The sequence below is a fragment of the Hakea prostrata genome, chromosome 8 (assembly GCF_041222555.1).
Source record: "Hakea prostrata isolate BN-2017 chromosome 8, UWA_Hpros_2, whole genome shotgun sequence".
NCBI lineage: Eukaryota > Viridiplantae > Streptophyta > Magnoliopsida > Proteales > Proteaceae > Hakea > Hakea prostrata.
The window spans coordinates 47470977-47531924 of NC_142607.1; the positions used below are offsets into that span (position 1 = coordinate 47470977).

The window sequence follows — 60948 nt, forward strand, 5'->3', positions numbered from 1 at the left end:
ATCTACTTAGATAAAGACATGCATTGGTTGGAGTATAGGAGCATTATCTCATCGCATTGTACAAACATGTCACTTCATATCATATCAATATATAATTATTATTATCTCATGTTTGAATGATGGATATTGTTAGGTTTTTTATTAAAATCTATATTATTTATATATTAAGTTTCAAAATTAGTTTTTGTATTTCTTTTATTTAATTATTTTGTTTGTGTGTGGGACCCATGAGGTAAGGGTGGTAATGAGGCACCATGAGTAAAGGAGGCCCTTCATGACCTTGGTTATGAGGCTCTTCATGACATTGGTCATGGGTCTTAAAGGTCTTGATCATGGTGATGAGGTGGACTTACTTGAATGGTGGAATTACTCAAATTCTAACTCTTGACCTTCATTTCTCATTTCAACTTCATGACCATTCATGGCCATTACTATGAGTGGGGGTTAAGGTCTTTGAATGGGTTAAAGCCTATTCATTCCAAAGAAGTGAATATGAGAGTTACTTCCCCAAGTAATGGGGAGGTTAGGTCAAGGGGGTTTATTCACATTAGTGGAGGGACAAACCATTGATTCTCCCCTTGTGAGGAGGTGTGGTTTGGGCCTATATAAACGCAACCCTTCCTTGCATATTGGGTGCAATTGAGACACTCCTCACTCACATTGTATGTTTTACAAAGTTCACTTCTTTCTTGAGTTGTGTAAGTGTTGTGCTCTAGCTTTTGGCTCCTTGAAGGGACTAGAATAACTACCTCATCTTCTAGTTGGAGGTTGTTTTATCTTGGAGGTGGTGGTGCGAAGAACCCTTGGTAGTAGGGTGCATCAATTACCTTAAAGACAGCATCAAGGTGTGACTCAACCTCATCGATCGGTGGTTTGTTCGGTTGCAACTACAAGCTCTTCGGATTTGCTAAAGATCTTCATCTCTCAATTGTATTGCAATTTCATTTTTGTATGTTTGAAGAATTTGTAATACAATTACCCCAACAAATATGCATATTTATTTGAATTACTTGCTGAGTTCTTCGGAACTCATCCCTCGTGGAATTTTTGTTTTAGATTTTATCATAAATCCTAATGCCTCGATGTTTCAAGATTACGAGATGCTAGCAATCGATACATACGATGTAACGAATTATAGGGGTGATGACGTACACGGTGACACATGTGCATGTCACGATTGTGCTTGCCAAGAGTAGTCCCACCCTTGGGAAGATAGAGATTACTAGGGAAATTGGGACACTTGAAATTCATTTTTATCATTTAGTTAAAAAAAACTCGTTGATATTGTAATTCCATAGGAGATATGACTTTTCCTTTCTAGTTTAACTTTCCTTTGAGGATTAGTATTTTTAATAGTTTGACTTCACTTCCACTTATTATTTTTGAGATCCTTTGAATACTTTTGATATGAATTTTTGATTTATTATTGCTCATGATTATGTTATTATGTGGAATGGTGTGTGATGTGAGATGAAATTGGATCTTGTGACTATGGATCACTTCCTCGTGTATTCAGGTGAATGGATACTGGTTGGGTGGATGTGACACCCATTGACAGTTGGGAGTGGTCCATTGGGGTGGGGGAGGGAGGGAGATTCTCCCTTGTTTGTGAACTGGAGTGGGGAGGAGCTATAACCCAAGGGTGGGAACTTGATGAAGGGGAGATGGAGGGAGGTGGTCTAAGGATAGAAGAGGAGAAAGGAAATGAGTGTTCATCAAAGCAAACAGGCATATCACATAATAGCATCTAGTGCCACGATCAAGGCAGCAGTAACCATAGTGAGATGAACCATAACCCAAAAATACACAAGGAATAGAGAAAAAAAATCCATTTTTATGATGGTTATAAGGTCGAATGAGAGGAAAGCAGAGGCACCCAAATGTGGAGAAATGTGTAAACAGGAGCCTTATTGTGAACAATATGAATGGGGGAGATATTGGAGGACCAAGGCATCATTCAGTTGATGAGGTAACCAGTTGTTTCAAAGGAAGAGTGCCAGTATTGCCTAGGTACCTATTCATGAGAAAGAAGGGACGAACTAGTTCCAACAATGTGTCAGTGGTGATGCTCAACAGAGCCTTGTTCCTTATGTGTGTGAGCGCAAGAGACCCTATAAGTAATGCCAAGGGAGGTAAAATAAGTGGGCAGGGGTTTGGTATTCATCCCCCCCCCCCCCCCCCAAAAAAAATCTATTTGGATTGGTTTAAGGGAGCAAGAGAAGCACCATTCAACAAGAGATTCAAATTCACGAGAAGTGGTAAACACATCAAATTTGTTCTTTTGGGGATAATACCAAATGTACTTGGAGAAGTCATCAACAAAAACCACAAAATAACGATAGCCATCACCAGAGGGTGCAGGAGAAGGACCCCAAACATCGCTGAAAACTAAATGAAGAGGAAATAAACTCTTAGAACTAGTTTCTTTTAAATGAAGTCAACTAGCTTTGCATAATTGACATGCGGAGCACGCAGAAGAGAAGGGTGATTTGCTACAAGGCAACTTATTAACATGAACATTCTACAAAGAAGAGGCTCATGTGGGTGACCAAGGCAAGAATGCCACCCATGTAGACTGGTACATTTCTACAACACTAACAGAAGGTGTGGGAGGTAAGGAAAGTGTGTGGACGCTGCCTTTACTCGGTCCGATCCTTGGTTACCTAGTCCTTGACACACACAAAAAAAGGAAGGATGAAATTCAAAGAAAACATTATTGTTAGAATCAAAATGTCGAACAAAGAGAAGGACTTTAGTTATGGAGGGAACATGTAAAATATTTGACAGGTTAAATGATAAGTTATTAGAGGAAATTGTATCATTGCCAATATTCAAAATGGATAACCCCTTACCATTACTAACATGAAGATTGTCATTACCACAATAGAAATCATATGAGGACATGGATTGGATACCTAGGGTTACCTGATGAGTGGCCCCAATGTTTTGGCACCAAGTGTTACACCTCACCCAACCGATATTGGAATTACCCAAATACCCGTGGGGCTGATGTACACTACAAGATCTAGGTTCATGACCAATCCATAACCACAATACAATGTAGCCTAATCCAAAGAGCAAATGAATGAAAATGCATCAATTCTCAAAGTTATTACAATCATCCGAAATGATAAACAAAGTCATGATCAGAGTTAAAGGAAAAGTTAATGTCAAACAATGGAAGTCTCAAAATTACCAAGAAAGGTTTAAGAGAATTTAGTTTAATCCTTCGATTTCCCAAAAGAGAGTTATGCAATCCCATTCAAGCTCTACCACTTCTCTAAAATCATGAGAAGGCAATAAAAAAGACTGAGCATCATATGCATGGAAACATGTCTCCATGGGTGTTCACATCTCTGCCCGCCAGGATGTCATATATAGCTCGGTTGGCAATGAATACTTCAGAATGATGGAGCTTTCATAACCTGTAAAAGAGTCTAAGGAAAATATATTTTTGATGAATGAGTTCCACAGAGCTCAATGAGGTCAACAAGATCATATATCATGCATCCAATACATATACCAAGTATGAAATATGAATGTAAATGAAATGGAGTGATGTATTTATGCATGTGTGCCCCTATACTCTAACAACTGTTAGTCTCTATGGCAGACACACATTAAGTCTTAACACCAACCTCCTTTGGGAAATCTCATCACTCTAATAGCTCGAGGCCTCTGTTGGGATCCGCGGTATAGGGGTACGGTTACATCACACCAAAGCTTGGGGATTAGGTCACCACTCTCTCACCACACTATTGCTTGGTCTGGCGTGTGTCGGGAGTCTAGCCCGTGGTCAACTACGTGTTCATACTACATGTGGTCTAGATACCTTCCTCAAGCCTAGTGCCCTGTTGGTCCGTGTATCTTTCTCCACCTAGGAACGTTATTCCTCGGACTGCTACCTCGTTGGATACATTTCATACTCCTAGCTCGTCCCATATGCTTTGGTGCGCCTTTGTGTTTCCTCCGGCTGCTACTCTGTGGACGACCACGAGCCAAACCCTCCACATTGCAACCTTACCATTGCATGATCTGGGCTGTGTCTCCTCATGGACTGGATACCTTTGTTGGACGACCACAGGACCCAACCACTACTATCATGGCTCACTTGGCTTCAATACCCATGCCGAATATGTAGTAGTATGAAAAAAGGTAATCTAGCCATACATCTAGACATCTACATGTAATGCACATAAATGACTAGATAAATGTAAAGGCACCAAAGGCAATGGGTGAACCCACAACCCTGGGTTGATATACATGCAATGCATTATCACCCAATTCCTAGAATCCCAACACATCACATTCACAACCATAATTTTAATGAATTGAATAGTAACATAAACATAAACATCAAATTTCCTTTTATCCATACAAAGTCTCACGCAATTCATACTGATGACAATTGGCATTTATAATAACAAGATATATATTCAAATCAAATACACAATACATAAAAATGTTTCCTCACCTGTTAACGACAAATTAATCACCAAAGGCTAAGAATCCCACAACTAAAGTGTGCATAAAAACCTAGAAAACAAAAGGTTTAAATTAGTTTTCAATTTGGAAACAAGACTAAGCATCATAGGAATCAAATTCACCTCACTCGAAAAAGGGGCCGGTCGGTCAGAGCCAATTGGACACGGATAGCTCGCCCCAATCGACCGCCCATGGCTCCAAACAGAAAAAGCTCAATTTCAAACTAGTTTTGAAACTAAACCAAATGGGGGGGGGGTTGGAGCTTCAATAGGACAACATCATGTCCTAAAAACACCTTCCAAACACCCCAATTAGTCTCCAATACAAAAGCCCCAATTTGGTTCTCAAATAGTCACCCACGGGCATCTCAGAGAGGGTTGATCGGTCTCAAATGGATGAAAGGAAACTAATTAACACTTAAAGAGGTTGGGAAATACAATGGAGAACCTAAACTAACATTAAAATCCAACCAACTACCTCAACCACCACCATCAATGCTTCCAATTATCTTAAATACCCCAATAGAATGGTTGCAAAGAAGGTTTTTAGAGTCTTCTTATCTCAACACACGATTATCCTTATGATTCGTGCTTTGGCAACGACAAATGAGCAAGAATTACTCCAAAATCCTTCATCTTCTCCTATCCCATGAGCTTATCTCCAAACACACCAAAAATCTCGTTTATGAGGTTAGAGAGCAAAGATATAGGGGTTTAAAGGCTGAAATACCAAAAATACCCTTTTTCTAGGTAGGGGGCGGTTGATCAAACCGTGCAACCGGACCTCTAACTTCTTCATACGAAAGCCGATTTCGACGGGCTTCGGAGGACAGAAACCTCTAAACATTTTGAATCAATGACATAATTTACTTTGGCATTTGAGTCCTCTTAGTATTGGTTTTGGTGCATGCCAAAATATTCTTTTTATGCCTTCCAGGCTGACTTTCTCTCTTCTCTTGAAATTGGTTAGGGTGGTCGGGCCTTCTTCTAGATCATCCAAGTCCATAGGTTCAATTTTTGAACTTTCGAGCTCAATTCAGATGGTCCAAAATTGCCTTCTACTAGTACTTTGGGTTCATGGACCTGAAATGTCGGTTACCGAGTTAGGATTTTTAGGGATTTCACACCAAGTGTATGTCGAATGGGGATTGGGGTTTTTGGTAGGGATGGGGCATAATGGCCTTTAGGTGGGTAGGTGTTATTAGGGTACAAAGAAAGGCAAGATGGGAATGGGGGATAGAGGGTGTTTGGCTTGTAGAAATAAGTTGGAGCTACGTTGTTTTGTGTGATGACAGATGGTACAAAAGAGGCCACCACCCAAAGAAAAGTATCGATCACCACGTCCCCTGCCGAATCGGCCACATCCCCCACGACCTCTTGATGAAGCTCGGCCATTAGAGGACAAGCCACGGTCACTAGATGAAGAGGGGGACCGTTGAACGCTATTAGCTACAGGGGTTGTGGGAGCAGGAGTAGCATTCAAGTGTGCAAGCTTTCGAAAAGCCCTCATACTTTCATGACTAAGAAGAAGTCAATGTAACATTGTGTAAGATGGGGGCTAAAGACAATTTAGGATACCATCAACCACATCTTTTAGTGCACGTAAAACAGGCATATCAAATTCAATGGGTCTTAGAGAATTGCCAGATGCAACAAGTTCATCTAAAATGGACTTTGTGTGTTGAAGGAGAACAATAATTGTTTCATTAGATTTTTTTTGCAAATTCTGGAAACTTAAATGAAGAGACATCAACCTTATTGTAGATGTTGAACCAAAGGCATCTTGGAGAGCAGTCCAACATTCATGGCTAGTTTCTTTATCTAACAAAAGGGGCATTAAGTCTTCCGAGAGTGAAGGCAACCAATAGGCTGATCAGTTGTAAGAGTCTTGCTTGTTCCAGGCTGCAGCATTAATAGGGTCAATGAGCGTGGATGAGAGCCATCCAAGGAGTGATAAAACCCATGGCCTTTGAGAAAGAGCACAATTTGCTTATGCCGAACTAGAAAATTTGTTGTTGTGAGTTTAATAGAGAAAATGGCTGGCAAAAGGGAAGGAGAGGGGGGGGGGTTGAAGTTGTTGTTCTAGTAACAATGGGAGGGGATTCGGTTCTCGTATGAGCAATTGGAGAGGATCCGGTGTCCATTAAGAAGAGAAGACACCGATTATAGAAGAGGAAAACCCATGATTAATTGAATCAGCTTAGTGGAGCTTTGAGAACTTGATCATTAGAGCAAAAGAATGCTCAATGATACCATAATAGCTTGTAATCCAATACTTTATCACTAGGCCATAGAGGTGTATCCCTTTATTTATAATAAATCTTGTGAGATACAACTAGAGATTACATGGAAACACAATATACATTGTGAATGAAAGAAAATATATATTACTATATATAACAAATGTGCCACCAATGGAAATATTGATTGTCAAGATTTTGAAGTGAGGTGGCTCAAATTTTCTAAAATAATGAAAAGTGGATATCATGCCATTTGTAGATGATTTGCAATATATGGTATGAGAATATGCCATCTATAGAGGATCTCCAATATATGGAATGACAATATGCTATCTATGAAGGTTCCACAATATCTGGAATGAAAATCCCATATCCATTGATATCTACAAATTTGTTTCCATGGGATGAATGATTTGTTTTTACTACATGTTTGATTTACTTACATTCTTATTTATAGATTCTTAGCTTTGTGTTAGATAGTTACTAGGACTCCTTAGCAGTTTGAATTTGAACTTTGAATTGTGTACAATCTTATTAGGGCCTTAAAAACATTGTTAATGATAGCTAGGGTTTTGAGTTTGTAGTTCATGACATGCAAAGTCTAAGAATCAAGCTATTTTTCTTTCTTACTTAGATCATCCATAGGTCTTCATTGGACATGACTAAAAACTACCCTAAACAACTTGCACAAAGCTTGTCCTTTATTCGTCCAACTCAAATCATCTCTAATTTGTGCATTCCTTATTTTATCCTTTCATAAGTGAGATATGACATTCCATAATATCTAAAAAAAAAGAATGTTGAAGCACATTAATTGTCATATAGTTGAACATGATAAGATGCCTAGAGGACTTTATTCACATTCATTGCATTTCTTCCCCCTTTTTTTTGTTGAACCATTCATTGTATCTCAAAAGAACACAATGCGAGAGATTTCTTTTCTCCCAACTAAGATTTTACTTGTGTAAAAGTCTTGGGCACTATGTTCATCATTTTACTTCAATCTTATCGTCTATTCTATTTTTTTAATCGTCTTTATTAAGCACATAGTTTTTAGTTTTTGAAGCAGTTCACGAAATATATTATAAGCCAAATGTGACATAAAGTAACGCATTACTTAGATAATTATTTTCCCTAATAAGACACATTCTTAAGTAATGATCAGAACATATGTATGGAATTGAACCTTAGTAACTATTTCCACATGAGACAAGAAATTCCTAATGAAAAGATCTTTCTATTTGCCAACGATCTTATAGATCAATCCAAGAGTAGTATAATCAATAATGTTTATAACGTGTCACTAGGCAAAATACATTTAATTTGATATAAAAGCTTTCAATTAACTTTTGTATCGTATTAGATTTTCAATTGCAAAGCTTTGATAGAGGAAGAATTTGGATGCCTTACATATTCCTTTTAAAATGTGTTTTTTTGTTATCGACAACTTAAGTTGTTAGATAAGTTAGCAACAGATTTGACTTTTTATTGTGACGTGTTTTCTCAATAAGGATAAAACATCTAATTCTAAGTTGTTTAATAGTTTATCACTATATTTTTTTTGCCCTTTTGATATTACATTGTTTTCAACCCGGCTAAATCACATCACTTTACATGCGTATATGAAAAAACATGTAAAACAACTACTTTTGAAAGTGACAGAATGATAAGTTATTCCTTCCTTCTCGTCGTCATTATATCACGTTTTCATGAACAACATTTGAATTTTCAAGATTCTAAACATGGAATAGGTATATAAATTTTTCATGTGAGATAATTCAATAAGTAAGACATTATTGCACACTAATTCTTAAATCATTATTTTTTTCTTCTAAAAAAAGAATATAATAATCTTACATGACGAATTACACTACATAGTTTAGGCTTAGAGAGCCTTCTCCTTGTTATAGTTTTTACTATTTCAGCAGTTATTTTGTTTTTAATAGATATTTGACAAAATAGTAGTATTATCTATATCTTTTTCAATTTACAATGACTTTAAAAAAAAAATGACATATTGACAAGTCATGTTTAATTTGTTTTGAAAATCATTTTGCATTTGAGTATTATTGATCTTATCATCAAACAATATTTTTCTTCCCACACATAGATAGATTTCTACAAAAAGAAGAAAGAAAGAGAGGCGAAGATAGATACATGAATACTAATAAAAGAGTCATACTTCCGTATATTGGATTTGTTCACATAAGTTTAATTGCAAACTCGATAGTTTCCCATAGGTTTATGTATCAATTTATCATAACTTTTGAAACCCTGAAAAAATTAATGTGTCATGTTTACTTCCTAGTTTTCTATTTAAATAAACATTCATTTGATCAATAAATTATAATCACACATGATTTTTTACTTGAGAAGCCAATAAATATACTCCAAAGAAATTATCAAACTAGAAGATCAAAAGCACCAATAAGTCACCAAGTAGTATTTTACTAAAGAGAAATATCATAAAAAAAATTTGTGGTGAATTTTCAAAACTTTATCATCATATTGATTTATTTCTTGCAAGAAAAATGAATCATAAAGCATATTATTTGGTTTCCTTTCACACATCATTCACTTGTTACTTATAGAATTTCTATATTCTATGCAATTTGTTGGGATCAACAAATAGTATATAATAGGATTTATTATAATTAAACTCACATTTTGCTGATACAAATGGTGATGATGAAATGAAAGCTTTCTTTTTCTTTTTCTTTTTTATTCACCCTATCAAATCATGTTTGTCTTAAAAATTCTCCAAACCTCTATTGTAATAATCATTTTTGCTTAAATATTGATATGAAAAAGACATTAATTAGGTAGAATACTTTGAAGTAGAGAGCTTTATCTCATCACACTATCAATTTGATGTTTTAAAAATACATAATTCATCACGTATAAAGTTTTCAAATTATAATTTTTTTTTAAAACAAAGGAGATTAGAATGGGAGGGAATGGGTTAAAAAACAAACAAATAATTATACCATGGACAAAATGATCATTTTAGCCACACAATTTCATAAGAGTTGAAAAGAGGAATCTCAGGCCAAAACACTACTTCACATATATGGTAGTTTTCTCATTTTTCTGATTTGCTCTTTATATTATTCAAAGTATATGCTAAAATAGTTTTTCTCCTTAGACACAAAGGATTTTAAATGAGAAGCTATAAATTTCTCATGCATTTTGCATGTCCGAGAAAGATTAAATGTACACATCTTAAACATTGTTTTAAGAGACACTTTTTCTAAGTTAAAAGCTTGTTAAATAACTTTCAGTAAGGAATATTTGACGGATGTCAATTTTTAAACCGAACCATTAGATTGATCCAAACCAGTCCATTATGACCTAAACCATACCAAACAAAGGCTTATTAGACGAGGAACAAGCAACAACAATAACAATGAGTCTTGTCCCAACTAAATGGGGTAAGCTATATGGGTTCTTGTCTTCCAATTAATTATGTTTGAGTTCATGTTAAATACAAGGCATAAGATAATTATTTTCCTAGAAAAACACATTCGTAGGTAATGATCACAACATATGTATGGAATTGGACCCTAGTAACTATGTCCACATGTTACATAAAATATTTAATTGAAAGATCTTCCCATTTGCCAACGATTTATTGATGAATCAAGAGTAGCTTAATCAATAATGTCCACAACGTGTCACTAGGCAAAATACATTTAATTTGACAATTTTTTTAATTTTTGTATCGTATTAGATTTTCAATTTCAAAACTTTATTAGATGAGGAATTTGGATGTATTGCGTATCCCTTTTAAAATGTGTTTTTTTGTTATTGACATCTTTAAATTGTTAGATAAGATAGCAATGACAAACACAGAGCTGTTCTAGTGGTTGAAACCAACACCTCTTAGTGAAAAAGTCATGTGTTCAAGTCTCACTTAGGCATATTAATATCCTCATCCCCCATTAAGCCCCTTTATAAATAAAAAAATATAATAATAATAAAAATAAAAATAAAGAAAGAAAGGAAAGAAAAGTTAACAACAAATTTGGTTTTTTATTGTGACGTATTTTCTCAATAAGGATAAAACACCTAACTCTAAGTTGTTTAATTGCTTATCACTAGATTTTTTTGCCATTTTGATCTTACATTTTTTTTAACCTAACTAAATCACGTCACTCTACATTCATGTATGAAAATGTGTAAAGTAACTACTTTTGATAATGATAGACTGATAAGGTATTTTTCAAATTATATATATATATATATATATATATATATATATATATATATATATATATAAATAATAATAATAATAATAACAATAATAATAATCTTACATGAGAAATTACACTACATAGTTTAGGCTTAGAGAGTTTTTTCCTTGTTATTTTGTTTTAAAGGTGAAAAATATAGTTTATCTATATCTTTCAATTTACTTTTTATGACTATGGAAGTCATATTTATTTGTTTTGAAAATCATCTTGTATTTTAGTATATTAATCTTATCATACAATATTTTTCTTCCCACATATAAATAGATTTCTACATAAAAAAAATAAAACTAAAAAAAGAACAAAGATAGATACATGATACTAGCAAAAAAATCATGCTTTCCTATATTGGACTTGTTCACATAAGCTTAACTACAAACTCGAGAGTTTCCCATAAGCTTAAGCATCGACTTATCATAACTTTTGAGGCACCCAAAAAATAAAAAAAAAGAACTCCAAAACCGAAGCTTGAATGGAGAATGGATTAACACGATTTTGTCACGTTTACTTCCTAGTTTTCTATTATAAGGGAAATTCATTTGATCAATAAATTATAATTGCACGTGGTTTTTTACATGAGAAGCCAATAAATGTACTCCAAAGAAATTATCAAACTAGAAGTTAGAACGCACCAATAAGTTACCAACAAGTATATTACTAAAAAGAAATATCATTAAAGAAACTATGGTGGATTTTCAAAACTTCATCATCATATTGATTTATTTATTGTAAGAAAAATGAATCATAAGGCATATTATTTGGTATCCTTTCACACATCATTCACTTATTACTTACAGAATTTATATATTCTATACAATTTGTTGGGATCAATAATAGTATATAATAGGATTTATAGTGATTAAATTCACATCTTGCCGACGCAAATGGTGATGATAAAATGGAAGTTTTCATTATTTCTTTCCATTCACCCTATCAAATCATGTTTGTCTTGAAAATCCTTCAAACATCTACTATAATAACTATTTTTGCTTAAATATTGATATGGGCAAGACATTAATTATGTAGGGTACTCTGACGTAGAGAGTTTTATCTCATCCTACTATCAATTTGATGTGTCATAAATACATAATTCATCACATATAAATTTTTCAAATTTTAACTTTTTTAAAATAAAGGAGATTAGAATGGAAGGGGATGGGTTGAAAAACATATGAATAATTATGCCAATGACAAAATGGTCATTTTAGCCACACGATATCATAGGAGTCGAAAAGATGAACCTAAGGCCAAAACACTACTTCACATATATGGTAGTTTTCTTATTTTTCTAACTTGTTCTTTATTTTAATTCAAAGTATAAACTAAAATAGTTTTTCTCCTAGACACAAAGGACTTTAAACGAGAAGCTATATATTTCTCATGCATTTGCACGCCTAGAAAAGATTAAATTATACATCTATACTTTTTCTAAGTTTAAAACTTGTTAAGTAATTTTCAATAAGGAACATTTGACGAATGTCAATTTTTAAACTGAACTATTAGATTGATCCAAACCAGTTCATTATGGCCTAAACCGTACCAAACAAAGACTTATTGGACGAGGAACAAGATGGGGGGTATAAAACCAAACGGTTTGGAGCTGCTTTGGTCCAACCCATTGGTTATGAATTATGTTAAATGGTAGTTTTTTTTATGTTTCTACAATGACATTTCATGCATTTTTTTAATAAAATCTTGAGGCTATGTTACTCTTTAGAAATGTTAAAGTAGTTAAATAGATTGATTTGTTCAGATGTTAAGTTCAAGAGGCAAGATTCAAGACCCATAATTTTTAATTTAAAAGAGACTATAACAGTTTCATGATAACTTGATAAAGGACTCAAAACTAAACCAAACCAAACCCAAACAGCATCAGCCAAAATCAAAGTAAAATTACAATTTAATTTGCTAATGATCATCTTTGACTTGGTGCTTTCAACTTAGAAATCATTAAACCCAAATCAAAACTACCCTAGACGGCATTGTTGACAACCTTATTATTTGGTAAAGATGAAAGAGATTTATTAATTGCAGTCATGGAGGTGAAAAAAAGCCTCCATGAGATCATACATCACACAAGCATAAATAAAGGAGCAAGGGGATTCAAATGTTAATGTTTTAACTAAAACAGAAACTCATCATTAACATTTGGAAAGCTATTATCCAAGAAGAAAAACATTGGAAAAGCTAAGAAGAGTTGGGTTTCCATTTTATCTAGCTAGATCTGTTACATGATTATGATCTGATATGCAACCAATCATGTCTTGTAGCTATGAAATTACAATGGCCAAGAAAGAATGGATGCAATGTAATACTTTATCTTCTTTAATAGAAGACCAAGTGGAAAATTAAACCCTTCTATTATGGCACAGATAGCTCCATGGATCACTCATCATTCCACTTCTGAAATGACAAACTAATCATAATGTTTCTGAGGATCGATTAAATGGGTCATTTGAAATACTTTCTCTCCTTAAATATGTCACGTGGTCAATTGTTTTGGAGTATAATGATTCTGTTGGAAAACTTTTGCTTGCATTTTTTTTGCTTTTCATTTGAATAATAGAATACTTAGAGTCAAATATCTTGTGCTCATATTACTTTTATTTCTTGGAATTAAAAGAAAGGAATACTTGAATAATGTAAACTTTTACTAATGGTTGTTTTCTTTTTTGGGTAATCAAAAGAGGCGATACAGTAGTGTTGACTTGCGCCCCTTACTATGCAATGTTGGAACTTTTTGATGCAAGTATTAGCCTTGTAAACTACCAGTGTAGGCACTGACCTCATCAGCATAATCCCACCGAAGGCCTAGTTGATATATTCAAGCATTCGTCCTTTGAACTACTAGTGCAAGTACTGACCCCTTCAATGTAGTCTCACTGGAGGCTTAGTAATAGTCTACATATATTTAAACCTCTATTGATGTTACAAACTTGAAAGGGTAACTTGATGGCTTTATGTATTCTATAAAAAATTTATGATTTTTTCTTCTTCTTGGTGTTTCATTTATTCCAAGTGCTCTTCCACTCTTTGAAGAATACTAGAATTGTTTGACTTTTAGGTGTACTGAGCATTTTTTTAAAAATATATTGGAGTGATCGATAAGGAATATTTTATAATGGTTATATGATACAAAACAGATATTATGCTTTTTTTCTTTAGATTATCTTTCTCTAGAGGTTGAAAGATTCAATTATAAGAATTTCGAATAGAGCCCTTTGCTATTTCTCAAACCCAACTTTTGAAAGTGCAAAAATAAAATAAAATAAAATAGTACATTCATTGTACAACTAAACAAAACAAAGTTGTGTGGGGGATCATGGAAGTTTAATTTAGTTTTTTTAAAGAAATTTTCTTCACATAGTTGGATAACTTTTGTTTCTTTATTTTTTTCCAACTCTTTGTAGTTTAACTTGTATATCCTTTTCTCAAGTATACGATGATGATAATATAGAAAATAATAATGATTTCAATGATGTAGTGCTCATGAAACATGGATCAAGTGGATTACCAAATTCTCTTAGCCATGAAAGCTTCTTGAACTTATTTAGAATTAGAATCACGGATCATTTGAGCATGCAATCCTTACCCAAAATGCCTTCCTCTGGTTGACTATGCTAACCCTCTTCAGAAGTGAAGAAGAAGTGTTTAAGTGCTCCTGACCAGTGACCATTCCATAACCCACTAGTGTTGTTCATTCTATAAATTTCAGCTTAGCCCAGTGATTTGATCCTCGTTTAGAATGGTTGAATGGTTATCTATTAATCTACTATTTACAGTTGCTTCGAAACAAGAGTGATATGAAGGTGTGACTTGATCTTCATCATGGGTGGTTCGACAAGTTTTATTTGATCTATCACAACATGTTTCTGAGTCAAACATCATTTTTACAGTCCAAAGCACTAGGGTTATATAAATCTGAAAATTATTGCAACTTCACGACCACATGAGGACATCTAAGTACCTCCATTGCAGGGCTGGATGAAGTTACATACTTATATATTGATGGGAGTTCATAGGGAAACCCAGGAAGAGCTGGTACTGCTGGGGTATTTCAAAATTAGTTTGCAAGAGTGGTGAACTCATACCGAATTTATTTGCAGGTAAGAAATAATTTCTAGGCAGCAATGGAAGCATTTATGCATGGGCTAGAATAGGCAAGACGTTTGGAATGTGGAAGGCGGCAGTAGTGATGCTCATTCAGCAAAAGATTATTCCTTTGTGGATCTTTCAGTGTTGGAAGGTATCACAACATTTCTGGAAAAAATCGAATGAAAGATTTCTCACTGTTATAAAGAAAAGAATGCAATAACGGATTATTTAGCAAGATTGCCATCGAGAATGGGAACTTAAGAGACTGATTCGCGATGATCGCATATGATCTCATATGATCTTTAAAGAGTTAATGTGGGATGCACTGGTTGTTTTAGGTTACTGATGCGTCCAAAAACGATTCAGCTCTCAGATCCTTGAAGAATGACCTGTAAAATTAATTTAGACGTGGCCCGACCGTGTGGTTGGTTGACCACTTCAAATGGTTAAGTCAGTAAAGGATCACCATAGAGATCTGACTAATTGCAGAGCTTCAATTGAAAATAATAATAGTGGACAACCGATTCAGATATATCTCTTCTTTCTGCAACCTTTTAGTTTATGTAGGGTTTACCTCTTGTTCTCGATCGTTGGATTCATTCATGATCCTTTTTGGTGGCCATCCGATTGTGGGGTTTTCCCTCTTTTAATGAGTTGGTTGTAGTTTCCATGTATGGCATGATCGTGCATCCCGAATTTGACGAGCACACGTTTCATTCTATAACCGTCACCCTTCTTCATGCTTACGCTATTTTCCAGGTTCGACCCTTAAACCAATCTTGACCGTGGTTGAACCTGGTCCCGACCGAGATCCTTGATCCAACCATGGTTGAACCTGGTCTCAATTAGGATCCTTAACCCGATCGTGGGTGAACCCGATCCCGATCAGAATCCTTGACCCAATCATGGTTGAACCCGATCCCGACCGGGATCCGTGACCCGACCGTAGTTGAACCCAGTTGACTATTTATTTTGTCCTTATCAGTTACCTTTTTTGAGGTTTCCAAAATTAAGATGAAATTGGGTCTTAAAGGTTGCAGTGATATAGTTGGTGTAAGCACACATTTTATTTTTAATGAAGATAACCTTTTAATCACAAAAATAAAACCCTTTCAATTCCATGGAACCTACACCATAATACAACCATAGTTCCTCGTGTCGGATCCGCTTGTCTGGGCCCCCCGCTTCTGTCGGCGTTCGGCGATGTTTGAGATCAATCATCATAGCTGCCTTGAATAAGAAATTCTTGGATCGATCGTTGTAGCTCACGATATAGATCATAACACTCGACGGGTGAGGGTGATCTTGTCTTTTTTTCTTGGGGTTTTTTGGTTTGGCAAGGCCCCCCCGCGTGGGCGCCCGATTTTTTGTTGTGGCCGGATGATTGTTGAGAATTTGGGCCAAAAACCCATCTTAGGCGAACGGGCCCGGGCTCTTGCGATGGTGCGTTTTGGCGACACAACCGCCCCACACGCCGTTCACACCGATCCGCATTCCGCACTGGCCTTCTTTCTCCCTCAAATCTCTTTGATTTTCTCTCAAGGTCCAACAATGGCGGAGGGGACCCAGCCAAAACAATCAACCTTTCCCAATTCGGCCCCGCCGCATGGAACCTACACCGGACCTTGAATACAACATCAAAAAAATATTTTTTTAATTTCTTAAAATATTTAAATAATAAAATAAATCAATATTTATATTGGTGAGTAAAAACTATTATTTTAGAGAGACTCATCCACCACAGCCAGGTGTGCGACGCGGGTCGAACACCGATTTATAAACTGGGGTTGGCAAAAAAAAAAAACTGTTATTTTATATATATATATATATAATAAGTAAGAGGTTGAGAAAGGAACACATGCCAGAATTCATCGACAACAAAAGACAATTTGTAATACATAATCAACAGAAGATGAAGATGTGGCCATTGAAGCTTATCAATGTTTTAATTATTATTATTATCATGGTTGCGCCTGATAGGACGACCTAGCAACTCAGAGAGTCATAGAATGGCATGGCATGGTCTCACAATATTTTATTTATTTGTGGCCGACTACCTTGTCTGTAGCTGCCTAACAAGACGATGCACCATTTCCCAAATGGGGAGTGAAATTCACATGTATGTACCTCCTCTGAGCTGTGGTATGTATAATTTCATTTTATCTTATATGGAAACTTAGTAAGATTACATGAATCATCATACTTAGGACTGAAACCCTAATTGCCCGAATTATAACTTTGTTGATTAAAATGCTCTTAAGTGATAATTATTAAAAAAAAAAAAAAGAGGGTGGTACATGCAATTTTAATTTACCAATATATCAAGAAATTTGCTACATGTGAATGGTCATTTTGTATTTGTTAAGGAAAAGCTAGTGTTGAACACTTGAACAATTTCTATTCACTTTAAGCAAAAGAATGTCTTTTTCAACATCTTGGACTCAAATAGGGCTATGGAGTCCATAGGAAAAATTTATCAGGTTCATTTCCTTGTAGATGTGTGACATATATTTTAACATCACATCACATCAAATGGTTGAAATCTATTTATAAGTCATATTAAATAAATGTTGGAACACATGTCACACATCTACAAGGAAAATGGATCAGATATGAGTCCGTCAGTAGATAAAAATCTTTTTCTTCGGAACACATCCTCAATATGTTCGCACATCTTTTCATGTAGCATCTATTATTTAAGACATCAGTTTCATAGATGCAAAATTCTTGAATTTTGGAGCATTGTATGTACCTAGTCAATTAACACTACAACAGATTATTCAGACAGAATAAGCTTTGTGAGGAAATGACCAAGTTCCTCATCATGCCTGTCAAAGCTTTGCTCGGCCTCATTTTCAACTTATTTCTGAAAAAAATTGCTTATTACCAGAAGAAAAAAAATTTAACTATCTCAAAAAATTTACCAACAAACACTAACAACCAAAAAATGATGTGATTTATAGTAAAGCATGAAGTTTTCTTTCACTTTGTAGCCGGACGAATTTATATTAGGGGGGAGAATATTACTAACATAGGTGCCGCCGGATATGTGCGAATCCAAAACCTCCCCATGAGAGTTTGGGCTCTTTCACTTTCTACCAAAAAGAGAATTTTTCTTTCACTCACAACCATGCAAAGAAGACTTACCAATAGGAATGTGTCAAGTTTTCCACTAGCTTGAATTGGATTTCCATGATGTGAAAATGTCTTTCTAGTGGACTACAGATGAGATGGATGAAAAAAATCCTATATCTTAAGATGTGGATTAGAAGAGGAGGGATGCAGAGAGATCCATCATGACTACCTAAAATATGCATTGAGTCACAATCTAAGGATACATAAATTGGCCACACATTGCTTTTCATAGGAGATAACATTCAAACATTCAATGGTTTTCAATGACTCAACATATCCAATCAACATATGCTCTAAAAAGTCAATGATAAGCTTTGTGCGACTCCTGGCACCACTCTTAATCCTCTGCATTTTCTTCTTCTTTCTTTTCCATGAGAAAAGGAGATTCATTACCTAATGGCATGTATGTCATATATGGCATTTTACAGTTTTAAGTTCATGCTACTTAGGTATTGAATTCAACTCTTAAGTTTAAGTTTGGATACTAAGAAAAGAAAGAAAATGAATTTCAAATGTACTTAACCCCTAGTCCTCTCTACCCATGGGCTGCGGACACAAACCAAACTATGATAGTGGTTTATTCATGAGTAGAGTCATTCAGAAATATACTTATTCTCATGAGCAGAGACTAGAGAGGAGGGTTAGACCAACGAAGGGTTGCTCAGTCGGTAAAGGTTACGTCTGGATGCCAAGAAAAGAAAAAACATAGTCAGGCAAGCAATTCACGACTGTAAGTAGGCCCCAAGCCTCAAGCCAATTTGTTTACTGATAATGCAGATTCTGGCAGAATAGGTAGGCAGGGTTGGCAAGATTACCATTCACAGTTGAAACTTAACATGAGAAAATATCTGGTCCCCCCAGAGATGATAGAGAAGAATCTGCAGGATCCACAAAAACAGGGTAACCAGATTGTCAGAATTGTTTTGTGCAGAAGCACTGTGAAGCAACCATGTTAGAGAATAGAGCAAAGACAAATACCAAGGGGCTGAAACATGGTGTAACTAAATCAAGATAGCTGGTGTTTAAACACCAGTAATGCGACACTGAAGCAGAAAATCTATGACAGTACCAGTATGCTGCAGAACTTGTACAAACTAGAGCAATTCTCATCCCAACCACAACCCAACAGATAACAGTTGAACAACAAGCCTAAAAGACTTTCTTTTACTAGGAAATACTACACTGCTACAAATCCCACGAATACAAGTTCTGCACATGGAATACACACAGGAGGGTAAAATGGTAAGAAAGGTTAGAATCATACATATGGCACCAGAAGACACTGTTCCAGTCATTTTAACAGTGAAGAAAATAGACAACAATTTGCTCACCTCTCTAGGACCCTTGTAAACTTCCAATCACAAGGGCCCGGCAGAATTAAGGTCCCAATGAAAATATCGAGAGCACGTGAAAGAAAAAGAAATACCATCCAAGATATAACTGGAAAATGTCCCGAGGACACGACTCATATCGGCTAGTGAGCTACACCCATGGGCTGTATGCTCTCATGGCCCATGTTCAAAGAACCATCTTTCATCAGCTTTACACTCAGGCTATTGAACCTTCCTCTTGAGTAGTGTCGAGAAGCCTTCCTCCAATCTGTCCCAGTCTTCATCATTGCCGCAAATTCTTCGTAGCTGATTTTCCCATCCTGCATTTTACAGACATTGAGGTGAGGTTGGAAAGCACAGAACCCATCCTAATTAACAAGGCCTATTCTGAGGTGCACACCTTGTCAGTGTCTACTTCTTGGAATATGTCGTTTGCCACATCTGCACTCGTGATGGTTCCATCCTCCATCAAGGCACCCTGCAGCTCTTCTTGATCAATATAACCATTGCCATCCTTATCAAAATAAGAGAAGGCCTTGCGAAGATGCTCATCATTGGCCATTTTCTGAAGATGAAGTGATATAGCAACGAATTCTCCAAAATTAAGTTGTCCTTTCCCATTGGCATCAACCTGTTTCTAACAAAATGTCTCATTAGAACATAATGAACCCGCTTTACCTCATATTCCATGTTGCATAAAATTTGCTACAAACAAAAAAAAGACTGATGCAGTGTAGATGAGGTCTGTAACTAACACCAAACAAGTTAATACCTAACTTAGAACAGAAAACCACCTCAAAGATGTTAACCAGATTCTAATGTGGAATTTATCTTGATAGAAGGAAAGAACCCACAGTAGAAAAATTCTAATAAGGATCGATGATTTAAGTATGAACACAATAACCCTCCCAAAAAATAATAAATAGAAATAAAAAACCTCAGCCATCCAACCTAACCTAAGCCTCAGCCACATCACACTGGCCATGCAACGCCTATCACCTTGTAATAACTGCATCACACAGCCATCTTAGAAGGACAAAAAGCATAAAGCCATCATCTGTTGTTTTGTCTAGATTGTGGAACTAGACTAAAACTTCAATCTATTTATTAGTATTTATAATGAAAAACGAACAGGGTCTCTCTATCATGGTTAGGAGATTCCTTTATAATAATAGTAACCCTCAGTAGCTAAGGAAGATTCACCAACATAAAAGGTAACTAACTAGTAATAGTAAAAATAGTACAGCACTCAACAATCATCAAGCAGCCTATTAGCTAGGATCTACAATAAAAAGAAACTATCAAATTGGTTGCCAAGAAGTTTGAGAATTGCCAATGCACTCTTATTATAGTCTTCAAGGAGATCATCACAAAATCTTCATATAATCTTTTAGATGATCTTCAGTTCAAATCTTCTACGTGATCTAAACCTACATCTGCAAGCTTTGTACCAGGAATGGAAACCTTCTTTCGACTCACTTTTACATCATTTTCTCCTTCCACTATGCTTTTCTTCTTAGTTATCTTTAGTTGCCTTCATTGTGATGTTGAAGTTCATAAGAGCACAATAGGAATTGCATGACAACCTCCCTACTTGATACATGACATAAAATGACCAACATTCTGAAATTTTCAGCAGCCATATCATCATATTACAGATCAAGGGCTGCTTCAATCAATATATGAAGTCAGTAAATTAACACAAGAGGTACTAAACAGAGACTAAAGATTTGTTACTTGTCAAGCATAGAAAATCTGCAAGACTCCCTCTAAGAGATCTACTATCTCCATAAGAAAGCACTGTATGATGAAAATGGTGGAATAGCACGCACAGTAAAGAGGTTGTCCTTCAATGAGTAATCCATCTACCTTGTATTTCCTCATCCCTCTTTCAGTGTCAATAGTCAATTGGAGTACAAGGTTCCATGTCATAAAGTAGATGCCAGGAAAATATAAACCAATGGAAGAGTAGGGGTATTGATGGGGATTCAGAACTGCCTAAGGTTAGGAATCCAGGAATACCATAAAAACCAAAAATGCAGTGAAAGAGTCAAAATACTAGATTCAGGTTGATTTCAAAAGAATCTAATTGGCAACTCTGATAAATCTCAAACTCTAACTGAATGTATATTTAACAGAAGAGAATATAATCCTAAAATCCCGGGTTTATCCTATGATTGGATTCTTTTTTCGCTAAAAGGGTCATTTTATAAAGCGAAGAAGAAAAAGGAAAAAAAAAATACAGCAACTAGAACCTTAAGAGGAACCAACCTTGCTCACCCGCAACAACAGTTGCCCCCAATACACCTTTCTTCACTGGTTCCTACTCACATTTGATAACAATTAAACCATTAGAATTGGGCACTTACTGACATCCACTTTTGGTTCAGTGACACAAAATGTCTGGTTGATGAGTCATTAACAAAAGTTTAAGAGCCCTCCTCTTAGACGCATTACCAATGCCGCAAATATTCCAAAAGAAAAGCTTCATAGTAACAGTTACATAGCAACACTGTCCTCTCCCAATGAGAGGCTCTTATTTATTGTAGATACTTTCTCTAAAGCTGCATATACTTTCTTGAATTCCTCTGCCATAGAACCCTTTTTACTTGTTAACACTTTCTTCACTGCATGAGCCTTCTTAGGACGACCAGGCTTTCGACGATGAACAACTACTTCCAATTGCAGCATTTCATCACTTTCCAGCTTGGCCGAACTCTGATGGGTCCCACTAGATTCCAAATCATCCTCCCTAGTTGCCACATCAGCCCCCATTGAGCTCCCTCTTAAACACTTTCCTTCATTGGCCGAATTTCTAATTACCTTCTCAACTTCGGGTCCCACCAATGAACACCCCAAAGAAAGGTTTCCAATTTGATAAGAACTCTTACCCGCGCAAGGACTTTTTGAAATTCAAATGAATTGGTCGAACCACAAACTTCATTCTTATATGCGGGTCCCACTAGTGAATTCCCCAAAGGAAAGTCACAAACTGATTTAGAATTCTTAGCCGCATCTAAGGATTTTTGAAATTCAAAAATGTTGGCCGAACCACTAACCTCAAATTCATTGTCAGGGCCCACATGAGAACTCCCCAAATGAAGGTTACCAATGTGAGTAGAATTCTTACCCACATCAAGGACTTTTTGAAATTCACATGTATTTGCTGAACCACAAACTTCATTCTTATCTGTGGGTCCCACTAGTGTACTCCCCAGAGGAAAGTTACCAATTGATTTAGAACTCTTAGCCGCATCTAAGAATTTTTTAAATTCAAAATTGTTGGCCGAACCACTAACCCCCCAATTCATCTTCGGGGCCCACTTAATAACTCCTCAAATTAGGGTTTCCAAGTAGTTTAGAACTCTTTCTCGCATCTAGGATTTTTTGAATTTCAAAAGGGTCATCCTGGGTAGGAGACGAAGAAGACTGATTCGGAGAAGAATCCTTACCCAAATCCAAAACCTCATTAGCAGATAACTCTGGAGTTAAAGAGGAATTATCTAAATTCCCATCAGCCGACGGAGAATCCACCAAACCAGCCTCCACTAAAGCCACATGAACCACTAGAGAGGACGAATTTCTTTCACCCTCAACTTCCAACGACATTGCAATCCTAATAGAAGTAGGACCTTCATTATGAATATCATCTTCATGCGCCAGTTGTTGAGGAACATGCTTCTCTTTTGCAGAAGGAACATCAATAGTGCAATTTTGGCCCAAATGGCCTTCCCGATTACATTGAAAGCATCTCTGAATGGCATCCTCATAAATCACCTTTTGAATAAAGCTGAAACATGTGTAGAACCAGGTTCAAGGCGTTCTATTTGAACTTCAGGCACTCGCTCTGCTTCCAATTCTAATTCCACCAGAATTCTAGCGTAATGTCCCACAAAACCTAGACAAGTACAACGATCTAAGGAAACCGGACAACCTACCGTCTTGGCAATAGAGAGTAATACCTTGGCGTGCCAGAAAATTGATATCAGAAAAGTAAGGAATCAATCAAGTGTGTTTAGCAATCATATATGCATGTCCAACAGCAACCAGCAACAGATTCTGAAATCCAGCTCAGAAATTAAGACTTCTAGAAACATAACATGGTAGGGATTTTATAAAATCCGAAGAAACATGGAACGTGGAAATACTGACACAGAGGAGAATCCAAACCAATGGAAGGTTCTGATTAATAATAGAAATCACAGAACAATAGCTTGGAAATTTCAGAAATCCAATTCAGAACAGGAAAAATGAAACTGATGTTAGACGGAATTTTTCTTTAATTCAGAGCAGAATCACAGGGATAGCACAACAATTGTCAGAAGCTAATTTAGAAACAAAAATAGAAGATCGGTGCATAAGGGGTACCTGCTTGATATTCTGATTGAGAGAATAACAAAAAGCACAATAGAAGACCTTGGAATCACTACCAAAGCCATAGGGAGTAATACCCACATTTTATCATGGCAAACTATTATGTTTTATCATGGGACCAGAATCAGCTGAGATGGACTGGAATGTAATGTAATTAAGGTAATTATTAAAGAATGATAATGCCATATTTATATGGTTTAATTTATGGATTGATGAAGCAACTCACTGAGGATTCAACCCAAGGTTTGGATCAATGGTTGGTGCTTATGTGTTCAACCCATGGTTCATTTAGCTTGATGTTGGTTTGAGAAATCATATGGAACAGCTTAATAAAAGTGTTCATTTTGGGTTTGGACCAATAGTGGTTCAAATTAAAGTCCATGAGAGGTTTGGTTCACTACAGTTTATTTGGTTCAACCAAGTTACCAAGGTTCAATGGCTATTTGAGGATTTCATTACTCATTAGTCAACCTCAAAATATTAGTGTGGAGAAAGAGAGAAGTCTGAGCTTGAGGATGACATCTAGGAGCTATGCATGAATATTTTGATTAAAGAAATCAGCAAGAGAGATTTGGATTGAAGATCAGCTCAAGAGATTCCAAGATGGACAGGTATTGACATTCAAAGGGATTTCTGAAAAGAAATCAGTTTCATACTGAGGTAAGACCCTAACCCATGTTTTGATTCCTTAGGATTTGCAGTTTCAAGGTATTTGAAATGGATTGGTGTTTGGGGTGTTGTTGATTTAAGGGTGTTAGAGAATTATTGAGAATCAACACCAGGTGGAGATATCAAAAATCTCTTGGATACGGTTTTTTGTTCTTTTTATTGCCCTCTTTCGTCCTTGGCTTTCTATACACATAATGAATGTGGGGGATGGGGGATGGGGAATGGGGTTCAAACCCATTGGTTGAACTCACAGAGTTGCAGCCTCAATTATACTCTTCTTCCCCTCTATTTTTTTTTCTCACTTACTAAAAGATGGTATTAGAGCAAGATAATTGAGGAGTACTACATCATCCTACCCCTAGTTCACCTTAACCATTATCGATTCTTCATCTCCTTCTTGGGTGAATAATCCATAGTGGTTTGCCACTATTGTTCAACCTTGTTTGAAGGGGTGCAGCACCTGCTGCTATTTATGGTAGTTTTCAGAGACTAAATCATGGTTCAGTTTGAGAACTGCTCTTTTCATTATCATGGATGATTTGTTAGTTGATTGAAGATTGAACTTTCAATCAAGCTTGGATCAATTTTCTAAGCAGCTGCTGCCTGTGAGTTTTTAGATCGATTATTGTGTGGATCAATTTTCTGGGTTGGTGAGCTGCTAAGTTGCTTGATACTTGGGCAGATTCCTCTTGGGGAGTGGTTTCTATGTTTCTAGGGAGCATAGTTATCAAGGTGACGCTTCGGCGTCCAAGCGGTGTTCAAGAGTGCTGAGCGACACTCGCTTTTTGAGAGCTCAACAAAGCAGGTGCCTTGGGCATCCAGGCATGGCAGCCAAACGTCCGCTTTTTTGTAAATATAAAAATTCCAAATGGAAGGCTGATACTTATAATCCTACTTGATTCTAATCTGAATAAATCTATTAGTTGAAAGTACATTGAACGTTTAACCAGTGCTAAACTGCTACATGGGATCAACTATCAAGTTAGTTTTTGAAAGAAAGAAAAAAAAAAAGACAACATTACCTAACCCTTCTAAATCGCAAAAGAACTCTTCCACTTCACGATGACATGAACTGCTCTTCACGAAAGAAACCCTCACCGTGGCTTGAACCGGCAATAATCTTTGGCAGTCTTCCTCTCCGGCATTTTTTTTTTAAAACTTAAATGTAGGCCGCTACACTCACAGGTGTAGCGGCCATCTCCAGCTACTCTCCAGTGGTCTCTGTTCCCAACCAAAGGTAAGTCTCCTTCTCTTTCCTCTCCAGCAATGCCTCTCTTCTCTTTTTTTTTAACTCTATGACTTACCTGTAGGCTGCTACACTTGCAGGAGTAGCAGCGGCCATCTCCCGCAACCTCTTCTCAAGCGACGGTTGGTTCTCCTTCCTCTCTTTTTTTTTCTTCCAAGTCTGCAACTCATGGTGTGTGACTATTTCTTCAATTGCTGTTACAACTTACTTCAATGTTATATAATGATTATGTTAAGACCTTTTTATCAGAAATACTTCTGCAAGTTTTATGCACTTTGTCTAGATATTTTCTATAATTTTTCTACATAGAATCTCTTTCTGATTTTTTTTTTAATGGCCAACTCTTCTGAAACAGATGATATGGATGAAGAAAAAGATAGAGTTGCTGAAATTATGTCTTCTTCTCGTCATCTTGTTGAGAAGAAATTGGAAGAGGCTGGTAATTTCCAACAATGGAAACAAATTGTTAATTTGGTTTTGAATGGTCGAGGATAGTCAAAACACTTGAAACAGTGTAGCCAGCTGGTGATACAGCTTGTTGACTTCATCACTCATATCCATACAGGGAAAGACTCGAGGAGTTATTTGAATATCCTAGATACAGGATCCACATAATTTAGGACAGCTGCTAAATAGTATGAAGCATCAGATTGTTTACTTCATCACTCATATCCATACAGGGAAAGATTCGAGGAGTTATTTGAATATCCTATATTCGGGCATTAATGATTATCCCATATCTATGAACTATGACAAGATTTTATCATGCTAGTTGGAGGGGTTGGAATTACACTAATGTTGTGCAACAAATAAGATGTCTGAGGAATTTAATTCTATACTCCCTATCAGTTCTAATGTGAACTAGATGCAGATTCAGTTAGAATAACTCGTAGTTATGGGTTTTTTGGGTAGCTTAGGCAAGGAATATGACTCGGTTTGGTCCAATCTTTTGGGCAGTGATAAGGTGCCAACTCCAGCAGATACTTTCTCCAAGATCCTTCATGTTTCCCACAAGAGAACCCATGATCCTACACCAATTGGGAGCAAAAATTCAGCTTTTACAGCCTCTTCCTGTGGAATGGAGGAAGATGTGGTCATTAGAGTGCCAATTCTCCAGGAAAAACATTTGGTTCAGCTTGGGTCGAAGGAGCTCCTTCAAGGACTTGTCATCATTGTGGTCAGCTAGGACTCATTTAGAAATTTTGTGGAAGCTTCATGGGGAACTTGGCCAACAACAACTTGCCAACTTTGCAGGAACTGCAGAATCTCCAATTGCAAAGCATGGCGAGAAGGTGATAACTGATTCACTGACAACTATGCCAAGTTCACTCAGTTTCCACTTTGCAGAATGAATTCCTCCACTATTACTTTTGTGAAGATAGGTAATGTCACCGTGTGTTTTCCTTCTACTAGTCCTTGGACCATTGATTCAGGTGCTTCACTGCTTCTAATCACATCTTGTGTTTCACGTAATTTTCCATCTCTCTATCCTTCTGAATCTAGTATTAAATAGCTCATGGTTCATTAGCCAAAGTTAGTAGCATTGGAACTATTCTGCCTTGTAGTTCTCTAATGATTTCAAATGTTCTATATTTACCTCAATCTCTTGTTCATGAATATGCTCACCATAGCTTATATCTTTTCAGAAATCTTCTGTACTGGTTCTAGTGTTTTTGAGGCTCTTACATCAAAAAACGATAGATAAGGGGCATTTGAGTGAGAGGTTATATCTTCTTAAGGACTCTCCTTCAGTTGCCTGCACCAAGACTTTTATATCCTCATTCCTCACGATGTTCAAGGCCACTTAGGACATTCATTAATATAGAGCTTACAGAAGCTTGATTCCCATTTTAGTCCATTTCCAGCACAGATTCTGAGTCATGCAGTTTGAAAAGCACCACCATGTGAGTTATTCCTATATAGTCAATAATAGGTCTTCGAACACCTTTTATTAAGTTTACTCTGATGAGAATCCTTATCCTATAACGTCAAAGTTAAGATTTTGGTGTTTTGTTACTTTTGTTGATGACCATTTCGAGGTCACTTGGTAATATCTAATAAAAAATCGTTCTGAATTATTTTCCATCATTCATGCATTTTTTACTGAAAGTCAAACTCAATTTAATCAATTAGTCATATTTTGCATGGTCATAATGCCTCATTATTCCAATCCCCCAACCCTCCCTTTTAATACCTCAATGCCAGTGGCATGATTCATCAGTCCTATCCAAACACAACACAACAAAATGGAGTGGCTGAACAGAAGGATTGACATTTAATGTTAGTAACGACTCATTTCTTACTTTTGAGAGGAAAATACCACAAGTTTTCTGGGTTGATGCTGTTCTCGCTACTTGTTTGTCATCAATCGAATGCATTCTTTTGTAATAAATGGTGGGATTCCTTATAATTAGCTCTTTTAGCCTGCAGCTTTGTTTATTTTGCCTCCATGCATTTTTAGGTGTGTTTGCTTTGTGCGTAGCCATCATCATGATTTATCTAAGTTAGATCCTAGATTCTTCAAGTGTATCTTTGTTGGTTATTTAAACAGTCAAAAAAGGGAATGTTATTATCCTTTGAATAAATATTTCGTCACAGCTGACATTCATTTGTTTGAGTTGACATCCTAGAATGATTGATGTGAACACAGATTGACCCCCCCAGCAGAACCCTAAAGTGGGCCCCAAGAACAACCTAAGCCTCCTGGCCAAACCCACTCCAGGGGTATATTGGTCATTCTCTTGGTAATTTTTCTTGCCCCTTTAGGGCTCAATATGGGTCTAGCTGGAGTCCCTCTATCCAAGGGTTATGGATCTATTTTTAGTTTTTTATTTGGGTTAGTAGTTTGGGAGTTACAATCCATTTTAATTTTTGACTTGGTCAAAGTTGTGGATAAAGTAAGACTCTTTTACAAGAAGGGTTCTTATCTTTTAGGAGTTTGCTTTTAATTAAGAGTAGTCTTTTAGTGGTAGAGTCTAATTCAAAGAGTCCATGCAACGAGGTGGGATCCTAATCTATAAAGGAACCCCACCTAGAGTCCAAGTCTTCTAATTCATTAGATTCCAACGTAAGGGTTTTTGATCAAGGGGTGGGATCCTTGCCCATTAGGGAATCCTAATCCATGTTAGAGTCTTTTTGAAGGCTATAAATAGCCCATTAGTTCATTGTAATTGGCAGTTCTGATTGAATAAAAAATTGGGTGCTTATTGCCAAGGTGTGGCAGGGTCCTTTGAGGGGCAACCGCAAGGACCCTACGGTTGTCAAGTTGAGCATTCTGATTTTCTGCATTCAATCTTCAAGAGCATCCTTCAAGCATTCAGACATACATCCACAGCAGCCAAGTACAGTAGCTTCCCCACCCCCCTCCCCTGCTTTCCCCCTTGTCCGCAGCCCTTCCCCACCCTTCCCTTCTGCTGCGTAACCCTAGAAACCCTTCCCCCTTCCACCGTAAGACTCCCCTGCCTCCCCTCTTGCACAGCCCTAGAAAACCACCCCAACCCCATCGCAAGTACTCCCTCTCCCTTCCCCTTCGGTCATGGCCAAGCCCTACCCCTTCCCCTTCGGTCATGGCCAAGCCCTCCCCTTCCCCTTCTTCCTGCGATAGCAGCAACCCAATCCCCTGTTAGATCTACCTTCCAGCCCCTTTAGACCCCTTACCCCTCCCCCTGTGATCGCACCTAATCCAAGAACCTAGCCCAATTATTAATTTCCCAATTAAACCTAATTCCCTTAATCCAGAAAATTTCTGCACTTCATCTTCTTCCTTGGGAATTCTGCAGAATTTTTAAAACCCTAAACTCTGGACCTATTTCGACTTCTGGCCTTGCTTTATAATTCAGACTTATAGACATCAGTTCTGAACTTGCAGAACATCACACCTACTGTTCCAAAACTGTAGGACAGTAAGGTTGCTTCCCATCCCTAACCCTAGCAGAACCCTTTACAAACCCTAATTTGACTTTAGTTGAATTTTCAGATCTGAGTCATCAAGTACAGCAGGGCTTTTAGGGCCTCAGAATATCCTAAACCTCCTAGTTCAGCCTTCCTAATTGCTTGATTTCCTGGGCAACCCTTAAATCTAGGGAAATTACCAAATTAACCTTAGCCCTAGATCCTAGGTTACGTAATGATTCTCCTTTTGTTCCTCCAAGATTGGATGACATTCACCCAATTTTGGTTGTGCAACAGTCTCCTTCAGCTACAAGACCACTTGCCTTGCTGCCTACACCATTTCCAATTCCTCTGCTTCAGTTCATTTTCGTTCGTCATCATGTGATGCTGCCCCTTCCATTTCCATTGGCTCCCATCATGTCTACTTTGACTTTTGATCATATTTCTGAAGTAAATGATTTATGTTTCTGATGCTTCTATTCCTGTTTTGTCTCATGTTGATGAACCTACTCTTTCAGCAGCACCTAATGTTGATGTTCTTCACTTCCTGCCATAATGTATTAATGTCTAAATCCCCAAATAGCATATTCATCTCTTTTTCAACAAGAACACAGTGGTTTGGCACCTCACCTGCAAATCCCTCCTCTGACTCCTCAGGAAAACATCATCTGTTGTGCACAAGTTTCTGCTGTACACAGCAATGCACATATATACCAAATGGTTGGCTGAGAAAGCAAAGCAAATACAAGACTATTGAGGATTTTAAAATTTTAAAATTAAGCTTTTAATCTCAGCCTTCTATTTGGTACAAAAAGTGCACAGATGTGCACAGCAAAAGATTTTTTCCCTCACCTATGTTCCTCAGCCCAACACCTGCCCCTCCTTTTTTTTTTTTTTTTTTTTTTTTTTTTGGGGGGGGGGGGGGGGGGGATAAATGGTTGTTTTTGTATTAGAAAAAGGAGGGATACAGAAAAGGCAATCTTCTAGAACCCCAATCAGGGGAAGGAGATTAAAGAGGCACATTCCCTCCTTCCAGGGACCCATAGAGGTTTATAAAAAAATAATAATAATAATAAAAATAAAAAACATACATTCTAGAGTAACCATGGGCTTCTACATCCTTTTGATTAAGGTCAACTAGCTCCCTTGGAAAATCACTAGGTGCCCACTCCACTTGGCTCTGTGTCAACTGGATGCCAGTCATGAATAAAAAACTCACTGTAAACCTTACAACACCAAGAAGTTGGGATGAATACTTGCAATATCAAATCGCTAGATCCCTCCAACAGGCACTAGACACCAAAACCAGCCCTATTGACCTACACATAGTGATGCAAGCGAGGGAGAGGTAAGAATGGATCAGGGCTCCAGCAGACTAGGGCTATACGAAGAATAGGGGAGGATCTTGAGGAGATTGCAGATATCTTCTCTGAAAGTCCGTATCATGTGAGGTACTGACTCTATGAGCACCAAGCAGATATCGCTTTAATCTGGGCTCTTAGTTTTTAGAATAGGCTTGTGTTAATCAAAACTTATTCAGAAAAATAGAATAAAATGAAATTGCACGATATGAGACTTCAAATTTCATAGGCAGAACTTGTTCACTTTTCTGTTAATCCTCTGTGTTGGATTGGCAAACACACCACTGAAGATTGAAAGTTTGTTTTCTTGTCAATGTTCATTTAATGGTGGAAAATTGATCTAATGGTTGCACCTGCTTAGCTCAGTCTGGAAACCCAGGGCGAGATGAACCAAATCCAAGTCCAAATACGGTCCAATTGGGGGTGTTTTGAAGAAATATATCTTTATTTGGGTTAACTTTGTAATCTGAAAATATTAATTCATCTGTTTGTTAGCCAACAGAAGCAGTCATAGGAGATGAATTATAGGAATTTTATCTTTTATTTTTTCACAAATTGGTATTTTCACCTAACCAATAGTGAGGACTTTATTTTATTTTATGTTATTATGAATAAATATCGACAGAGTTGAGTAAGATGATGTGAAAAGCTGTTAAGCAGCTGCCTGCACAACCAGTTTGTTGGTTTGTAAGTTCCTCATCTGTTGTATCGCTCTAATTTCCTCATTCCAGGTGTGTTCTAATCTTCTTGCTTTTATTCTTCATCTTTCATATTTCCTCCTTTCTGTTCCAGCAAGACGACCACTGGCTGTGAAGAGTTGGTTCGAACTACTTGATTGTTAACTGGCATGGCCTGACACTTAAGAAGTTAGATTGCAATCGTAGACCCTAGGATGACAAAACCTAAAGTTTTATCACCTTCAAAACTTCCTATATGAGACCAAACCAACAACATTGCCTGGTTCTTCTGGTTATGCCAGATTTATATTTCACCAATCATTCTTAAATTGATGCTGGTTTTCCTGAATTGATATCAGTTAAACCTCAGAAACCCAACCCTAAGATTTCAACATATGTGGCTATATAGTGAGATTGTCTGTCAAACTGTTTAAGGAGCATTCTTGCTTTTAATGTGAGGAAGAAGAAAACTTACTACAGTTATTTACTCTGCAGCCCTGCTTGCTTACGTTATTCCTGACTAGTACTTTTTTTTCCTTATGTTGTTCCTGTTTGCTCCTATCTTTCCAGAAATTCCAGATTGGACTTCTTCTCATAAATCATTTGGTTTTGTTGGTTGAGTCCTATAAAGAGTTCAATTGTATTAGAGTTTTAGTTTGTGTAATTTTATATTTCTTGTTACCCAAGTAAGAGTATTTATGTAATACTCCTTTTTCCACTTTATTATAAATAGAGGGCTTAAGATCACACTGATCAATTAAGTCATTCTACCACAATCGTTTTTCTCAACATGGCATCAGAGCCAAAAAATCGATTAGAGAAAAAAAGGAAAGAAAAGCAAGAAAGGAATGATCGTCTCTCTCTGAATTCTGTGACTAGGCCTACTACCGCTGCAACTACACCACGCTGCCCTTCACCTCTTTGCCTACCAGCAACCATCAATTCTCTTTTTTTCTTTTTTTTGGAACCGCAAGACTCCATCGCTTCTTTTTTTTCGAATCGCAAGAGTCCATCACTGCCTTTTTCCCATTCCCATCTCCTTCCAGCAGCAGGTACTTGTTTCTTCTTTTCGAATCACAAGAGCAGCAGGATTTTTTTGTTTATTCTTTTCTTGGAATCGTAAGAATCAATCACCGCCTTCCAGCAGCAGTTTTTTCTTTTGGAATCACAAGAGCAGCAGGACCTTTTTTTGTTTCTTCTTTTTTTGGAATGGTAGGAATCAATCGCTGCCTTCCAGCAGCAGAATCCACATGGCCAGACCACCTCAATCCTAGTAGAACCATGTCTTGGTTTTTCCCTTTCTAACCTACGGTTCTATTAGCCCAAAAAGAAAGAAAGAAAAAGAAAAAGAAAAAAATTATACTGATGTTTTAGGGGTCTCTTTTGTAAATTTGAATATTCTCAAGGACTTATTTTTACGAATTTGCATTTTTAGGGATCTATTTGTAAATTCGCATATTCTCATGGACCTATTTGTAATTTTACATATTTCTAGGGGCTTAACCACAACACAACTTAAGAGTTCAAGAAGAGTTTCTTAACCGGGGGGAGACTTTGGCCAATATACCTGAGGACTCTAATTCTCCCCCTCCGTTTTCTGAACCATGTGAAGAACCTGGTCAGGGGGAGACCACTCCTATGAGGCACAATTGAGGTCTTTCAAAACAAGATTGACCATAATAAGGAAGTGCAGACTTATCAGAGGAAGAATTATAATCGGCCAAAGCAGGTGGAGAAAAGTGACATGGTACCACTTCAATCCCTTGCTCCAAGAATCGAATCTATTGTTCCTCCTCAGGTATCTTCTTCTAATCTTCCTATTGCTATTAGGAAAGGAGTTCGATCTTGTACTCAGCATCCCATAGCTAAATATGTTTCTTATGACTCTTTGTCAAACTCTTATCGTGTTTTTATATCCTCTCTATTATCTATTTCTGTTCCGAAAAATTGGCAGGAAGCCTATGCTAATAAGAGATGGAAGGCAGCTATGGTAGAGGAAATGCAGGCAATGAAAAAAAAAATGATACTTGGGAACTGGTTACACTTTCTCCAGGAAAAAACCCGTGGGCTATGAATGGGTGTTTGTGGTTAAACAAAATATGGATGGATCTGTCAACAGGTTGAAGGCTAGACTAGTTGCAAAGGGGTTTACCCAAACATATGGGATTGATTATCAGGAGACTTTTGCCCCTGTTGCAAAACTTAACACTATCAGAGTTCTGTTGTTTATAGCTGTGAACAAAGACTGGAACTTACACCAACTAGATGTAAAGAATGCCTTCTTACATGAAGAGTTGGATGGAGTCTATATAGAAATCCCACATGGTTTCTCTAATGACAATACTGTAGGGAAAGTTTGTCAATTGAAGAGGTCAATTTATGGGTTAAAAACAGTCTCCTAGATGCTGGTTTTTGACGCCTCCAGAAGGTAGTGACCTCTATTGGGTACAAATAAAGCAATGCTGATCATACACTGTTTGTCAAGAAGTCAGGTACCAATATCATACTTCTCATTGTTTATGTGGACGATGTTGTCTTCACAAGGAATGATGGTAAGGAAATTCAAAGGTTGGAGGACTTTCTTGGCAGAGAGTTTGAGATTAAAGATCTAGGGAAATTACAATCATGGAACATTGTGTCTGTGATATATCGCCAACACACGGCGATATATCGTCATGTCGTTGGGGGGCAACACGATACCCCCGCAGTGACACGATATAAACAAAAATCAACGATATACCGCTGATTTCTCGCGATGATTTCTCGGCGATATATCGCCAATATCGTTAATAAAGAGAGAAAGTCGGTCGATTTTTTACTGAATTTCTCTTTGAATTATTTTTTTATTTCTCTCTCCTCTCTCTCTCTCTCTTATTTTTTGCATTTTTCACCATATTTTGGTCCGATCTTCGACATCTACGAGTACATCTTGCTTCTTTATTGCCGGATATCACTTTGTTTCTATCGATTAGGAGGGTTTTTGCACAGATCTGCGAGTTTTTTTATTCTCACAGGTAACCATTATTCTTCAACTAATTTTTGACAAAACGCATGCCATAATGATGTTAGATGATTATGAAATTAAAGTATGTTGAATACTGTGAGCTGATCTATGATCTCATGGAGTCGGAATTTTTTTTCGCAAAGTTTTTTTAACTTATATTTGAACACTGAAAATGATTACTTTTTAAGTGATATAAATGTTGTATGATGATAGAAAAAACATATGCGGAATTTCGTGAGCCGATTTACGGACTCATGGAGTTGAAATATTTTTTCACCCAATAAATAATTATTTTATTTTTCAAAAAATATTAAAATATTAATAAAATTATCAATAATTATGAAAACATAGAAAAAAAATAGGAGAAAATGGGGGAAAATGTTTTGAAAACTATGGAATAATTATGTAAGTATTTCTCAAGTGTTGGCTGTGTTGCCCATGTGGCTTCATCGCCGGTTTTGATACGGGCAGCCTTTTTTTTTGCCAAAAAAATTGTAAAAATTTATTTTTTATTAAAAATAAGATGAAGAATTGCTAGTTAATACTTAATGTTTAGTAGTTAATAGTTATACACTTATACGATTATACTTAGGTACATGATTACATATTTACGTCATATATGTAATATTCATACATGATTGTTTATTTGTGTAAAGAAAATTATTTTGGTGTTGTTCAGTGACTTATGCCATCATTTTGAATGCAACATTAATCATGCCTGCTAGTGGGAGTCAAAGGGGAGCTGGTTCTTCCCAGGGTGGACGGGGACAGCCACAGGGACAGCCTAAGAGACCAGCAGTAGGAGGGAGGACTGACCCAGCATGGCAATACTGTGTGGTTATTGATGGAAATAAGAATAAAACACAATGTAATTTTTGTGGGAAGAGAATCTACTCAGGTGGCATCAGCAGGTTCAAGGGTCACATCATCGGGATTTCAAATGATGTGACGACATGCACAGAAGCCCATCCATATGTAGTGAAGGCACTTAGGGATTTACAGAAAGTGAAGGGGAAGAAGAAAGATGATCGAAGGAGAGTCAACAAAGCACTAGATGATGCAGTGCGGGGACCATCATCATACCGAGATGATTCAGATGATGATCAGGATGTTGATCCTGTTGATGTGGCGAGAGATCAAGAGGAGAAAAACATGCAGCAGGCCATGGCAGAGAGCAACGATTGCACCATCAGAAGCAGGATATGGCTAGAGGTAGAGCTTCAAGAGTTGGTCCCTTTAGGGCTACAAGGGCTAGACCATCTGAATATGGGGGGAGGGGTGGTGTATTTGGCCTGTTTGGCAGCATGGTGGGAGATCTCGCCGAGATCTCGCGAGATATCTCGGTTTTTTCATAAACCGAGACGAGATCAAGGGCAAGATCTGCGAGATGGGATATCTCGCTCGAGATATCGCCATATCTCGCCATATCTCGCTGGAACTCTCAATTTTTACCAAATTTTTTGTAGATTTCAGCCAAAGTTTCACTTGCAACTACTCTTAGCACATCTACAACATCAAAGAAAGCTCAATCATCCTTTACTTGTCTTATGAACTTATGCGTTAATGACTTATATAAAACTTCTAATGGTTGTATACTTTTATCATTCTATTCTCGAAAGTTAAGATCGTAATACTCATATGAATGTTATCTTGATGACATTTAAGTTATTTGATGTATTTGATACACATGATTTTCATTTATATGCCTTAAGGTTTTATATTACATGTTATATAACCTTGCATTCTCTAATCCTACAGCATTAATGGTTTTATATTATATGTTATATAACCTTGCATTCTCTAATCCTACAGCATTTCGGTTTCACAATATGGGTAGACTTAGAAATCATATTTAGGGTTGTTTTCTCACAAATCCAAGGCCACTAGTGTGTTCAAAAGGCATCAAATAGACTAAATACCAAGTTTTAGCCTAACTGGGACCCTAAAACCCACCGAGATGGGCTACCGAGTTGACGCTCAAAAAATGGCATATCTCGACCAAGATCTCGCCGAGATGGTCGAGATCTCGGTTTTTCATGGTAGCGAGATCTCCCACCATGTTTGGCAGATCACAAAGTCTGAGGGCCCCTCGTACATCAAGTCCAGCACCATTTGATTATCCACGTTGTGGGGGCCCGATCATGGAGCAAGATATTGATATTTTCAAGAAGAAGGGGGCCAAGCAGCCCAAGATTTCTTGTGCATGGAAAGGTATGGCCAAGAAGGTAAAAAAAGCAATATCAAAGTGGATGTATTACAGTTCCATTCCAGCAAACACAGCACAAGGTCCATACTACAGCACATGATTGATACTATTGTAGATGCAGGCCCTGGATATGAGGGTCTCAACCCTATAGAGTTGATGACCACCCTCCTTCAAGAGGAGAAGGAAGAGTTGCAGTAGTATATAGACAGTATGAAACCCTTCTGGGATACTTATGGATGCACCATCATGTTTAATGGATGGACCGGCCAGACGAGAAAGTCCATCATCAACTTTATGGTATACTGTGACAGGAGAACCATTTTCTTGAAATCAGTGGATGCTACTGGTCATATAAAAGACCATAGATATATCATGGGTCTCCTACAAAATGTGATAGATGAGGTTGGGAGGAAGACTGTGGTGCAAATTGTCATTGACAATGGCTCCAACTTTAAGAAGGCCGGTGAAGTGTTGATGAGTTCACCGGACTATCATCTTTTTTGGACACCTTGTGCAGCTCATTCTATCGACCTAATGCTGAAGGACATTGGAAAAATTAGCATTGTCCAAAACACAGTTGAAAGGGCTAGACAGGTAACCAACTTCATCTACAATCATAACACTACTTTGGCCATGATGAGGAGATTATGTGGAGGTGGGTTGGTGCGACCTAGTCCGACAAGATTCACAACAAATTTTGTCGCCTTGAGTAGTATGCAAGAGAAGAAGTCGGGCCTTAGATCCATGTTTGCATCCCAAGAGTGGTTTGATTGGGTTGAATCCAAGTAAGATAATTATCTACTATTATCTTACAAATTATTATACTATAAGTCTATGATTATCTTATATATCTAGTTATCTACTGTCTATTGACTTAATGATTTTGTGATAATTTAACACGACCAACGGGAGCGAGGCACAGAACATAATATCATCTAATGAGTTCTAGAGAAATGCTACTGTGTGGTGTCGCACCTTAGAGCCTATTATAAAGGTCTTGCGTATGGTGGACTTTTCCTTTAGGGGACCCACTATGCCCCACCTATATGCATCCTTTGAGCGTATAAAGGTTGCTATATAGGCAGCAAACCCTAGAGGGCATTGGGCTTTCTTGGATATTGTGGATGCAAAATGGACAGCTCATCTGATGCATTCCCTGCATGGGCTGGTAAGTAAATATTATGGGTTGTTGTAGCCTTGTAGTTATTGGTAATTCATTCAATCCCATAGTTGTCAAGGCGTCGCCGACGCCTTGGGCGTCTGGCGGAGTTTGAGGGGATGAGGCGAGAAGCGCTTCATGTGGGGTCCATAAGGCAGTCACCTCAGTCTCTGAGGCGTCGCCTATGCATCGCCACAGACCCCTAGGCAACCGCCTTTATGGATTTTAAAAACCACCATATTTTTATTCCAAATCAAAGGCCAAAAGAAATTAGATTCCAATTGGGGATCATCTAATGGTTGAGTGCTTATATAAGTTTTACAAGAGATATATGGGATCATTCTAACATTGAATCATTAACCAAAAAGAAGAAGAAAAAAAAAACAAAACAAAAAGAAGAAAACTCGAGAATTTCACTCGAGACTCTTCACTCTTGCGAGCCCTAAGCCCCTAATCTCTCATCGTCTTTGCCTCTCGGCCCTCTCCCTCTACTACTCTCTTCAGCTTCCACTTGATCGACGACGAAATCAGCAACTCCGGCGACAGCCAGAGATGTTGTTACTCTCTTTCAGCTTTTCATTTCTTCTATCGACGCCTGCTACTATCTTCCAAAGTTCCACTCGATCGACGGCGACATCCAGTGACTCTGGCGACAGCCAAAAACATCACCGGCGACACCACCATACTCTCTTTTTCAGTTTGGAAGGTCCAAAATTGATCGACGCCTGCTACTACTCTCTTACTTCTGCTTCTTCTTCTTTTCCCCTCATAGGCTCATACGAAAGCCATCGTAGTTGCAAAGCCTGCAGCGGCTTCCGGTAACTCTGGTCACCATCTCAGGCGATGGTATGTCACCGGAATGCTTCTTTTTTTTTCTTTTTTTTTTTTTTTTTTCTGCATTGTAACAATGTTATAAGTTGGTACCTTTAATTTCTATTTGGAGATTGTTAACTGATTAGATAGTTACATGTCGGGTGTGCTCTATTTGACTTACTCCTCTGTTATTCTGGAATTTTGGTTTTGATTTCCTCTTGGTTTAAGTCTGCGTTGGCTGTTTCCCTTTTTTGTTATTGTTTAGGCTTAAAGTTATTTGGGCAGTCTTTGGTAAGTGTTTCTTCCTGCTTTTCAGTGTTAGTATAGAGGATGTTGCAGCCATTATGTGACTATGTCTTCTTTTTTATGAGTACTACTAATTTGGTAGAATCTGTAATTCAATACAAATTCCTCTTATTCTCTTCATATTTTTACTGCAAGTGAATCTGGATTGCTGTTTTTTTATTGGACTATGCTTATACAATTGCTTGATTGATTGCTGGATCTAGGTGAGGTTTCAGCAGTGATTGTATTCTCATAGAATGATAGAATGGCATTCAACCATAATTGTTTGCTCATCTATTCCTTTGACCAAGTTCTATTTGTCTAGTGTCTATTTGTTTTGCTCATGCCTCTATGTGTTTACTATTTAGTTACATTTTATCGTATCTTGATTCTTGTTAATGATAGTATGATACTTGGAATTTATTTAGGACTTACTATGTGTGGTTTGTAGTATGTTGGATGACTTGAGGTAGGCTAAATGGTTAATATTAATTTTTTTATTATATATAAAATAGGTTTATAATGAATTAGTGTATGAGATGTCCACTAAAAAGTAACAATTTCACTTAAAACACCTCGACCGCCTCAAAAGTGCCTCAGAGGGCACCTCATCGACTCATCGACTCAACTAGCTAAAACCGCCTCGCATCGCCTTGTCACTGTGACAACTATGTTCAATCCTAGCTATAAGCCTCTAAGTACTGATTGTAAGCTTTTTTAATTGTGCAGCCTATTTTTTGAACCCTAGATATCAATATAGTGAACATTTGGGGTTGGACACAAACCTATTGAATGCCCTATTACAGGTGATTTCGGGGTTGGAGCCAGATCTGATGCTCTAATCATTTTGCCACAACGAGGTGAGACATTGAGAATTTCAAACAATTAGAACTTATATTTATTTTTTAAAGAATTTAGCTAACCAATCGATACAAATGATTGCATTATTGCAGATCAAGTTGTTTAAGGACGCATTTGGGTCTTTTAGTGGAGATACTGTTGTACGGGGCAAAGAAACCAATGATCCAAGTTAGATACTTAGATCCTTAGATGCATAAATGCATTGTTATTATTATTATAATTTATAGATAAGTTGATTTGATGTTAAGTATTAAAGTTTTGAGTTTATAACTTAATGTTTTTGTGATAATGCAACTAAGTGGTGGTATCTCTATGGCAACAGTGCATTAAACCTTCGGAGATTGGCGATCAGGATCCTGTCTCAAACTTGCTCTGCCTTTGGATGTGAGAGGCATTTGAGTACATTCAACACGATCCACTCTAAAAGGAGGAACCGGTTGGGAAGCTAGCACCTAAATGATCTAGTGTTTTGTCACTACAATATGAGGTTGAAGATACAACATGTCAGCGAGCAGGCGAGAATAGTAGGCAGTACATCGATCTCAATGATATATTTGAGGTGGGCGCAGATGACCAAGATCCCCTCACTCAGTGGATGTTGGACAGGGGTGAGCCGGTGTTGGACCAACCTAGAGGGAGGCCTGACCCCGAGCTAGCTCGAGCTGCAGGGGTTATTGTGAATGAGTTTATGGCCTCTCGAGATGGGCAAGCAGAGGCAGCTTGCTCCTGTTGATGAGGATTGGATGATGGCACCAGCCACGCAGGAGCGGCAGGATGACGATCCAGATGACACACTCGCTCCTAGTCAGACTAGGAGGCCTTGAAGAACGTTTGCATGTTCCACTACCAGAGACACAACAGCCCCCATTCAAATACACTGGGGAGAGTCATTTCACACATGCCACCCAAGATTATGATCATGCTGGTGAGCAACATCATGGTCATGAATATCTTGATACGAGGCCGAGCCACCACCGAAAGGGAAAGGGCCATGGGAACTAGAAACAGCACAGAGCTGGTATGATGATGTCACCCTTCCGCACGGATCTTACGGTTACGGATCCTATGGTTCTTATGTAAATCCCTCGGATCCGGCAGACAACTTAATAGGAGCGATGGGGTCCATGAGCTTGGATGAGTCTGCAGGGTCCACATCTGGTTATGGGCCTACCAGTATTTATGGTGTCCCTCCTCATGGACAGTATGGTATGGATATGGGTAACCCCTCTAGTACTTCGTATTATGGGCACTCGCAGGGCGATAGTTACTATGAGCTGGTCTCTCGAGGCCAATGTATATTGAGGAGTCCATAACTTCACAGTCATTGGCACCAGCAGTAGCATCATCAGGCATGCAGCACCTTCCTTGGCCCTATTCTCACTTCCCTCACATAGGAGGTCTCTTGGAGGCGGAAGATGACCGCTATAAAGCTGCAATTGATGATTACCTAGAGCACTATCAGTATCGTACAAGATGGGATCAGTATGTAAGTTTGTTGGGGAATCATTGGAGACAGCACAGTTAAATGGAGTTTGATCCACCTAGGCACAATACTTGGAATTGAGAGTTAGAGATTTTATATGATTGGATGACTCTATTTACTTGTATAATGAATCGTAGACTTTAGATGACTTGGTTTATATGAGTTTCAAACTTCTAGTTTCGCGGCTTTCACCCGCATACAGTTGGACATGGGTCGATTAAGAACATTAGTTTAGGTGATGTTTTAGGTCAAAATAACACTCCCAATGTGTTTATTGGCGTCAAATTAGGCTCCACATCAAATTTTAGGCCAAAATGACCCCAAAGCCCTTCAAAACAAGGGGTCGATTTTTCATCAAACCCCCTCAAAAAATCGTCCGACATGTCAATTGGTGTCGCCGTGTCGGCGGTGTCGCTAGCCACCGACACGGCGACACCAATCGACATGTCGGACCTAGGTTACAATAATTCCTAGGGATTAAGGTGGCTCGATCAAAGAAGGGTATATACCTATCCCAGAGGAAGTATGTCCTAGATTTATTATCAAAAGAGGGAATGTTGGGGTGTTAAGCAATTAATATCCCCATTGAAGCTGGAGCTAAACTTAAGGAAAAAGAGGGAGAACCAATGGACAAAGAAAAATATCAAAGGTTGGTAGGGAAGCTTATTTATTTGTCTCACACCAGGCCAGACATTGCTTATGCCGTGGGGATAGTGAGCCAGTTCATGCATGATCCATATTTAACTCATATGAAGGTTGTTACCAAAATACTGCAGTATTTGAAGGGAACTCCTGTAAAAGGAATACTTTTGTCACCCACTAATAATCTCAGGGTAGAAGCATACACTAATGCAAATTGAGCTGGATCTCTTGACAGGAAGTCAATTTCAGGTTACTGTACATTTGTTGGAGATAATCTTGTTACTTGGAGGAGTAAGAAACAGAATGTGGTAGCTTTATCCAGTACTGAAGCTAAATATAGAGCCATAGTTCATGGAGTTTTGAGCTACTATGGTTGAAAAGCCTATTAGAAAATATTGGAGTCCAAACTACAAACCCTATGATGTTATCTTGTGACAATAAGGCTGCCATTAGTATTGCCAATAATCCTGTACAACATGGTCGAACTAAGTACATTGAAATTGATAGATTTTTTGTCAAAGGAAAGCTGGAACAAGGGTCTATCTGCATACCTTTTGTGAGGTCCGGAGACCAAGTGGCAGATATTTTCACAAAGGGTTTGAAGGAGATTTCCTTCCTATTGTAGGCAAGTTAGGCATGACTAATATCTATGCCTCAACTTGTGGGGGAGTGTTGGTTGAGTCCTATAAGGAGTTCAATTCTATTAGAGTTTTAGTTTGTGTAATTTTCTATTTCTTGGTACCCAAGTAAGGGTACTTATGTAATAGTCTTTTTTCCACTTTATTATAAATAGAGTGCTTAAGATCACACTGACCAATTAAGTGATTCTACCACAATCGTTTTTCTCAGAAGGTTTATATCCCCGTATTCTTAGCACTACAGTGGCACAAAATTGGGATGTCAGGCAGTTGGGCTGCCATTATGCTAATTTACTCACTTCCTTTGAAGTCTAATGTTTAGTCAACTACTGAAAGTTAGACTTAACAAACTTTTATACTGTTGAACCTTTAATCTGCATACTCATTTCAACTTCATGATGGTAAAACTCTAAAAGAAAATTAGGAGGAAAAAACATCAGAATCTTCGTAACCCTACAAAGCATAATAGTGCCAAGCTAAAAAGGAAGATAGATGTGCGTTGGTGGAAAATTGGGTTAGTATCCACTCACAGCTTCAATTAGCATCTGTACATCAGATTCTGCCAGCTGAGAGCTAAATTTTTGAAGTCCAGCTTTCAGTTCCTCAATCGAAACAATACCATCATTATCTATGTCCATCTTCTCGAACATTTCTTTGATGTCTTCAACTTCTTCAACAGATAAATGATCGGCAATAACCTGTTTGACACCCCACCCCCAAAAAAAGAATTACCATTAGTTATTATTGCATACATTGACAACCTAATGAAAAAAGGAGTGCAAAACAAGTCAACCAACCCTCAAGGCTTTCCTCTTGAATCTATTCATCATAGAAAACTGTTTAAGTCGTGACTTGACAACATCTCCAAGGGGAACATTGGGAGCCTTCTTAGCATTCTGGAGCCAAGGATGCTCTGCGATCAGAGAACAAGGTATATATCATGGAAGTATGACATCATAATGGGGTTCTCAATTTCAACATTAGACAAAGAATCAATACTTGTAGTACTTTCTCTTTCCTTTTTTATCCCCTTTCATTCTATTAAAGCTAGCTGATGTATCCTAAACAACATTATCCACAGAAAAGCTATAATCAGAAAGCCATGCAAGTGTGATGTAGATCAAAATATGAAGGGAAGAGCCCAAAACACCATTCATGGATACTGTCACAGCCTCATATTTTCCTTGCATTGGGTGCTTCTTATAAGATCTTGTGGCCCAATAAGTGGACTCAGATTCTATCCTAATGCCCCCATAGTTTACTTTCTATTCTCAGTCTCAGAAATTAAATTTATTTCATTTAGGAAGTTCCTAATTTCAATTTGTTATTATCATGTTTGATTTTCTAGTTTGATGTATGGCAGCTAGATTTATAGAAAGTTTTCTATTTTAGTTTCTCAGCTAATGTAGAGTTTTTATTTCAGTATGCCTGGCTTTTATCTAAAAGTCTCCAGATTCTCCAGTTTCAATTTTGAGACTTTCTGTTATTTGAAGCTTAGGCCAAACTATAGATAAGTCCCATCACTTGCATTAAAATGAAACTTCATTAATGGAATTTTTTGTTTGCAAGTGTTTGATCTGAGAAAAACTCATATCAACAGGTGAGATAGTTATGCCTGAGAGGAGAGATCCAAGGCTGAGATAGCTCAAACCCAATTCCCCCTTCTTATCCTTCAATATTTTCTTCTTCAATATGTAAACAGCCCCCCCCCCCCCCCACACACACACACACACACACAAACACACAAAAGAAAAAGAAAAAAAAAAAGGGTTTAGTCATTCAATTTGTTCATTCAATTTGTGTTGATCCAGCTGCAACCAATCTCTCCCTGGTGTTTGAGTTTTGCACCAAGTTTTAGTAAAGTGACACCCGTTCCTAGCTTTGGAACATCCTTTCATGAGTTAATAGTCATATTACCAATGTGTGATTCCAAAACAAAAAAATAACTTGTAATGAATCATTACAGTTGTAATCTAAAATAAAGGGAAAATATAGACATAAAACCTATGGGTATGCGGTGGACAAACAGCTTTCTTAAATCAATTGGTTCACTGAATCAATAAGTGAGATTTGTAAATTCCCTAGCATACTTCAAAGGGAACTTGATGCCAGTGGCTTTGCAGAACTGTAAACAAACAACCGAAAGACAATGTGTGTGCCATTAATTAACAAAATGGCAATAGCACAAGTAACAAATCAGATGTTCTGCATGGGGAGCATTCCCACAATGGAGAAGTAAATATACCACAGACATGCATCTATCTGTACATATAGATACATAAAAATTCTGCAAATGGAGCATTTTCATGTGTAAGTGTGGATGCCTGTCAGCGAACACAACAGTGGAAAAGGTGATAAAATATAGAAATAAAAACTTTCTGCATCAGGAGCATTCCCTGAGGAAAAGTCCAACTGATAAGGGGAAGTCAAGATGCTGAAGGTTCCAGAAGGCAATAAACCAACAAATATGCATTGTCACTGAAGACATAATTTGGTGTCATGTGAGATGATATCATATTGGATTAGTCTTATTGGAGGATCAAAGTCATATATGCTGATGCAGATTAATATCAGTTTAAAAGGGATGCATACTGATATATATAAAAAGTCACGTCTACGCAGCCATTAGATAGTTGATATGTAAACTAACTAGCAGAAAGGCAAACAATACCAAGCACTTGCTTTGCAGTTAACCGGACTTTTGGGTCAGGCTCCAACATCTGTCGAACTAGGCTCTTCGCACCCTCTGAAATATTTGGCCATGGATCCCGTTTAAAATCTATTATCCCGCGGAGAATTGCCTGTGCAACCCCTTGCTCTGATTCTGTATTTTAAAATCATAAAATCCATTATAGATGCAGAAGAAGAATTTTATTTACTAGAAGGCATAGTAACATGTCAAGCTCAAAACTAGGATCATGGACCACAATTCTAAATGGCTAAGATAAATATAAGCTTGCAGATTTGGTGAATCAGTTGCATTCACTAGGGAAGAGTCTTACCAGCCCAAAATGGAGGAACCCCACACAACAAGATGTATAGAATCACTCCTGCACTCCATATATCTATTTCAGGCCCATAGTTACGCTTGAGCACTTCTGGAGCCATGTAGTATGGACTTCCAACAATTTCAGAAAATTTTTCACCTGCAATATCCCAGAGTATGAGCATTACATCAAATATAAGGATCAATAAGTCGCATGGTTAGATGTATATCAAATGAAAATAGAGTTCATTTCAGCTTAACTTCACCCAATCCAACCTGACTCACCAAAAATAATTATCACCAGCATTTGAGTTGGCTTCTGATTTAAATAACTCATGTTGATGAGTAGGCTGGCTGATGGTCAGTCAGCAGAATCTTGTTCATGGGTCATGACATGCTTGTTAACCCATCTGGATTATCTTAATTCAACTTACAAACTAACACCCTTTTAGAGGTCAGCTAACTCAAAAAAGCCTCAGCTTCATCACCCTCTCCAATATGCAATAGCACAATTGGCATTCGGGATATCACAGATCCTTTTGATTTATAACATCTGTCTCAAAATAGTCCTCAACTTAAGGAGCATTTGTCAAATATTTATCGAGAAACAGAATCATGTGGCCCAGTTCAAATGGCCCTTCCAGAACCTAAATATAAGCTTAAACATCCTATTTCAAATAAAGAAACAAATAATAGACAATAGAGAAACCCAGAGTGCCTACTCTAACAGTACAACTGAGGAATTCCCATTTCTCACTTAAAAAGACTTAGCTTTAATGGACGAAAGGGATTGAAGAGTAAAAATGCATTAGTTTTCCATCAACATTTTGGCATGTGAATTCCATAGACTTGGATATTATCTCTAAGGCCAGTAAAAGGTATTCAACCAGTTAATGCAGTGAGCACTACGATCTCAATTAGAATGTCTATAAGATATTTCAATTTTTAAGATTCCACTTCAATGAATAAAAAGGGCCAAAGCCATTGAACAATGCTCCAGCCACAACGGGGCCTGAGGAGGGTCATAAAATAAGCAGCATTGTTCCCTACTTCGAGGAGAGGCAGTTTACTTAATCCTATAACCACTTGGACACAATGAAGCATCCTTACTGTTACACCAAGGTCAGCCCTCTATTCCTCCTAGATGAAGGAGAAACCAAAACAACTGTTTTCAAAGGCATCTAGGACTAGGAGAAGGTAGAGATTTCAATCTGCCAAGATGAATCATTGCTTGGGAAAAACTTGGTATTGCCACCAAAATATAACACCATAAATTGAAGTTTTTAACATTACAAATTACAGTCATCAGCTAATGATACATTTTATGAAATGACTTAACATGCTTAAACTTCAAATAAAAAATTTTAAAAAAATGCATGAACCAAAGTTTTATGGAACATATACATTAAAGGAAAAAGGAAAAATAAAATAAAATCATGAACCTTTCAAGCCAAAGACTCCTTTACAATAAAGGCATTAGAATCAAAGTTCATTTTGCAAGTCTCAACATGCTCACTATGAAACAAGAGGCAAACCCAAAAGTGGCATGACATCAGTCGAAGTTTCACTAATTCAGGTAGTAATTTTTTATCAGTCCAGTCATTTGGTCCCTGAATGGCCAAGAGAAACTCAAGGAGAAAAATGCAGTGTTTTCAGTCAAAATTTTGCTGATTTCAGTCTGAAACAAAACCAGAATACAAGTTTTTGACCTATGATCAGAATAAATAGAGCTTTTATTAAGGATTTGTACCACATAAAATATAGAGGAGACCAGGGATGAGTCTTTCTCCTTCTGCATGTCACGTGCAAGGAGCAAAAAGAATCATTTAACCACATCTTCCTACTTTTTCTTTTGTGAGAGAGTATTGGCATATTTCCCCGAAGGTATTTTGACAGGGTGTATTATTAAGTTATGGATGAATTGACATGAATATATTCAATAACACAGTCTCAGAGGCCAATTCAGTGGTCCAAAAAACCGAGTCCGACCAAGATCTTAACAAGATCTACCCTACTTGGTGCCTTTTTATTTTTTATTAACTACTTGTTATTCCAGGTTGGTGGGTTTTTGGCCTAGTTTGGGTATGTAAGTTGGTAAATAGACCATTTTGGACATTCTAACACAGCACCACTATCAGAGTTTGTAAAAACTAAGTCCTAAAGTAATTTAGATTTGGACCATAGGTTTTAATGCTACGACGTTAGAGAAGTCTAAAACATTCAATTTTGCACATAGTTTAATAACAGAATGCAACCAGATCATGCATTTTGTATAAAACAACCTCAATAACCATTAGAAACCAAAAAATGTGAACAATCAGGATTAACATAGACTTCAACAATAAATTGCTCGTCTCTTTTGTTCTTACTTAAGTCATTTGACTCACTTCCACATCCTACATGTTAGTCTTGTAATTGTTAATACATCATTCAAATGTTCAAATTCCAATTTTCCTTTAATTTGTTCTATTTTTATTGAAGTATTAGTAGGAAGGCTGGTCTGTTGCTTGTAAAATCCAGTCCTTGTTAGAGAAGTTCTCATTTTTAAGCTCATTAATATTTTTCAGGGCAAACCGTATCCAATACAAGTGTATATTGAGCATGTAAAAGGCTAAAACCTTATGCAGAAATTTGATTAATCAGATCAGCTTTTGCCTTCCAGTATTTTCAGGTTCAGAGCATGTTCTAATGTAAGATGCAGTAGAAACCTTGTCAGAGTCCAAGATAGGGTTTGTCAGGTTTCCAGCTCTTAGGATTCTGTGGGATTCCTGTTTCATATCTCTTCCATCTTCTTCTCCAATTGATAACAGTCATTTTTCTGTATTCTCTCATTCTCACAGAAATCAGTTCCAAGATCTGCTTTGTTCCACTGAGGTTTCTTCTGCTAAGAGACTGCAGTCCAATTTTCCTTTCAGTTTATAAATCAGACTGCTAGTTACAGTGTAATGCTCAATTTTGTCCATTGATTTACATTTCTAATTATGATACTGGTTTCTTTGATGGCCTCCAAGGTTATTTTACAGCATAATGTTCTAAAGGTTGACTACTATTTTCTAAAACTTTGTTTCCAAAGCTGGTCATTAAACTGAGTTCCTAATTTTGTTTGCATGATCCTATTAGCCATTTAATCTCTGTTTGCTGCCTAATTCACAGACTCTAAGTTGGATTATCAATTCCCACCAACTATTTCTTTTTTCTGACTGGGTTTTAGTAACCTGTTATTTTTAAGAGAACTCAGTATCTGCTAGATTTCTCTTAAGTTTCAGTGGTTTTTACTCATACCCACTAGCCTACTCAACCAGAAGATGAAGATCCCCTGATTTTTATACATTGAGATACAACAAAACACCAGTTCTGCACCTGTTTCTAATCCCTCTGATTCTGGAGTTCCCTTTGGATTTCTAACCTTGAACCTTTAGGAGGTATAAAAAAACTATCATTTTGATACCAGAGCTATGGTAGAATAAGATGATGCTCCCACCAAATTGTAGCAGGGATGAAGTAAGAGGTGCATTGAGAGTTCTATGCGCAAATACATGCCTATCAAGCTGAACGGGAAATTTTACAAGAAGTTATTATGGCAGGTCATTATATATGAAGCAGAATGTTGGGCAACTAAGATGAGTATAGTAGAGGTGAGCATAGTAGATCTCGCTTTTTCATGGGCTCGAGACGAGATGGAATGTGATACCAAGAAAATACTCCAACTCAACCAAGATCTCGGTTCGAGATCTCAGTTCGACCAGGCATCTTGGTCAGAATTTCCCCATTTTTACAACCTCTCACTCCAGTCATCCTATCTCGTCTCGACTCCCTCTCGCACATCTCAGTTTGTCTCTCTACAGCAACCTACAAGAACCTTTTTTGTCAGATTTTTTGCCTGAATCTCGTTGGATCTTCAACTGCAACATTCTTGATTTCGTGAGGGATGATATTCTTGAACACCTCATCGAGTTGGCTGAACAACATAGAGCCGGCAGAGGGCCTGCAAGAGGTGGTTGTGGTGCTGGTGGAGAGTTGTTTAGTTGCCCTTGGGCCTTGATTGATCTCATTCCACCTCATCATACAAAATTCGATCAAAACCATCGAATTTTCGCATTTTGAGAACCTTGAAACGAAACCATGCAAAACTGTGAAACTTCCCCCAACTGGGTCGAAACCTGGTTCAACCTGGCTAGACCAGCTAGTTCATGCAAAAAAATATAAGGGAAACCTAAGACTTTTTCCAGCAAGTTTTGTGGTTTCCCAAAATTTTCGATTTTTTTCTTTCTTTCATGTTTCCCCAAATACCATGACTGATACCCCCTCCATCAGGACTTACCTATCCAAATTAGGTATTCCCTTAAACTGGTTATCTTAGGCATGTTAATGACCAGACTTATAGAACTGCAGTTGTCTATCACCTCGACAACCATAGGCATAACATGTCATGAGATGTCTATGTTCGTTGGTTGGAGGAGAGGATGTTACACGCACCATGGTGGGAGATCTCGCGAGATATCTCGCCTTTTTAGAAAGGCGAGACGAGATCTCAGCGAGACGCAACCGCCGAGATCTCGCTAACTCGGGGACCGCTACGGTGGATTTTGGCTGCTTTAGGGGCTTTTTAAAGCCCCTGTCTCGCTCGAGAGAGGCATCTCTCGCCTCTCTCGAGCCTCTCTCTCTCCTCTATCTCGCTAGAAGCCCATATTTGGCCGGAAAACTTCATTTTTGGCCGGAATTTGGCCTGAATTTGTTGGGGATTCAACATAGCAACATCATCAACTCATCTACAACAACAAATTGAAGCATATTTGTAGTGATTCAAGCATATTTCAAGGGATCTTCAAGAAATGTAAGATTTTCCCCCAAATTTGATTTTTTTCAAATACAAGGTTCTACAATGATTGTATGAGTGTGATATAAATATATGTTGATGTTCAAGCTTAGATCTACACTTTCATGGAAAAAAATTTAATTTTCTGTTATTATTTTTTTTTTTGAATTTTCGTATTTAAAAAATATATTATCTAAAAAATTAAAATTAAAGATTATAAATAAATACTTATGATATGAATGTGATTATTATTTATGTTAAACTACATTTAGAGGGCTACAATCTCATGTATTAATATTTTGATTATCATGCTTGCTGTATTTTTTTTATTTAAATAATTAAATAAAATAATTATGAAAAATAATATTTTATTAAAAAATTATCTGTTTTTTTTTTAATGATGCTTATATTATGTAGTTTATTTTAAAAATACAAACATGTCTTATTGAGCATTGTATATATGTTATCTTAGAACAAAGTGTGTGTTTTGTTGTTTTATAAATTATTTTTACATAAAATAATTATAAAAAATAATATGTTATTAAAAATTTATCTGTTTTTTTTTTTATGATGCTCATATTATGTAGTTTATTTTAAAAATACTAACATGTTTGTTTGAGCAGTGTATATATGTTATCTTAGAACAAAGTGTGTGTTTTGTTGTTTTATAAATTGTTTTTACATGTTTTTATGTATCTAAAAATTATTCTAATGATTATTTGGGAATATTCATGATTCATGTATGTATTTCAAACTTTCAGTGCTGTACATTTGAATCTTAAATGGCAACTAGTGGGAGTGGCGGCACTGGTAGTGGGACTCAGGACATTGCTTGGCAACATGGGGATCCACTGACTGCTGACAAGAAGAAATCCCGATGCAAGCATTGCCTCAAGACTTTGAATTCGGTGGTTCAACCAGGTTAAAGCAACATTTGGCTGGTGGTTATAAAGATGTTGCCAAGTGTCCCAGGGGTTCCTTATGAAGTCCAAAAAACAATTGCAGCAACTTTAAGGGGAGGGAAACAAAAAAGGAAGAGATGGCACAAAAGCAAAGGGAATTTGAGGATATAGTGCTATCTAGACCTACTCTTGATGTTGATGAGGAATCAAGCGATGATGAAGAGAGGAGGGTTATGGGTGTTGAGTCACGAGCCGAATGGAGACAGATGAAGGCTGCAATGGAAGCTAGCAGACAGTCCTTACATGCTGATAGTGTGAGGCAATATGAACAAACAAGGGGAGCAGGTGGTTCGGGGTCAGGGGCATCCATGCCACCTAGACATAGTTTTCAGGGAGCTGAGACTGAGAGGACCGAAAGGATGAGGAGGAAGACTACACATTATGATTCCACATTTGACCAAGACCCCTCCCTCTTCAACCAACAAGACATCTATCAAAGAAGCATTCCCTATATGTTTGCTTGGAGGTAGAGAAGGCGAAGAGGGAGGAGGAAGCTAGGTTATCAATCAGCAAATTCATGCTCTATAACAACATTACACCCAATGTAGCCAAAACACCATACTATCAGGGGATGATCAATGCAGTTACTAGGGCAGGTGTAGGGGTTAAAGGCCCAACAGCTTGGGAAGTAATGAATAAATATTTACCCAAGGTAAAGCGGGGAGGTGGATGAATACATTGAATCATTAAAAGAACAATGGAGTACATATGGTGTTACTGTGATGGCTGATGGATGGACTGGTCCTACTAGACAGTCCATCATTAATTTCATGGTGAGCTGCAATGGAAAGACATCCTTCCTCAAGTCAGTGGATGCCTCAGATAAGATCAAAGATGCTAACTACCTTTACAAGCTTCTTAGGGAGGTGGTACTCGAGGTAGGGTCAAAGAATGTTGTCCAAATTGTCACAGATAATGGTGCAAACTTCAAAAAAGCTGGTGAAATGTTGATGAGGAAGAAGAGCAGCAGAATCCACCTCTTTTGGACACCATGTGCTGCTCATTCGATTGATCTTATGTTGAAGGACTTGGGGAAAAGAAAGTCAATCAGTACTGTGGTTGAGAGGGTAGAAAGGTAAGTAATTTTATTTATAACCATGGTTATGTGCTAAAGATGATGAGGAACCACTGTAAGGGTGATCTAGTCAGACCTGGATTGACTAGATTCGCCACCAACTATGTAGCTCTGAAAAGCTTCCAGAAGAAAGTGATGGGTCTTCGGCACATGTTTGCAAGTGAGGAGTGGTTTGGTTGGCGTGGATCTAGCCATCCTGATGTAGTACTAGCCCAACAAACCATTGCTGATGATTCCTTTTGGAGGCAGCTGAATAGGACACTGGGCATTATAGAGCCTATTGTGTTTGTTTTAAGGATGGTGGATTCAGAGAAGAAGCCCACAATGCCCCACATATATGCTGCCCTCCAAAGAAATGAAAGAGTTGGTTAGAGCTACTGCCCCTAGCACCTTCAAATCCTACGAGAGGATCATCGATAATAGATGGGAGATGCACTTGATGCATCCTTTGCACTTGGCTGGTGAGTCACTTTTAAGTCTTTAAGTTTTTGTTGTATACTTTAATTTAAATTCTTTATTTGTTATAACTTATAACTTATAATTTATAAACAAGTAAGTTAGTAAACAACCAAATCACTAAGTCACTAACCAAATTTTTTATTTCCACAATGCAAGCTTACTACCTCAACCCAAAGTACCATTACAAGAATGATCCGGGGCTTGATGTAAAGTTGATGATCATGCGGTGCAAGAGGTGGTGGAGAAGCTTGTGTCAAATCCCATCATGCAAGGGACAATTAATGGAGAGGTGAGAACTTATTCAATTGTTTCTTCAACTTCTTGCATTAGCGCATTAGCGCATTAGCGCATTAGCCATTAAGCATATACATAATACAATAATTGAAGAATTGGTGTACAGATCAGGGAGTTCAGGGATGCCTCTGGGAGTTTTGGAAAGCCTTCTGCAGTTGCAACTAGGAAAAAAACTGATCCTGGTAAATAGTTCACTACTCTATAAGTCATTAAGTCTATAAGTCTATAGACTATAAGTCTATAACTTTATAAATGATAACTGATAAGTTATATAAATATAAAGATTTGCTTGCCTAATGCATTCTTATTTTTGGTTATGCAGCTGACTGGTGGTTTCTATATGGAATTAGTGCACCAAATCTCAGGGACATAGCAATTAAAGTACTCTCACAAACTTGCTCATCCTCTGGTTGCGAGAGGAACCGGAGCACCTTCTCGCTCATCCATAGTAAGGTACGGAATGCAGTTGGGGAGTAAGAGGCTCGAGAACTTGGTGTATGTGCATTACAACATGAGATTGAGAGTAGGGCACATACAAGATAATATAGATGACGACAATCGTGAACCGATTGAGTTGACTGATATATTCCACGAGCCCCCCGCAGAAGATGAGGAAAATGATGTCATATATCAGTGGGTTAGGGATCGAGGTGGCCCAGGTCTTGGATGGGCCGAAAGGGCAGCCCGATCCTACCATTGTTGCTTCTTGTGGGCCCGGATGCGTGGCCGAGCACCTATCTTCCGATGAGGGCTAGGGCTGGTGTAGCGGCATCGGAAGGATCAGCTGTACCATTTGTGGAGCCACCCGGTCGACTTCAAACAACCGAGGTGACAACTAGTAGTGGGGATTCAGATGATGATGCCGATGATACCACTCATACCAGACGGCCAAGTGGCCCAAATCAGACATCGAGTTCGAGTCATGGAGGCAGTCAGGCTGGTCGTGTTTCTAGTGGAAGTCAGCGTCAACAAAGGGAGTCACCTGACTCACCTCCACCAGGTCCGAGTCATCCGACACATGTGAGCCACAGTTCCCCTATCTCTCGGACTTATAGTAGGAGCTCGGAAGAGCAGACCAAAGCAAGGGCGGGGGCAACCGAATGATGATGCGAGCATGCATGATCTTGAATTGAACATGGGAAGCATGAGCCTAGATCGAGTGATTCACAACAAGCAGAGCCTTGTCATCGGGGTACCAATACGGGGATCACAAGACCGGGTCGGATTACATGGTGGGTATTCTTCTTATGGAGGTCATACTATTCCTCAAGACCCTTCACCCGGAGTATGCATATGGGAGTGAAGGTGGGTTGTTAAATGAGTGGTTTAGAAACCCGTACCCAAATACTCAACAACTATATGAACAACAACAACTACAATGGCTCTTTCACCCACCCACGATTGACGGTTATCCCAGACTGCTATTCCTCCAAAGATTCGACATGCAAACATATAATGATCATATAAACCAATATGTGACATACTTGATGATCAATTGACTTGGGAGTCATATGTGGCCACCGTTCAGAATCAATTGATGCGGAATGTTGAGTGATACTCTTAGTCTTGTAACTTGTAACTTGTAACTTGTAACTTGTAACTTGTAACTTGTAACTTGTAATCTTCTTATATGGTTGTAAAATTTTGAAGACATTTAAGTGTTTAACAATTTATTACTTTGAATCTTTGATAGTTTGAAGTTTGAACTTTGATCACTTGTTGACTTGATTCTTGAATACTTGATGTGTAATGTTATTGTATATTTGTATTTGATACTTGATGGTTGATAAATGATAACTCATTAACTTGAAGTCTTGAATTACTTGATATCTTTACATAATTACATTACATGTTGTCTCTAACTCTTTAAGACTCTAACTCTATATCTATAATCTCTATTCTCTAAGACTCTAACTTTGCATTTCACAGAATTTCGGTTTTACACATAGGGTCGACGTAGGAGACATAGTTAGGGTTATTTTCTCACAAATCTAAGGCCACCAATGTGTTCAAAAGGCCTTAAATAGGCTAAATACCAAGTTTCAGCCCAACCAGAGCCCTAAAACTCACCGAGATGGGCTACCGAGACTACCGCCAATTTTGCATATCTCGACGAGATCTCGCCATCTCGACCGAGATCTCGGTATTTCTGAGTGGCAAGATCTCGCTCGAGAGCGAGATCTCCCACCAGGCACAATACTATTCGGCTCACAAGATGGATCCACTGAGGCACTCCTTTTGGCACTAAGTTGTACTTCCCTTTTATTATCAATTACTTTGTATTTGATGTTTTGAACTTAGAAGTTAAATATTGAATGTTATGTAGTTAAGTTTATAGTGTACTTCTCGGACAACTCTACATTGATGTTATGTACATTGAATGACATATCTATATTGACTTTTTTTAGCAAAATGCATGTGTCAATGTGTTCTTTATACCCTAATTAGCTTATTTTGCTAGTTCTCATCTTGCTGGTTCCGAACAAAGCAAGGAGAGGAGAAAAGAGTGAAGAACCAGGCAAGCTCCAGTCAACGATAGATAAGAGAAACGGGTCGAGTCCTTCCTTTTCATGAAACTCCCTCTCGTCCTTATGAGGGTTGTGGAATCATCAAGAACAATGCACCGCTTTCTCAATTTGAGAGAAATACAAGGAATGAGCAGAGTCCCACCCCAAAACTCCCTAAAACCTGTCGAAACTTGCACAAAAAAGTCCAAAATTTTCTCAAAATTTCCTAAGTTTCCACCTAAGTTTCCCATTTTCACCTGGTTTAAACTTGAGTTTCCCTCGAATTTTTTTCTATAGTTTTTATGAAGTTATGATGCTTGTACTACTATATTCTCAACAACCGAAATTGATGATGTTGTATTGCTCCATTGAGTACTAAACTACTGATACGGATGAAATTTTGAACAATTAAGTTATTAGATGCATCTTATCACTTGGTTTTCGTTTATATCAACTAGTGGTTCTATATTTGATATTTTATAACATTGCATGTTCAAACCTGCAACATTTCAATTTCAAACTTAGGAGTCGAGTTGGAACTCATACATAGGGTTGGTTTGTCACAAATCTAAGGCAACCAATGTGTTTAGAAGGCTTCAAATAGGCTAAGTACCAAGTTTCAGCCCAACTTGACCCTTAAAATCCCCCGAGATGGGGCCCTCGAGTTCACTAAAGTTGAGCCCCCAAAATTTACAATGTCTCGACCAAGATCTTGGTTTTTTGGAAGCTCAAGATTGCCCTTGAGATGGAGATCTCCTACCATAGAGGGGATGATGTTGAGGAGGATGTACAGCCAGACCAAGAGAGATTCAATAAGGAAAGATTGTACTAGAACTAAATCGGGAGTTCCCCCAATTCAAGACAAGTTTTTGTGAGTCACTTGAAGTGATACAGATGTACCAATAAGGAAGAGTGACCGGATTCAGTTTAGAGGAACTAAAATAGGTCAAGGCAGGCCTAAAATGACTATTGCAGTAGTACAAAAGGATATGCATGTGGTGGGGTTCAATCCTAATATGACCGCAAGTAGAGTTGTTTGGAAGACAAGGACACGTGTTGCCAACCCCTTATGGGGGTTTTCCTAAGATGCAACTTTGGCTTGCTTTGACTTCTTCCATTACCTTATCTTTCCTTCTCAATTATTTTACTCTTTTTTTCTTTTTTGTTACTTATCTTATTTCTTGTACAATCTCAGTCAGCTACATATCCATGTAGCCTACCCCAGTAGTTGGGAAAAGGTCAAAATTGTTGTTGTAGCCATGGTAGTATAGTTTTAAATCTCATTTCAGTAGACCATTCAGGTCAGACCGAGAAGGGTGAAATGCTGAAAGTTTGCTAAAAATGACCTTTTTTTGCAGACTTTTTTTTGCAGACTTTCAGTTATAGCTGTTTTGGAGGACAAAAAGACATATCAGGCTCTGATAATTCAGGGAAACCTTGTCATAGCCTATATAAATATATGTAAGACTTCATGTTGAAAGTAAAATGCTGCACCCTTGGTTGGCAGTAAATGCTGGACCCTATTTTATACCACATGTAGTATTGGCTATTCTACTCATTGTTTTAGAACTGGAAAACAGAATAAACACACAAAAGAAGCAAATTATGCACCATGAATGGAGAAATGTAATATGGATTACTTATTCAAATAGTACTGTAACAGTTTGAGCGCTAAAGAAATGAAGGAAGGATGAGAGAAGAAGAGAGAAGAGAGAAAAGAGAAAAGAGAAAACAAAGAGGCAGAGAAGAAGGATAGAGGAACTAGGCTGCCTGTGAATGAACACAGCCCTCTCCCGATGACACATATTAATAGCAAAAGAAGGGACAGTTTAGGAAAGACTCATTCCTAACCTGATTATGATAGAAAAATAGAAGGGGAAATTTCTATCACTCCTCTACTTAAAGACTCTATTTGCTAGAAGTCCCCTACCCAAACTTCCTCATATGATTCCCCAGAATACCAAACTCTTTACTCTCCTCTGTTGATACTTATCAAGGACCCAAGTTACCCCTCTATTTTCCTTCCCCAATCAGTTTATCTCTTTCAAGTTGAATCGGTTCACATTATTTGGTTCAAACTTATTTCTTGAACCAATGGACTATCTTATACCTTCTCAAAGATTGAAACTACCACCTAACTTCTACCTTAGTCTTCCAATCTTCTCAAAGATGGGAACTTTGCCACATGATGGCAAATGCCACCAATAGAGGCAGTGGATCACATTCAGAATTTTAAGATCTTCAAAATGACTGGTCAAAGGCCCCCAACTGTTTAGAGATGACTTTTGGGCTTTTTTTTGAGCAGGAGTGCTTTGGTAATTTTTGGAGCTTGGGTTTCTTCCTATTTTGTAATAAATAGATGTATTTGAGAGAGTAGATTGAACTCAGGGCTGTATTCTGTCTCTTTCATCTTCCTCATTATGAAAACTAGCATCATTGTTTGGCCGTGGAGATAGCCTTCCGGTGAACCACGGAAAGTCCATGAGTTGTGGAATTGTTTCTTCTCTTTTTTTTTGTTTTAATTGTGCAATTGTTTCTTCTCTGTTTTTGTGTTTTCATTGTGCAATTTTATTTTATAATTTTATTTTTTTTTTCTGTTTTTGTGTTTTCGTTGCATAGCTTTGCTAAAATCCATGTGGGCATATGTTACTTCACCAGGTTAAAGAGGATAAAACTCAAAAGAAATAGAATCCATACATTGTGGACGAAATTTTGAATAAGCTAAGGTAGTTGAGTGACGATCAAATTGACAGCCTTCCCCACCACATTTGGAAATGCACGTTCTCTCCCATCAAGGAATAAGGAATTAGTCAACCAATCAAGCCAAATAAAAAATAATCATCCTCATACATTTGTGGTCCAAATCCTGTAAGTGAGACTGATGATACCTACCTCTGTTCTTTTGTAAGTGCAGGACCATACGGTGCAAACGTATGATAATTAAAATCCACCAGCATTCCAGAATTTGAAGGCAATCTCAGAAATTCATAGAATTAACAGAGACCAGCACAATGAAATGTTTGAAATTTTTTGCAAAAAAAAAAGGAATCAGCTGCAAATTGTACAAAGCGTTTTCTTTTTTCCCTAGTCAATATTATCTCAGAAGCACCGCATCATAATCCAATGCACAAAAGGTTAATTCAATTAATCTGCGCACTCCTGCTATGTGGACAACAAGAAGAAAGTGATAATGGAAGGCAGATACCAATAGGAGGAACTCTCATGGTCTCACCTGGCTTGAAGAAGATGGACAAGCCAAAATCGATGGCTTTCAATGGCGAATTCTCCTTCTTGTTCGCAAAGAGGAAGTTTTCAGGCTTCAAGTCTCGGTGGATGACCCCATGTTTGTGACAGAGCTGAACAACCTCCACAATTGTTCTTGTGACATTAGCAGCAGCTCGCTCCGTATAGTGACCACGAGCCACGATCCGGTCAAAAAGTTCCCCACCCTCACACAATTCCATGACCAAATGAACGGCATTATCATCCTCACAAGCCTCCTTCAAGCTCACAATACTCGAATTCTTGGGCAAATGCTTCATTATCGCTACCTCTCGTCTCACATCCTCGATATCCACTGTCGTCCGAAGCTTCCTCTTCGAAATAGATTTACAAGCCAAAAGCTCTCTGGTATCACGTTCAATACACAAGTAAGTTACACCAAACTCACCTCGACCCAATTCTATATCAACCATATACTTCTCCTCGATCGCTTCTTTTGGAGTATCAGGTAAGACCCTGATGATCTTTTTGCCTCCACCACCATCAGCACCATATCTGTCCTTTCGACCATGATCATGACCTGTAAAACTCGACTTCACATCCTCCCTGGCTACCGCTGCGGGAGATCTGCAACAGTTTCCCATCAAATTGGTCCAGATTCGAGAATGTGGAGACTACCCAGCAAAAAGGCAAAAGAAAAAACCTAACCCTAACTAGGGTTTAACATGATGATGATCATACAGAAAGATGATGAAGCAGAAATGGGAGTAGTTCAGACTTCAAAGAGAGTTCAGAGTTCCTGACTGAGAAGACTGATGGTGATGTGTTGAGTGAAAACCCAGAAGAGAGAGAGAGTGAGAATGTGGTTTGGAGTTTTGATTGGCAGAGAGAAGAGCCTTCTCTGCAAATCTGAGCCAATTAGTGATTTGTACGGCAATGCAGTTCAGTTTTTTTTTTATTATTTCTTTTCTTCTCTCTCTGTCTTGGTTTCTTCTCTTCAGAGCTTTATTAGTCTCTTCTCTCTACTTTTTTCTCTCTTTTTTTCTCTCTTTCTCTTTTTCTCTTTTTCCATTCTGAGAGGCAGCACTCACATTCTCTGGTAACGGCCGCAAAGCTTTGTCGGCTAAGACTGGAAAGGATGGTGTGGACTTCAATTTGATGTAGTTTGATTTTGGATTTATTAAACCCAAAAAAAAAATGTTGGATTTTTGTTTTTTGGGTGGAAAAAAGAATGTTGGATTTTCAGTTTTCATTGTTGTTTGGAATAATCCAATCATCTGCTTATTAAGATAGAGAGGCGCAATTGTATATTTTTTTATTTTTATTTTTTATTTTTTATTTTTTATTTTTTGGGTAGAAATTGTATAGTCATTATTTGTTTGGAATTACTTGGATCATCTTCAATTACCCTCAACTTTAAATCACACATTAATAACCTACCAAAAAAACTGACTCCAAGTTGGTTACAAATCAATAAGTTTTTGAACAGTTAATCTCGGTTGGCAAAAGTTTCATACTATAAGGTCAAGGATTTAAATCTTTTCGGGACTAAAGTTAAAGTTTGGTCTTATACTTAAATTGTTATCCTCTGAGAATGTAGTCAAGGTGCGCATAAGCATGGTCAAACCTCAATTCCAAAAAAGGAAAAAAAAATGTATACAATTTGTTATAAAATATGAGCTAAAATCTTAGCCTTCCAACTCAAACTTTTCCTAGATTTTTGTATTTCCTAGCTCCAAGGAGCATTTGTCCATGGAAGACAAATCCAAGATAATTTGACAAT

At 37.6% G+C, this 60948-nt stretch overlaps 1 protein-coding gene across 2 annotated transcripts; it reads right to left on the reverse strand.

Moving 5' to 3' along the window:
• Positions 1–19340: 19340 nt before the first annotated feature.
• Positions 19341–60293, reverse strand: LOC149008270 (calcium-dependent protein kinase 13). Of its 2 annotated transcripts, XR_016175216.1 has the most exons (8): positions 59176–60293; positions 45847–45990; positions 45516–45668; positions 43642–43757; positions 43375–43542; positions 19936–20166; positions 19536–19855; positions 19341–19413 (listed from the first exon to the last, which is right to left on the reverse strand). XR_016175216.1 is itself a non-coding variant. In XM_089166675.1 (7 exons), the coding sequence occupies exons 1-7, from the start codon at positions 59807–59809 to the stop codon at positions 19679–19681; spliced, it is 1623 nt and encodes a 540-aa protein (XP_089022801.1). In that variant the 5' UTR covers positions 59810–60293; the 3' UTR covers positions 19341–19678. The 2 variants fall into 2 exon arrangements, 1 of the variants encoding a protein (XP_089022801.1); XM_089166675.1 differs by having other exon boundaries at positions 19341–19855.
• Between the last annotated feature and the right edge of the window lie 655 nt (positions 60294–60948).

What these genes read in the sequence shown, in the direction of transcription:
- LOC149008270 (XM_089166675.1), bottom strand. Translation starts at nt 59,809, where the DNA reads ATGGGAAACTGTTGCAGATCTCCCGCAGCGGTAGCCAGGGAGGATGTG. An exon ending in AACTGCAAAGCAAGTGCTTG is followed by an intron (nt 43,758 to 45,515) that starts GTATTGTTTGCC and finishes CTCTGATCGCAG; the next exon opens with AGCATCCTTGGCTCCAGAAT. An exon ending in TACAGATGCTAATTGAAGCT is followed by an intron (nt 20,167 to 43,374) that starts GTGAGTGGATAC and finishes TGTTAGAAACAG; the next exon opens with GTTGATGCCAATGGGAAAGG.